Source organism: Taudactylus pleione, unplaced genomic scaffold, assembly GCF_031769625.1.
Source record: "Taudactylus pleione unplaced genomic scaffold, aTauple2 ptg000506l, whole genome shotgun sequence".
Taxonomy (NCBI): domain Eukaryota; kingdom Metazoa; phylum Chordata; class Amphibia; order Anura; family Myobatrachidae; genus Taudactylus; species Taudactylus pleione.
Window position 1 is genome coordinate 400381 of NW_028284908.1, and position 72089 is coordinate 472469.

Genomic DNA, 72089 nt, shown 5'->3' on the forward strand with positions numbered 1-72089 from the left:
CCACCAAGTTACTTCCCCATCACACACACTTACACTGCTACCCCACCAAGTTACTCCCCCACCACACAGACACACAGTTATACTGTTACCCCACCAAGTTACTTCCACATCACACACACACACTTACACTGTTACCCCACCAAGTTACTCCTCCACCACACACACACACACACTTACACTGTTGCCCAACCAAGTTACTCCCCCACTACACACACACACTTACACTGCTACCCCACCAAGTTGCTCCCCGACCACACACACACTTACACTGTTACCCCACCAAGTTACTCCCCCACCACACACAGACTTACACTGTTACACCACCAAGTTACTCCCCCACCACACTGACACACAGTTGTACTGTTACCCCACCAAGTTACTCCCCCACCGCACACACACTTACACTGTTACCTGCCAAGTTACTTCCCCATCACACACACTTACACTGTTACCCCGCCAAGTTACTTCCCCATCACACACACACACTTACACTGTTACCCCACCAAGTTACTTCCCCATCACACACACTTACAATGTTACCACACCAAGTGACTTCCCCATCACACACACACTTACACTGCTACCCCACCAAGATACTCCCCCACCACACACACTTGCACTGTTACCCCACCAAATTACTCCCCCACCACACAAACACACACTTACACTGTTACCCCACCAAGTTACTTCCCCATCACACACACTTACACTGTTACCCCTCCAAGTTACACCCCCACCACACACACACTTACACTGCTACCCCACCAAGTTACTTCCCCATCACACACACTTACACTATTACCCCACGAATTTACTCCCCCACCACACACACGCACACTTACACTGTTAACCAACCAAGTTACTTCCCCATCACACACACACACACACACACTTACACTGTTACTCCACCAAGTTACTCCCCCACCACACACACACTTACACTGTTACTCCACCAAGTTACTCCCCCACCACACACACACTTACACTGTTACCCCACCAAGTTACACCCCCACCACACAGACACACACACACTTACACTGTTACCCCACCAAGTTACTCCCCGACCACACACACTTACACTGTTACCACACCAAGTTACTCCACCACCTGACACACACTTACACTGTTACCCCACCAAGTTACTCCCCCACCACACACACACTTATACTGTTACCCCACCAAGTTACTTCCCCATCACACACACACACACTTACACTGTTACCCCACCAAGTTATTCCCCCACCACACACACAAACACTTACACTGTTACCCCATCAAATTATTCCCCCACCACACACACACTTATACTGTTACCCCACCAAGTTACTTCCCCATCACACACACTTACACTGTTACCCCACCAAGTTACTTCCCCATCACACACACACTTACACTGCTACCCCACCAAGTTACTCCCCCACCACACAGACACACAGTTATACTGTTACCCCACCAAGTTACTTCCACATCACACACACACACTTACACTGTTACCCCACCAAGTTACTCCTCCACCACACACACACACACACTTACACTGTTGCCCAACCAAGTTACTCCCCCACTACACACACACACTTACACTGTTACCCCACCAAGTTGCTCCCCGACCACACACACACTTACACTGTTACCCTACCAAGTTACTACCCCACCACACACAGACTTACACTGTTACACCACCAATTTACTCCCCCACCACACTCACACACACTTATACTGTTACCCCACCAAGTTACTTCCCCATCACACACACACTTACACTGTTAACCCACCAAGTTACTCCCCCACCACACACACACTTATACTGTTACCCCACCAAGTTACTCCCCCACCACACACACAAACACACTTACAATGTTACCCACCTAGTTACTTCCCCATCACACATACACACATACTTATACTGTTACCCCATCAAGTTACTTCCCCATCACACACACTTACACTGTTACCCCACCAAGTTACTTCCCCATCACACACACACACACTTACACTGTTACCCCACCAAGTTACTCAACCACCACACACACACACACACACTTACACTGTTACCCCAACAACTTATTCCCCCACCACACACACGCACACTTATACTGTTACCCCACCAAGTTACTCCCCCACCACACACTCAAACACTTACACTGTTACCCCACCAAGTTACTCAACCACCACACACACACACACTTACACTGTTACCCCACCAAGTTAATCCCCCACCACACACACACACACACTTATACTGTTACCCCACCAAGTTACTCCCCCACCACACACACAAACACACTTAAAATGTTACCCCACCAAGTTACTTCCCCATCACACATACTCACATATTTATACTGTTTCCACACCAAGTTACTTCCCCATCACACACACTTACACTGTTACCCCACCAAGTTACTCCCCCACCACACACACACTTACACTGTTACCCCACCAAGTTACACCCCCACCACACACACACACACTTACACTGTTACCCCACCAAGTTACTTCCCCATCACACACACTTACACAGTTACCCCACCAAGTTACACACCCACCACACACACACTTACACTGCTATCCCACCAAGTTACTTCCCCATCACACACACTTACACTGTTACCCCACCAAGTTACTCCCCCACCGCACACACACTTACACTGTTACCCCGCCAAGTTACTTCCCCATCTCACACATTTACACTGTTACCCCGCCAAGTTACTTCCCCATCACACACACACACTTACACTGTTACCCCACCAAGTTACTTCCCCATCACACACACTTACACTGTTACCACACCAAGTGACTTCCCCATCACACACACACTTACACTGCTACCCCACCAAGTTACTCCCCCACCACACACACTTGCACTGTTACCCCACCAAGTTACTCCCCCACCACACACACACACACGTACACTGTTACCCCACCAAGTTACTTCCCCATCACACACACACACACACACTTACACTGTTACTCCACCAAGTTACTCCCCCACCACACAAACTTACACTGTTACCCCACCAAGTTACTCCCCCACCACACACACACACACGTACACTGTTACCACACCAAGTTACTTCCCCATCACACACACACACTTACACTGTTACTCCACCAAGTTACTCCCCCACCACACACACACTTACACTGTTACTCCACCAAGTTACTCCCCCACCACACACACACTTACACTGTTACCCCACCAAGTTACACCCCCACCACACAGACACACACTCACTTATACTGTTACCCCACAAAGTTACTCCCCCACACACACTTACACTGTTACCCCACCAAGTTTCTCCCCGACCACACACACTTACACTGTTACCACACCAAGTTACTCCCCCACCACACACACACTTTCACTGTTACCCCACCAAGTTACTCCCCCACCACACACACACTTATACTGTTACCCCACCAAGTTACTTCCCCATCACACACACACACACTTACACTGTTACCCCACCAAGTTATTCCCCCACCACACACACACACACTTACACTGTTACCCCATCAAATTACTCCCCCACCACACACACACTTATACTGTTACCCCACCAAGTTACTTCCCCATCACACACACTTACACTGTTACCCCACCAAGTTACTTCCCCATCACACACACACTTACACTGCTACCCCACCAAGTTACACCCCCACCACACACACACACACTTACACTGTTACCCCACCAAGTTACTTCCCCATCACACACACTTACACTGTTACCCCACCAAGTTACACCCCCACCACACACACAAACACACTTACAATGTTACCCCACCAAGTTACTTCCCCATCACACATACTCACATACTTATACTGTTACCACACCAAGTTACTCCCCCACCACACACACGCACACTTATACTGTTACCCCACCAAGTTACTCCCCCACCACACACACAAACACTTACACTGTTACCCCACCAAGTTACTCAACCACCACACACACACACACACTTATACTGTTACCCCACCTAGTTACTCCCCCACCACACACACGCACACTTATACTGTTACCCCACCAAGTTACTCCCCCACCACACACACAAACACACTTACAATGTTACCCCACCAAGTTACTTCCCCATCACACATACTCACATACTTATACTGTTACCACACCGTTACTTCCCCATCAAACACACTTACACTGTTACCCCACCAAGTTACTCCCCCACCACACACACACTTACACTGTTACCCCACCAAGTTACTCCCCCACCACACACACACACTTACACTGTTACCCCACCAAGTTACACCCCCACCACACACACACACACTTACACTGTTACCCCACCAAGTTACTTCCCCATCACACACACTTACACTGTTACCCCACCAAGTTACACCCCCACCACACACACACTTACACTGCTACCCCACCAAGTTACTTCCCCATCACACACACTTACACTGTTACCCCACCAAGTTACTCCCCCACCACACACACGCACACTTATACTGTTACCCCACCAAGTTACTTCCCCATCACACACACACACACACTTACACTGTTACTCCACCAAGTTACTCCCCCACCACACACACACTTACACTGTTACTCCACCAAGTTACTCCCCCACCACACACACACTTACACTATTACCCCACCAAGTTACTCCCCCACCACACAGACACACACTCACTTATACTGTTACCCCACAAAGTTACTTTCCCCACACACACTTACACTGTTACCCCACCAAGTTACTCCCCGACCACACACACTTACACTGTTACCACACCAAGTTACTCCCCCACCTGACAAACACTTACACTGTTACCCCACCAAGTTACTCCCCCACCACACACACACTTACACTGTTACCCCACCTAGTTACTCCCCCACAACACACAAACACACTTACAATGTTACCCCACCAAGTTACTTCCCCATCACACATACTCACATACTTATACTGTTACCACACCAAGTTACTTCCCCATCACACACACTTACACTGTTACCCCACCAAGTTACTTCCCCATCACACACACACACACTTACACTGTTACCCCACCAAGTTACTCAACCACCACACACACACACACACTTACACTGTTACCCCACCAAGTTATTCCCCCACCACACACACGCACACTTATACTGTTACCCCACCAAGTTACTCCCCCACCACACACACAAACACACTTACAATGTTACCCCACCAAGTTACTTCCCCATCACACATACTCACACACACTTACACTGTTACCCCACCAAGTTACTCCCCCACCACACACACACACTTACACTGTTACCCCACCAAGTTACTTCCCCATCACACACACACTTACACTGTTACCCCACCAAGTTACTCCTCCACCACACACACGCACACTTATACTGTTACCCCACCAAGTTACTTCCCCATCACACACACGCACACTTATACTGTTACCCCACCAAGTTACTCCCCCACCACACACACAAACACACTTAAAATGTTACCCCACCAAGTTACTTCACCATCACACATTCTCACACACACTTACAGTGTTACCCCACCAAGTTACTCCCCCACCACACACACACACTTACACTGTTACCCCACCAAGTTACTTCCCCATCACACACACACTTACACTGTTACCCCACCAAGTTACTCCCCCACCACACACACACACACTTATACTATTACCCAACCAAGTTCTTCCCCCCCCACACACACACACACACACACACTTACACTGTTACCCCACCAAGTTACTCCCCATCCACACACACACACTTACACTGTTACCCCACCAAGTTGCTCCCCCACCACACACACAAACTTACACTGTTACCCCACCAAGTTACTTCCCCATCACACACACACTTACACTGTTACCCCACCAAGTTACTCCCCCACCACACACACACTTATACTGTTACCCCACCAAGTTACTCCCCCACCACACACGCAAACACACTTACAATGTTACCCACCAAGTTACTTCCCCATCACACATACTCACGTACTTATACTGTTACCCCATCAAGTTACTTCCCCATCACACACACTTACACTGTTACCCCACCAAGTTACTTCCCCATCACACACACACACACTTACACTGTTACCCCACCTAGTTACTCAGCCACCACACACACACACACACTTACACTGTTACCCCACCAACTTACTCCCCCACCACACACACGCACACTTATACTGTTACCCCACCAAGTTACTCCCCCACCACACACACAAACACTTACACTGTTACCCCACCAAGTTACTCAACCACCACACACACACACACACTTACACTGTTACCCCACCTAGTTACTCCCCCACCACACACACGCACACTTATACTGTTACCCCACCAAGTTACTCCCCCACCACACACACAAACACACTTACAATGTTACCCCACCAAGTTACTTCCCCATCACACATACTCACATACTTATACTGTTACCACACCAAGTTACTTCCCCATCACACACACTTACACTGTTACCCCACCAAGTTACTCCCCCACCACACACACACTTACACTGTTACACAACCAAGTTACTCCCCCACCACACACACACACACACACACACTTACACTGTTACCCCACCAAGTTACACCCCCACCACACACACACAAACTTACACTGTTACCCCACCAAGTTACTTCCCCATCACACACACTTACACTGTTACCCCACCAAGTTACACCCCCACCACACACACACTTACACTGCTAACCCACCAAGTTACTTCCCCATCACACACAATTACACTGTTACCCCACCAAGTTACTCCCCACCACACACACGCACACTTATACTGTTACCCCACCAAGTTACTTCCCCATCACACACACACACACACTTACACTGTTACTCCACCAAGTTACTCCCCCACCACACACACACTTACACTGTTACTCCACCAAGTTACTCCCCCACCACACACACACTTACACTGATACCCCACCAAGTTACACCCCCACCACACAGACACACACTCACTTATACTGTTACCCCACAAAGTTACTTTCCCCACACACACTTACACTGTTACCCCACCAAGTTACTCCCCGACCACACACACTTACACTGTTACCACACCAAGTTACTCCCCCACCTGACACACACTTACACTGTTACCCCACCAAGTTACTCCCCCACCACACACACACTTATACTGTTACCCCACCAAGTTACTTCCCCATCACACACACACACACTTACACTGTTACCCCACCAAGTTATTCCCCCACCACACACACACACACTTACACTGTTACCCCATCAAATTACTCCCCCACCACACACACACTTATACTGTTACCCCACCAAGTTACTTCCCCATCACACACACTTACACTGTTACCCCACCAAGTTACTTCCCCATCACACACACACTTACACTGCTACCCCACCAAGTTACTCCCCCACCACACAGACACACAGTTATACTGTTACCCCACCAAGTTACTTCCACATCACACACACACACTTACACTGTTACCCCACCAAGTTACACCTCCAAAACACACACACACACACTTACACTGTTGCCCAACCAAGTTACTCCCCCACTACACACACACACTTACACTGTTACCCCACCAAGTTACTCCCCCACCACACACAGACTTACACTGTTACACCACCAATTTACTCCCCCACCACACTCACACACACTTATACTGTTACCCCACCAAGTTACTTCCCCATCACACACACACTTACACTGTTAACCCACCAAGTTACTCCCCCACCACACACACACTTATACTGTTACCCCACCAAGTTACTCCCCCACCACACACACAAACACACTTACAATGTTACCCACCTAGTTACTTCCCCATCACACATACACACATACTTATACTGTTACCCCATCAAGTTACTTCCCCATCACACACACTTACACTGTTACCCCACCAAGTTACTTCCCCATCACACACACACACACTTACACTGTTACCCCACCAAGTTACTCAACCACCACACACACACACACACACACTTACACTGTTACCCCACCAAGTTACTCCCCCACCACACACATGCACACTTATACTGTTACCCCACCATGTTACTCCCCCACCACACACTCAAACACTTACACTGTTACCCCACCAAGTTACTCAACCACCACACACACACACACACTTACACTGTTACCCCACCTAGTTACTCCCCCACCACACACACGCACACTTATACTGTTACCCCACCAAGTTACTCCCCCACCACACACACAAACACACTTACAATGTTACCCCACCAAGTTACTTCCCCATCACACATACTCACATACTTATACTGTTACCACACCAAGTTACTTCCCCATCACACACACTTACACTGTTACCCCACCAAGTTACTCCCCCTCCACACACACACTTACACTGTTACCCAACCAAGTTACTCCCCCACCACACACACACACACACACACTTACACTGTTACCCCACCAAGTTACATCCCCACCACACACACACACACTTACACTGTTACCCCACCAAGTTACTTCCCCATCACACACAATTACACTGTTAACCCACCAAGTTACTCCCCCACCACACACACGCACACTTATACTGTTACCCCACCAAGTTACTTCCCCATCACACACACACACACACTTACACTGTTACTCCACCAAGTTGCTCCCCCACCACACACACACTTACACTGTTACTCCACCAAGTTACTCCCCCACCACACACACACTTACACTGTTACCCCACCAAGTTACACCCCCACCACACAGACACACACTCACTTATACTGTTACCCCACAAAGTTACTTTCCCCACACACACTTACACTGTTACCCCACCAAGTTACTCCCCGACCACACACACTTACACTGTTACCCCACCAAGTTACTCCCCCACCTGACACACACTTACACTGTTACCCCACCAAGTTACTCCCCCACCACACACACACTTATACTGTTACCCCACCAAGTTACTTCCCCATCACACACAAACACACTTACACTGTTACCCCACCAAGTTATTCCCCCACCACACACACACACACTTACACTGTTACCCCATCAAAATACTCCCCCACCACACACACACTTATACTGTTACCCCACCAAGTTACTTCCCCATCACACACACTTACACTGTTACCCCACCAAGTTACTTCCCCATCACACACACTTACACTGCTACCCCACCAAGTTACTCCCCCACCACACAGACACACAGTTATACTGTTACCCCACCAAGTTACTTCCACATCACACACACACACTTACACTGTTACCCCACCAAGTTACTCCTCCACCACACACACACACACACTTACACTGTTGCCCAACCAAGTTTCTCCCCCACTACACACACACACTTACACTGCTACCCCACCAAGTTGCTCCCCGACCACACACACACTTACACTGTTACCCCACCAAGTTACTCCCCCACCACACACAGACTTACACTGTTACACCACCAAGTTACTCCCCCACCACACTGACACACAGTTGTACTGTTACCCCACCAAGTTACTCCCCCACCGCACACACACTTACACTGTTACCTGCCAAGTTACTTCCCCATCACACACACTTACACTGTTACCCCGCCAAGTTACTTCCCCATCACACACACACACTTACACTGTTACCCCACCAAGTTACTTCCCCATCACACACACTTACAATGTTACCACACCAAGTGACTTCCCCATCACACACACACTTACACTGCTACCCCACCAAGATACTCCCCCACCACACACACTTGCACTGTTACCCCACCAAATTACTCCCCCACCACACACACACACACGTACACTGTTACCCCACCAAGTTACTTCCCCATCACACACACACACTTACACTGTTACTCCACCAAGTTACTCCCCCACCACACACACTTACACTGTTACCCCACCAAGTTACTCCCCCACCACACACACACACACGTACACTGTTACCACACCAAGTTACTTCCCCATCACACACACACACACACTTACACTGTTACTCCACCAAGTTACTCCCCCACCACACACACACTTACACTGTTACTCCACCAAGTTACTCCCCCACCACACACACACTTACACTGTTACCCCACCAAGTTACACCCCCACCACACAGACACACACTCACTTCTACTGTTACCCCACAAAGTTACTCCCCCCACACACACTTACACTGTTACCCCACCAAGTTACTCCCCGACCACACACACTTACACTTACCACACCAAGTTACTCCACCACCACACACACACTTACACTGTTACCCCACCAAGTTACTCCCCCACCACACACACACTTATACTGTTACCCCACCAAGTTACATCCCCATCACACACACACACACTTACACTGTTACCCCACCAAGTTATTCCCCCTCCACACACACACACACTTACACTGTTACCCATTCAAATTACTCCCCCACCACACACACACTTATACTGTTATCCCACCAAGTTACTTCCCCATCACACACACTTACACTGTTACCCCACCAAGTTACTTCCCCATCACACACACACTTACACTGCTACCCCACCAAGTTACACCCCCACCACACACACACACACTTACACTGTTACCCCACCAAGTTACTTCCCCATCACACACACTTACACTGTTACCCCACCAAGTTACACCCCCACCACACACACAAACACACTTACAATGTTACCCCACCAAGTTACTTCCCCATCACACATACTCACATACTTATACTGTTACCACACCAAGTTACTTCCCCATCACACACACTTACACTGTTACCCCACCAAGTTACTCCCCCACCACACACACACTTACACTGTTACCCCACCAAGTTACTCCCCCACCACACACACACACACACACTTACACTGTTACCCCACCAAGTTACACCCCCACCACACACACACACACTTACACTGTTACCCCACCAAGTTACTTCCCCATCACACACACTTACACTGTTACCCCACCAAGTTACACCCCCACCACACACACACTTACACTGCTACCCCACCAAGTTACTTCCCCATCACACACACTTACACTGTTACCCCACCAAGTTACTCCACCACCACACACATGCACACTAATACTGTTACCCCACCAAGTTACTTCCCCATCACACACACACACACACACTTACACTGTTACTCCACCAATTTACTCCCCCACCACACACACACTTACACTGTTACTCCACCAAGTTACTCCCCCACCACACACACACTTACACTGTTACCCCACCAAGTTACACCCCCACCACACAGACACACACTCACTTATACTGTTACCCCACAAAGTTACTCCCCCCACACACACTTACACTGTTACCCCACCAAGTTACTCCCCGACCACACACACTTACACTGTTACCCCACCAAGTTACTCCCCCACCTCACACACACTTACACTGTTACCCCACCAAGTTACTCCCCCACCACACACACACTTATACTGTTACCCCACCAAGTTACTTCCCCATCACACACACACACACTTACACTGTTACCCCACCAAGTTATTCCCCCACCACACACACACACACTTACACTGTTACCCCATCAAATTACTCCCCCACCACACACACACTTATACTGTTACCCCACCAAGTTACTTCCCCATCACACACACTTACACTGTTACCCCACCAAGTTACATCCCCATCACACACACACTTACACTGCTAACCCACCAAGTTACTCCCCCACCACACACACACACAGTTAAACTGTTACCCCACCAACTTACTTCCACATCACACACACACAGTTACACTATTACCCCACCAAGTTACTCCTCCACCACACAAACACACACACTTACACTGTTGCCCAACCAAGTTACTCCCCCACTACACACACACACTTACACTGCTACCCCACCAAGTTGCTCCCCGACCAAACACACACTTACACTGTTACCCCACCAAGTTACTCCCCCACCACACACAGACTTACACTGTTACACCACCAAGTTACTCCCCCACCACACTGACACACAGTTATACTGTTACCCCACCAAGTTACTTCCCCATCACACACACACTTACACTGTTAACCCACCAAGTTACTCCCCCACCACACACACACTTATACTGTTACCCCACCAAGTTACTCCCCCACCACACACACAAACACACTTACAATGTTACCCACCTAGTTACTTCCCCATCACACATACTCACATACTTATACTGTTACCCCATCAAGTTACTTCCCCATCACACACACTTACACTGTTACCCCACCAAGTTACTTCCCCATCACACACACACACACTTACACTGTTACCCCACCAAGATACTCAACCACCACACACACACACTTACACTGTTACCCCACCAACTTACTCCCCCACCACACACATGCACACTTATACTGTTACCCCACCAAGTTACTCCCCCACCACACACACAAACACTTACACTGTTACCCCACCAAGTTACTCAACCACCACACACACACACACTTACACTGTTACCCCACCAAGTTACTCCCCCACCACACACACACACACACACACTTATACTGTTACCCCACCAAGTTACTCCCCCACCACACACACAAACACACTTACAATGTTACACCACCAAGTTACTTCCCCATCACACATACTCACATACTTATACTGTTACCACAAAAAGTTACTTCCCCATCACACACACTTACACTGTTACCCCACCAAGTTACTCCCCCACCACACACACGCTTACACTGTTACCCCACCAAGTTACTCCCCCACCACACACACACAAACACACACACACACACTTACACTGTTATCCCACCAAGTTACACCCCCACCACACACACACACACTTACACTGTTACCCCACCAAGTTACTTCCCCATCACACACACTTACACTGTTACCCCACCAAGTTACACCCCCACCACACACACACTTACACTGCTACCCCACCAAGGTACTTCCCCATCACACACACTTACACTGTTACCCCACCAAGTTACTCCCCCACCGCACACACACTTACACTGTTACCCCGCCAAGTTACTTCCCCATCACACACACTTACACTGTTACCCCACCAAGTTACTTCCCCATCACACACACACACACTTACACTGTTACCCCACCAACTTACTCCCCCACCACACACACGCACACTTATACTGTTACCCCACCAAGTTACTCCCCCACCACACACACAAACACTTACACTGTTACCCCACCAAGTTACTCAACCACCACACACACACACACTTACACTGTTACCCCACCAAGATACTCCCCCACCACACACACACACACACACACTTATACTGTTACCCCACCAAGTTACTCCCCCACCACACACACAAACACACTTACAATGTTACACCACCAAGTTACTTCCCCATCACACATACTCACATACTTATACTGTTACCACAAAAAGTTACTTCCCCATCACACACACTTACACTGTTACCCCACCAAGTTACTCCCCCACCACACACACGCTTACACTGTTACCCCACCAAGTTACTCCCCCACCACACACACACAAACACACACACACACACTTACACTGTTACCCCACCAAGTTACACCCCCACCACACACACACACACTTACACTGTTACCCCACCAAGTTACTTCCCCATCACACACACTTACACTGTTACCCCACCAAGTTACTTCCCCATCACACACACTTACACTGTTACCCCACCAAGTTACACCCCCACCACACACACACTTACACTGCTACCCCACCAAGGTACTTCCCCATCACACACACTTACACTGTTACCCCACCAAGTTACTCCCCCACCGCACACACACTTACACTGTTACCCCGCCAAGTTACTTCCCCATCACACACACTTACACTGTTACCCCGCCAAGTTACTTCCCCATCACACACACACACTTACACTGTTACCCCACCAAGTTACTTCCCCATCACACACACTTACACTGTTACCACACCAAGTGACTTCCCCATCACACACACACTTACACTGCTACCCCACCAAGTTACTCCCCCACCACACACACTTACACTGTTAACCCACCAAGTTACTCCCCCACCACACACACACACACACGTACACTGTTACCCCACCAAGTTACTTCCCCATCACACACACACACACACACTTACACTGTTACTCCACCAAGTTACTCCCCCACCACACACACTTACACTGTTACCCCACCAAGTTACTCCCCCACCACACACACTTACACTGTTACCCCACCAAGTTACTCCCCCACAACACACACACACACGTACACTGTTACCCCACCAAGTTACTTCCCCATCACACACACACACACACTTACACTGTTACACCACCAAGTTACTTCCCCATCACACACACACACACTTACACTGTTACTCCACCAAGTTACTCCCCCACCACACACACACTTACACTGTTACTCCACCAAGTTACTCCCCCACCACACACACACTTACACTGTTACCCCACCAAGTTACACCCCCACCACACAGACACACACTCACTTATACTGTTACCCCACAAAGTTACTCCCCCCGCACACACTTACACTGTTACCCCACCAAGTTACTCCCCGACCACACACACTTACATTGTTACCACACCAAGTTACTCCCCCACCACACACACACTTACACTGTTACCCCACCAAGTTACTCCCCCACCACACACACACTTATACTGTTACCCCACCAAGTTACTTCCCCATCACACACACACACACTTACACTGTTACCCCAAGTTATTCCCCCACCACATACACACACACTTACACTGTTACCCCATCAAATTACTCCCCCACCACACACACACTTATACTGTTACCCCACCAAGTTACTTCCCCATCACACACACTTACACTGTTACCCCACCAAGTTACTTCCCCATCACACACACACTTACACTGCTACCCCACCAAGTTACTCCCACACCACACACACACACAGTTATACTGTAACCCCACCAAGTTACTTCCACATCACACACACACACACACTTACACTGTTACCCCACCAAGTTACTCCTCCACCACACACACACACACACACTTACACTGTTGCCCAACCAAGTTACTCCCCCACTACACACACACTTACACTGTTACCCCACAAAGTTACTCCCCGAACACAAACACACTTACACTGTTACCCCACCAAGTTACTCCCCCACCACACACACACTTACACTGTTACACCACCAAGTTACTCCCCCACCACACTCACACACACTTATACTGTTACCCCACCAAGTTGCTTCCCCATCACACACACACTTACACTGTTAACCCACCAAGTTACTCCCCCACCACACACACACTTATACTGGTACCCCACCAAGTTACTCCCCCACCACACACACAAACACACTTACAATGTTACCCCACCAAGTTACTTCCCCATCACACATTTATTTATTTATTAACAGTTATTTATATAGCGCACACATATTCCGCAGCGCTTTACAGAAAGAATATTTGGCCATTCACATCAGTCCCTGCCCCAGTGGAGCTTACAATCTATATTCCCTATCACATGCACACACACCTACACACACAGGTTAATTTTTTTTTGTGGGGAACCAATTAACCTACCAGTAAATTTTTCGATAGTCACATACTTATACTGTTACCACACCAAGTTACTTCCCCATCACACACACACACACACTTACACTGTTACTCCACCAATTTACTCCCCCACCACACACACACTTACACTGTTACTCCACCAAGTTACTCCCCCACCACACACACACTTACACTGTTACCCCACCAAGTTACACCCCCACCACACAGACACACACTCACTTATACTGTTACCCCACAAAGTTACTCCCCCCACACACACTTACACTGTTACCCCACCAAGTTACTCCCCGACCACACACACTTACACTGTTGCCCCACCAAGTTACTCCCCCACCTCACACACACTTACACTGTTACCCCACCAAGTTACTCCCCCACCACACACACACTTATACTGTTACCCCACCAAGTTACTTCCCCATCACACACACACACTTACACTATTACCCCACCAAGTTATTCCCCCACCACACACACACACACTTACACTGTTACCCCATCAAATTACTCCCGCACCACACACACACTTATACTGTTACCCCACCAAGTTACTTCCCCATCACACACACTTACACTGTTACCCCACCAAGTTACATCCCATCACACACACACTTACACTGCTAACCCACCAAGTTACTCCCCCACCACACACACACACAGTTATACTGTTACCCCACCAACTTACTTCCACATCACACACACACAGTTACACTGTTACCCCACCAAGTTACTCCTCCACCACACACACACACACACTTACACTGTTGCCCAACCAAGTTACTCCCCCACTACACACACACACTTACACTGCTACCCCACCAAGTTGCTCCCCGACCACACACACACTTACACTGTTACCCCACCAAGTTACTCCCCCACCACACACAGACTTACACTGTTACACCACCAAGTTACTCCCCCACCACACTGACACACAGTTATACTGTTACCCCACCAAGTTACTTCCCCATCACACACACACTTACACTGTTAACCCACCAAGTTACTCCCCCACCACACACACACTTATACTGTTACCCCACCAAGTTACTCCCCCACCACACACACAAACACACTTACAATGTTACCCACCTAGTTACTTCCCCATCACACATACTCACATACTTATACTGTTACCCCATCAAGTTACTTCCCCATCACACACACTTACACTGTTACCCCACCAAGATACTTCCCCATCACACACACACACACTTACACTGTTACCCCACCATGTTACTCAACCACCACACACACACACACTTACACTGTTACCCCACCAACTTACTCCCCCACCACACACACGCACACTTATACTGTTAACCCACCAACTTACTCCCCCACCACACACACAAACACTTACACTGTTACCCCACCAAGTTACTCAACCACCACACACACACACACTTACACTGTTACTCCACCAAGTTACTCCCCCACCACACACACACACACTTATACTGCTACCCCACCAAGTTACTCCCCCACCACACACACAAACACACTTACAATGTTACACCACCAAGTTACTTCCCCATCACACATACTCACATACTTATACTGTTACCACAAAAAGTTACTACCCCATCACACACACTTACACTGTTACCCCACCAAGTTACTCCCCCACCACACACACGCTTACACTGTTACCCCACCAAGTTACTCCCCCACCACACACACACAAACACACACACACACACTTACACTGTTACCCCACCAAGTTACACCCCCACCACACACACACACACTTACACTGTTACCCCACCAAGTTACTTCCCCATCACACACACTTACACTGTAACCCCACCAAGTTACACCCCCACCACACACACACTTACACTGCTACCCCACCAAGTTACTTCCCCATCACACACACTTACACTGTTACCCCACCAAGTTACTCCCCCACCGCACACACACTTACACTGTTACCCCGCCAAGTTACTTCCCCATCACACACACTTACACTGTTACCCCGCCAAGTAACTTCCCCATCACACACACACACTTACACTGTTACCCCACCAAGTTACTTCCCCATCACACACACTTACACTGTTACCACACCAAATGACTTCCCCATCACACACACACTTACACTACTACCCCAACAAGTTACTCCCCCACCACACACACTTACACTGTTAACCCACCAAGTTACTCCCCCACCACACACACACACGTACACTGTTACCCCACCAAGTTACTTCCCCATCACACACACACACACACTTACACTGTTTCTCCACCAAGTTACTCCCCCACCACACACACACTTACACTGTTACCCCACCAAGTTACACCCCCACCACACAGACACACACTCACTTCTACTGTTACCCCACAAAGTTACTCCCCCCACACACACTTACACTGTTACCACACCAAGTTACTCCCCGACCACACACACTTACACTGTTACCACACCAAGTTACTCCCCCACCACACACACACTTACACTGTTACCCCACCAAGTTACTCCCCCACCACACACACACTTATACTGTTACCCCACCAAGTTACTTCCCCATCACACACACACACACTTACACTGTTACCCCACCAAGTTATTCCCCCACCACACACACACACACACACTTACACTGTTACCCAATCAAATTACTCCCCCACCACACACACACTTATACTGTTATCCCACCAAGTTACTTCCCCATCACACACACTTACACTGTTACCCCACCAAGTTACTTCCCCATCACACACACACTTACACTGCTACCCCACCAAGTTACACCCCCACCACACACACACACACTTACACTGTTACCCCACCAAGTTACTTCCCCATCACACACACTTACACTGTTACCCCACCAAGTTACACCCCCACCACACACACAAACACACTTACAATGTTACCCCACCAAGTTACTTCCCCATCACACATACTCACATACTTATACTGTTACCACACCAAGTTACTTCCCCATCACACACACTTACACTGTTACCCCACCAAGTTACTCCCCCACCACACACACACTTACACTGTTACCCCACCAAGTTACTCCCCCACCACACACACACACAAACACACACACTTACACTGTTACCCCACCAAGTTACACCACCACACACACACACTCTTACACTGTTACCCCACCAAGTTACTTCCCCATCACACACACTTACACTGTTACCCCACCAAGTTACACCCCCACCACACACACACTTACACTGCTACCCCACCAAGTTACTTCCCCATCACACACACTTACACTGTTACCCCACCAAGTTACTCCACCACCACACACAGGCACACTTATACTGTTACCCCACCAAGTTACTTCCCCATCACACACACACACACACTTACACTGTTACTCCACCAATTTACTCCCCCACCACACACACACTTACAATGTTACCCCACCAAGTTACTTCCCCATCACACATACTCACATACTTATACTGTTACCACACCAAGTTACTTCCCCATCACACACACTTACACTGTTACCCCACCAAGTTACTCCCCCACCACACACACACTTACACTGTTACCCCACCAAGTTACTCCCCCACCACACACACACACAAACACACACACTTACACTGTTACCCCACCAAGTTACACCACCACACACACACACTCTTACACTGTTACCCCACCAAGTTACTTCCCCATCACACACACTTACACTGTTACCCCACCAAGTTACACCCCCACCACACACACACTTACACTGCTACCCCACCAAGTTACTTCCCCATCACACACACTTACACTGTTACCCCACCAAGTTACTCCACCACCACACACAGGCACACTTATACTGTTACCCCACCAAGTTACTTCCCCATCACACACACACACACACTTACACTGTTACTCCACCAATTTACTCCCCCACCACACACACACTTACACTGTTACTCCACCAAGTTACTCCCCCACCACACACACACTTACACTGTTACCCCACCAAGTTACACCCCCACCACACAGACACACACTCACTTATACTGTTACCCCACCAAGTTACATCCCATCACACACACACTTACACTGCTAACCCACCAAGTTACTCCCCCACCACACACACACACAGTTATACTGTTACCCCACCAACTTACTTCCACATCACACACACACAGTTACACTGTTACCCCACCAAGTTACTCCTCCACCACACACACACACACACTTACACTGTTGCCCAACCAAGTTACTCCCCCACTACACACACACACTTACACTGCTACCCCACCAAGTTGCTCCCCGACCACACACACACTTACACTGTTACCCCACCAAGTTACTCCCCCACCACACACAGACTTACACTGTTACACCACCAAGTTACTCCCCCACCACACTGACACACAGTTATACTGTTACCCCACCAAGTTACTTCCCCATCACACACACACTTACACTGTTAACCCACCAAGTTACTCCACCACCACACACAGGCACACTTATACTGTTACCCCACCAAGTTACTTCCCCATCACACACACACACACACTTACACTGTTACTCCACCAATTTACTCCCCCACCACACACACACTTACACTGTTACTCCACCAAGTTACTCCCCCACCACACACACACTTACACTGTTACCCCACCAAGTTACACCCCCACCACACAGACACACACTCACTTATACTGTTACCCCACCAAGTTACATCCCATCACACACACACTTACACTGCTAACCCACCAAGTTACTCCCCCACCACACACACACACAGTTATACTGTTACCCCACCAACTTACTTCCACATCACACACACACAGTTACACTGTTACCCCACCAAGTTACTCCTCCACCACACACACACACACACTTACACTGTTGCCCAACCAAGTTACTCCCCCACTACACACACACACTTACACTGCTACCCCACCAAGTTGCTCCCCGACCACACACACACTTACACTGTTACCCCACCAAGTTACTCCCCCACCACACACAGACTTACACTGTTACACCACCAAGTTACTCCCCCACCACACTGACACACAGTTATACTGTTACCCCACCAAGTTACTTCCCCATCACACACACACTTACACTGTTAACCCACCAAGTTACTCCCCCACCACACACACACTTATACTGTTACCCCACCAAGTTACTCCCCCACCACACACACAAACGCACTTACAATGTTACCCACCTAGTTACTTCCCCATCACACATACTCACATACTTATACTGTTACCCCATCAAGTTACTTCCCCATCACACACACTTACACTGTTACCCCACCAAGATACTTCCCCATCACACACACACACACTTACACTGTTACCCCACCATGTTACTCAACCACCACACACACACACACTTACACTGTTACCCCACCAACTTACTCCCCCACCACACACACGCACACTTATACTGTTAACCCACCAACTTACTCCCCCACCACACACACAAACACTTACACTGTTACCCCACCAAGTTACTCAACCACCACACACACACACACTTACACTGTTACTCCACCAAGTTACTCCCCCACCACACACACACACACTTATACTGTTACCCCACCAAGTTACTCCCCCACCACACACACAAACACACTTACAATGTTACACCACCAAGTTACTTCCCCATCACACATACTCACATACTTATACTGTTACCACAAAAAGTTACTACCCCATCACACACACTTACACTGTTACCCCACCAAGTTACTCCCCCACCACACACACGCTTACACTGTTACCCCACCAAGTTACTCCCCCACCACACACACACAAACACACACACACACACTTACACTGTTACCCCACCAAGTTACACCCCCACCACACACACACACTTACACTGTTACCCCACCAAGTTTCTTCCCCATCACACACACTTACACTGTAACCCCACCAAGTTACACCCCCACCACACACACTTACACTGCTACCCCACCAAGTTACTTCCCCATCACACACACTTACACTGTTACCCCACCAAGTTACTCCCCCACCGCACACACACTTACACTGTTACCCCGCCAAGTTACTTCCCCATCACACACACTTACACTGTTACCCCGCCAAGTTACTTCCCCATCACACACACACACTTACACTGTTTCCCCACCAAGTTACTTCCCCATCACACACACTTACACTGTTACCACACCAAATGACTTCCCCATCACACACACACTTACACTACTACCCCACCAAGTTACTCCCCCACCACACACACTTACACTGTTAACCCACCAAGTTACTCCCCCACCACACACACACACGTACACTGTTACCCCACCAAGTTACTTCCCCATCACACACACACACACACTTACACTGTTACTCCACCAAGTTACTCCCCCACCACACACACACTTACACTGTTACCCCACCAAGTTACACCCCCACCACACAGACACACACTCACTTCTACTGTTACCCCACAAAGTTACTCCCCCCACACACACTTACACTGTTACCACACCAAGTTACTCCCCGACCACACACACTTACACTGTTACCACACCAAGTTACTCCCCCACCACACACACACTTACACTGTTACCCCACCAAGTTACTCCCCCACCACACACACACTTATACTGTTACCCCACCAAGTTACTTCCCCATCACACACAAACACACTTACACTGTTACCCCACCAAGTTATTCCCCCACCACACACACACACACTTACACTGTTACCCAATCAAATTACTCCCCCACCACACACACACTTATACTGTTATCCCACCAAGTTACTTCCCCATCACACACACTTACACTGTTACCCCACCAAGTTACTTCCCCATCACACACACACTTACACTGTTACCCCACCAAGTTACACCCCCACCACACACACAAACACACTTACAATGTTACCCCACCAAGTTACTTCCCCATCACACATACTCACATACTTATACTGTTACCACACCAAGTTACTTCCCCATCACACACACTTACACTGTTACCCCACCAAGTTACTCCCCCACCACACACACACTTACACTGTTACCCCACCAAGTTACTCCCCCACCACACACACACACACACACACACACACACTTACACTGTTACCCCACCAAGTTACACCCCCACCACACACACACTCTTACACTGTTACCCCACCAAGTTACTTCCCCATCACACACACTTACACTGTTACCCCACCAAGTTACACCCCCACCACACACACACTTACACTGCTACCCCACCAAGTTACTTCCCCATCACACACACTTACACTGTTACCCCACCAAGTTACTCCACCACCACACACACGCACACTTATACTGTTACCCCACCAAGTTACTTCCCCATCACACACACACACACACTTACACTGTTACTCCACCAATTTACTCCCCCACCACACACACACTTACACTGTTACTCCACCAAGTTACTCCCCCACCACACACACACTTACACTGTTACCCCACCAAGTTACACCCCCACCACACAGACACACTCAATTATACTGTTACCCAACAAAGTTACTCCCCCCACACACACTTACACTGTTACCCCACCAAGTTACTCCCCGACCACACACACTTACACTGTTACCCCACCAAGTTACTCCCCCACCTCACACACACTTACACTGTTACCCCACCAAGTTACTCCCCCACCACACACACACTTATACTGTTACCCCACCAAGTTACTTCCCCATCACACACACACACACTTAAACTGTTACCCCACCAAGTTATTCCCCCACCACACACACACACACTTACACTGTTACCCCATCAAATTACTCCCCCACCACACACACACTTATACTGTTACCCCACCAAGTTACTTCCCCATCACACACACTTACACTGTTACCCCACCAAGTTACATCCCATCACACACACACTTACACTGCTAACCCACCAAGTTACTCCCCCACCACACACACACACACAGTTATACTGTTACCCCACCAACTTACTTCCACATCACACACACATTTACACTGTTACCCCACCAAGTTACTCCTCCACCACACACACACACACACTTACACTGTTGCCCAACCAAGTTACTCCCCCACTACACACACACACTTACACTGCTACCCCACCAAGTTGCTCCCCGACCACACACACACTTACACTGTTACCCCACCAAGTTACTCCCCCACCACACACAGATTACACTGTTACACCACCAAGTTACTCCCCCACCACACTGACACACAGTTATACTGTTACCCCACCAAGTTACTTCCCCATCACACACACACTTACACTGTTAACCCACCAAGTTACTCCCCCACCACACACACACTTATACTGTTACCCCACCAAGTTACTCCCCCACCACACACACAAACACACTTACAATGTTACCCACCTAGTTACTTCCCCATCACACATACTCACATACTTATACTGTTACCCCATCAAGTTACTTCCCCATCACACACACTTACACTGTTACCCCACCAAGTTACTTCCCCATCACACACACACACACACTTACACTGTTTTCCCACCATGTTACTCAACCACCAAACACACACACACTTACACTGTTACCCCACCAACTTACTCCCCCACCACACACACGCACACTTATACTGTTAACCCACCAAGTTACTCCCCCACCACACACACAAACACTTACACTGTTACCCCACCAAGTTACTCAACCACCACACACACACACACTTACACTGTTACTCCACCAAGTTACTCCCCCACCACACACACACACACTTATACTGTTACCCCACCAAGTTACTCCCCCACCACACACACAAACACACTTACAATGTTACACCACCAAGTTACTTCCCCATCACACATACTCACATACTTATACTGTTACCACAAAAAGTTACTACCCCATCACACACACTTACACTGTTACCCCACCAAGTTACTCCCCCACCACACACACGCTTACACTGTTACCCCACCAAGTTACTCCCCCACCACACACACACAAACACACACACACACTTACACTGTTACCCCACCAAGTTACACCCCCACCACACACACACACACTTACACTGTTACCCCACCAAGTTACTTCCCCATCACACACACTTACACTGTTACCCCACCAAGTTACACCCCCACCACACACACACTTACACTGCTACCCCACCAAGTTACTTCCCCATCACACACACTTACACTGTTACCCCACCAAGTTACTCCCCCACCGCACACACACTTACACTGTTACCCCGCCAAGTTACTTCCCCATCACACACACTTACACTGTTACCCCGCCAATTTACTTCCCCATCACACACACACACTTACACTGTTACCCCACCAAGTTACTTCCCCATCACACACACTTACACTGTTACCACACCAAATGACTTCCCCATCACACACACACACTTACAATGTTACCCCACCAAGTTACTTCCCCATCACACATTTATTTATTTATTTATTAACAGTTATTTATATAGCGCACACATATTCCGCAGCGCTTTACAGAGAGAATATTTGGCCATTCACATCAGTCCCTGCCCCAGTGGAGCTTACAATCTATATTCCCTATCACATGCACACACACCTACACACACAGGTTAATTTTTTTTTGTGGGGAACCAATTAACCTACCAGTATATTTTTCGATACTCACATACTTATACTGTTACCACACCAAGTTACTTCCCCATCACACACACTTACACTGTTACCCCACCAAGTTACTTCCCCATCACACACACACACACTTACACTGTTACCCCACCAAGTTATTCCCCCACCACACACACACACACTTACACTGTTACCCCATCAAATTACTCCCCCACCACACACACACTTATACTGTTACCCCACCAAGTTACTTCCCCTTCACACACACTTACACTGTTACCCCACCAAGTTACATCCCCATCACACACACACTTACACTGCTAACCCACCAAGTTACTCCCCCACCACACACACACAGTTATACTGTTACCCCACCAACTTACTTCCACATCACACACACACAGTTACACTGTTACCCCACCAAGTTACTCCTCCACCACACACACACACACACTTACACTGTTACCCAATCAAATTACTCCCCCACCACACACACACTTATACTGTTATCCCACCAAGTTACTTCCCCATCACACACACTTACACTGTTACCCCACCAAGTTACTTCCCCATCACACACACACTTACACTGTTACCCCACCAAGTTACACCCCCACCACACACACAAACACACTTACAATGTTACCCCACCAAGATACTTCCCCATCACACATACTCACATACTTATACTGTTACCACACCAAGTTACTTCCCCATCACACACACTTACACTGTTACCCCACCAAGTTACTCCCCCACCACACACACACTTATACTGTTACCCCACCAAGTTACTCCCCCACCACACACACACACACACACACACACACTTACACTGTTACCCCACCAAGTTACACCCCCACCACACACACACTCTTACACTGTTACCCCACCAAGTTACTTCCCCATCACACACACTTACACTGTTACCCCACCAAGTTACACCCCCACCACACACACACTTACACTGCTACCCCACCAAGTTACTTCCCCATCACACACACTTACACTGTTACCCCACCAAGTTACTCCACCACCACACACACGCACACTTATACTGTTACCCCACCAAGTTACTTCCCCATCACACACACACACACACTTACACTGTTACTCCACCAATTTACTCCCCCACCACACACACACTTACACTGTTACTCCACCAAGTTACTCCCCCACCACACACACACTTACACTGTTACCCCACCAAGTTACACCCCCACCACACAGACACACTCAATTATACTGTTACCCAACAAAGTTACTCCCCCCACACACACTTACACTGTTACCCCACCAAGTTACTCCCCGACCACACACACTTACACTGTTACCCCACCAAGTTACTCCCCCACCTCACACACACTTACACTGTTACCCCACCAAGTTACTCCCCCACCACACACACACTTATACTGTTACCCCACCAAGTTACTTCCCCATCACACACACACACACTTAAACTGTTACCCCACCAAGTTATTCCCCCACCACACACACACACACTTACACTGTTACCCCATCAAATTACTCCCCCACCACACACACACTTATACTGTTACCCCACCAAGTTACTTCCCCATCACACACACTTACACTGTTACCCCACCAAGTTACATCCCATCACACACACACTTACACTGCTAACCCACCAAGTTACTCCCCCACCACACACACACACAGTTATACTGTTACCCCACCAACTTACTTCCACATCACACACACATTTACACTGTTACCCCACCAAGTTACTCCTCCACCACACACACACACACACTTACACTGTTGCCCAACCAAGTTACTCCCCCACTACACACACACACTTACACTGCTACCCCACCAAGTTGCTCCCCGACCACACACACACTTACACTGTTACCCCACCAAGTTACTCCCCCACCACACACAGATTACACTGTTACACCACCAAGTTACTCCCCCACCACACTGACACACAGTTATACTGTTACCCCACCAAGTTACTTCCCCATCACACACACACTTACACTGTTAACCCACCAAGTTACTCCCCCACCACACACACACTTATACTGTTACCCCACCAAGTTACTCCCCCACCACACACACAAACACACTTACAATGTTACCCACCTAGTTACTTCCCCATCACACATACTCACATACTTATACTGTTACCCCATCAAGTTACTTCCCCATCACACACACTTACACTGTTACCCCACCAAGTTACTTCCCCATCACACACACACACACACTTACACTGTTTTCCCACCATGTTACTCAACCACCAAACACACACACACTTACACTGTTACCCCACCAACTTACTCCCCCACCACACACACGCACACTTATACTGTTAACCCACCAAGTTACTCCCCCACCACACACACAAACACTTACACTGTTACCCCACCAAGTTACTCAACCACCACACACACACACACTTACACTGTTACTCCACCAAGTTACTCCCCCACCACACACACACACACTTATACTGTTACCCCACCAAGTTACTCCCCCACCACACACACAAACACACTTACAATGTTACACCACCAAGTTACTTCCCCATCACACATACTCACATACTTATACTGTTACCACAAAAAGTTACTACCCCATCACACACACTTACACTGTTACCCCACCAAGTTACTCCCCCACCACACACACGCTTACACTGTTACCCCACCAAGTTACTCCCCCACCACACACACACAAACACACACACACACTTACACTGTTACCCCACCAAGTTACACCCCCACCACACACACACACACTTACACTGTTACCCCACCAAGTTACTTCCCCATCACACACACTTACACTGTTACCCCACCAAGTTACACCCCCACCACACACACACTTACACTGCTACCCCACCAAGTTACTTCCCCATCACACACACTTACACTGTTACCCCACCAAGTTACTCCCCCACCGCACACACACTTACACTGTTACCCCGCCAAGTTACTTCCCCATCACACACACTTACACTGTTACCCCGCCAATTTACTTCCCCATCACACACACACACTTACACTGTTACCCCACCAAGTTACTTCCCCATCACACACACTTACACTGTTACCACACCAAATGACTTCCCCATCACACACACACACTTACAATGTTACCCCACCAAGTTACTTCCCCATCACACATTTATTTATTTATTTATTAACAGTTATTTATATAGCGCACACATATTCCGCAGCGCTTTACAGAGAGAATATTTGGCCATTCACATCAGTCCCTGCCCCAGTGGAGCTTACAATCTATATTCCCTATCACATGCACACACACCTACACACACAGGTTAATTTTTTTTTGTGGGGAACCAATTAACCTACCAGTATATTTTTCGATACTCACATACTTATACTGTTACCACACCAAGTTACTTCCCCATCACACACACTTACACTGTTACCCCACCAAGTTACTTCCCCATCACACACACACACACTTACACTGTTACCCCACCAAGTTATTCCCCCACCACACACACACACACTTACACTGTTACCCCATCAAATTACTCCCCCACCACACACACACTTATACTGTTACCCCACCAAGTTACTTCCCCTTCACACACACTTACACTGTTACCCCACCAAGTTACATCCCCATCACACACACACTTACACTGCTAACCCACCAAGTTACTCCCCCACCACACACACACAGTTATACTGTTACCCCACCAACTTACTTCCACATCACACACACACAGTTACACTGTTACCCCACCAAGTTACTCCTCCACCACACACACACACACACTTACACTGTTACCCAATCAAATTACTCCCCCACCACACACACACTTATACTGTTATCCCACCAAGTTACTTCCCCATCACACACACTTACACTGTTACCCCACCAAGTTACTTCCCCATCACACACACACTTACACTGTTACCCCACCAAGTTACACCCCCACCACACACACAAACACACTTACAATGTTACCCCACCAAGATACTTCCCCATCACACATACTCACATACTTATACTGTTACCACACCAAGTTACTTCCCCATCACACACACTTACACTGTTACCCCACCAAGTTACTCCCCCACCACACACACACTTATACTGTTACCCCACCAAGTTACTCCCCCACCACACACACACACACACACACACACACACTTACACTGTTACCCCACCAAGTTACACCCCCACCACACACACACTCTTACACTGTTACCCCACCAAGTTACTTCCCCATCACACACACTTACACTGTTACCCCACCAAGTTACACCCCCACCACACACACACTTACACTGCTACCCCACCAAGTTACTTCCCCATCACACACACTTACACTGTTACCCCACCAAGTTACTCCACCACCACACACACGCACACTTATACTGTTACCCCACCAAGTTACTTCCCCATCACACACACACACACACTTACACTGTTACTCCACCAATTTACTCCCCCACCACACACACACTTACACTGTTACTCCACCAAGTTACTCCCCCACCACACACACACTTACACTGTTACCCCACCAAGTTACACCCCCACCACACAGACACACTCAATTATACTGTTACCCAACAAAGTTACTCCCCCCACACACACTTACACTGTTACCCCACCAAGTTACTCCCCGACCACACACACTTACACTGTTACCCCACCAAGTTACTCCCCCACCTCACACACACTTACACTGTTACCCCACCAAGTTACTCCCCCACCACACACACACTTATACTGTTACCCCACCAAGTTACTTCCCCATCACACACACACACACTTAAACTGTTACCCCACCAAGTTATTCCCCCACCACACACACACACACTTACACTGTTACCCCATCAAATTACTCCCCCACCACACACACACTTATACTGTTACCCCACCAAGTTACTTCCCCATCACACACACTTACACTGTTACCCCACCAAGTTACATCCCATCACACACACACTTACACTGCTAACCCACCAAGTTACTCCCCCACCACACACACACACACAGTTATACTGTTACCCCACCAACTTACTTCCACATCACACACACATTTACACTGTTACCCCACCAAGTTACTCCTCCACCACACACACACACACACTTACACTGTTGCCCAACCAAGTTACTCCCCCACTACACACACACACTTACACTGCTACCCCACCAAGTTGCTCCCCGACCACACACACACTTACACTGTTACCCCACCAAGTTACTCCCCCACCACACACAGATTACACTGTTACACCACCAAGTTACTCCCCCACCACACTGACACACAGTTATACTGTTACCCCACCAAGTTACTTCCCCATCACACACACACTTACACTGTTAACCCACCAAGTTACTCCCCCACCACACACACACTTATACTGTTACCCCACCAAGTTACTCCCCCACCACACACACAAACACACTTACAATGTTACCCACCTAGTTACTTCCCCATCACACATACTCACATACTTATACTGTTACCCCATCAAGTTACTTCCCCATCACACACACTTACACTGTTACCCCACCAAGTTACTTCCCCATCACACACACACACACACTTACACTGTTTTCCCACCATGTTACTCAACCACCAAACACACACACACTTACACTGTTACCCCACCAACTTACTCCCCCACCACACACACGCACACTTATACTGTTAACCCACCAAGTTACTCCCCCACCACACACACAAACACTTACACTGTTACCCCACCAAGTTACTCAACCACCACACACACACACACTTACACTGTTACTCCACCAAGTTACTCCCCCACCACACACACACACACTTATACTGTTACCCCACCAAGTTACTCCCCCACCACACACACAAACACACTTACAATGTTACACCACCAAGTTACTTCCCCATCACACATACTCACATACTTATACTGTTACCACAAAAAGTTACTACCCCATCACACACACTTACACTGTTACCCCTCCAAGTTACTCCCCCACCACACACACGCTTACACTGTTACCCCACCAAGTTACTCCCCAACCACACACACACAAACACACACACACACTTACACTGTTACCCCACCAAGTTACACCCCCACCACACACACACACACTTACACTGTTACCCCACCAAGTTACTTCCCCATCACACTCACTTACACTGTTACCCCACCAAGTTACACCCCCACCACACACACACTTACACTGCTACCCCACCAAGTTACTTCCCCATCACACACACTTACACTGTTACCCCACCAAGTTACTCCCCCACCGCACACACACTTACACTGTTACCCCGCCAAGTTACTTCCCCATCACACACACTTACACTGTTACCCCACCAATTTATTTCCCCATCACACACACACACTTACACTGTTACCCCACCAAGTTACTTCCCCATCACACACACTTACACTGTTACCACACCAAATGACTTCCCCATCACACACACACACTTACAATGTTACCCCACCAAGTTACTTCCCCATCACACATTTATTTATTTATTTATTAACAGTTATTTATATAGCGCACACATATTCCGCAGCGCTTTACAGAGAGAATATTTGGCCATTCACATCAGTCCCTGCCCCAGTGGAGCTTACAATCTATATTCCCTATCACATGCACACACACCTACACACACAGGTTAATTTTTTTTTGTGGGGAACCAATTAACCTACCAGTATATTTTTCGATACTCACATACTTATACTGTTACCACACCAAGTTACTTCCCCATCACACACACTTACACTGTTACCCCACCAAGTTACTTCCCCATCACACACACACACACTTACACTGTTACCCCACCAAGTTATTCCCCCACCACACACACACACACTTACACTGTTACCCCATCAAATTACTCCCCCACCACACACACACTTATACTGTTACCCCACCAAGTTACTTCCCCTTCACACACACTTACACTGTTACCCCACCAAGTTACATCCCCATCACACACACACTTACACTGCTAACCCACCAAGTTACTCCCCCACCACACACACACAGTTATACTGTTACCCCACCAACTTACTTCCACATCACACACACACAGTTACACTGTTACCCCACCAAGTTACTCCTCCACCACACACACACACACACTTACACTGTTGCCCAACCAAGTTACTCCCCCACTACAAACACACACTTACACTGCTACCCCACCAAGTTGCTCCCCGACCACACACACACTTACACTGTTACCCCACCAAGTTACTCCCCACCACACACAGACTTACACTGTTACACCACCAAGTTACTCCCCCACCACACTGACACACAGTTATACTGTTACCCCACCAAGTTACTTCCCCATCACACACACACTTACACTGTTAACCCACCAAGTTACTCCCCCACCACACACACACTTATACTGTTACCCCACCAAGTTACTCCCCCACCACACACACAAACACACTTACAATGTTACCCACCTAGTTACTTCCCCATCACACATACTCACATACTTATACTGTTACCCCATCAAGTTACTTCCCCATCACACACACTTACACTGTTACCCCACCAAATTACTTCCCCATCACACACACACACACTTACACTGTTACCCCACCAAGTTACTCAACCACCACACACACACACACTTACACTGTTACCCCACCAACTTACTCCCCCACCACACACACGCACACTTATACTGTTACCCCACCAAGTTACTCCCCCACCACACACACAAACACTTACACTGTTACCCCACCAAGTTACTCAACCACCACACACACACACACTTACACTGTTACCCTACCAAGTTACTGCCCCACCACACACACACACACTTATACAGTTACCCCACCAAGTTACTCCCACACCACACACACAAACACACTTACAATGTTACACCACCAAGTTACTTCCCCATCACACATACTCACATACTTATACTGTTACCACAAAAAGTTACTTCCCCATCACACACACTTACACTGTTACCCCACCAAGTTACTCCCCCACCACACACACGCTTACACTGTTACCCCACCAAGTTACTCCCCCACCACACACACACAAACACACACACACACACTTACAATGTTACCCCACCAAGTTACACCCCCACCACACACACACACACTTACACTGTTACCCCACCAAGGTACTTCCCCATCACACACACTTACACTGTTACCCCACCAAGTTACACCCCCACCACACACACACTTACACTGCTACCCCACCAAGTTACTTCCCCATCACACACACTTACACTGTTACCCCACCAAGTTACTCCTCCACCGCACACACACTTACACTGTTACCCCGCCAAGTTACTTCCCCATCACACACACTTACACTGTTACCCCGCCAAGTTACTTCCCCATCACACACACACACTTACACTGTTACCCCACCAAGTTACTTCCCCATCACACACACTTACACTGTTACCACACCAAGTGACTTCCCCATCACACACACACTTACACTGCTACCCCACCAAGTTACTCCCCCACCACACACACTTACACTGTTAACCCACCAAGTTACTCCCCCACCACACACACACACGTACACTGTTACCCCACCAAGTTACTTCCCCATCACACACACACTTACACTGTTACTCCACCAAGCTACTCCCCCACCACAAACACTTACACTGTTACCCCACCAAGTTACTCCCCCACCACACACACTTACACTGTTACCCCACCAAGTTACTCCCCCACCACACACACACACACGTACACTGTTACCCCACCAAGTTACTTCCCCATCACACACACACACACTTACACTGTTACTCCACCAAGTTACTCCCCCACCACACACACACTTACACTGTTACTCCACCAAGTTACTCCCCCACCACACACACACTTACACTGTTACCCCACCAAGTTACACCCCCACCACACAGACACACACTCACTTATACTGTAACCCCACAAAGTTACTCCCCCCGCACACACTTACACTGTTACCCCACCAAGTTACTCCCCGACCACACACACTTACACTGTTACCACACCAAGTTACTCCCCCACCACACACACACTTATACTGTTACCCCACCAAGTTACTTCCCCATCACACACACACACTTACACTGTTACCCCAAGTTATTCCCCCACCACACACACACACACTTACACTGTTACCCCATCAAATTAGTCCCCCACCACACACACACTTATACTGTTACCCCACCAAGTTACTTCCCCATCACACACACTTACACTGTTACCCCACCAAGTTACTTCCCCATCACACACACACTTACACTGCTACCCCACCAAGTTACTCCCACACCACACACACACACAGTTATACTGTTACCCCACCAAGTTACTTCCACATCACACACACACACACACTTACACTGTTACCCCACCAAGTTACTCCTCCACCACACACACACACAAACACTTACACTGTTGCCCAACCAAGTTACTCCCCCACTACACACACACACTTACACTGTTACCCCACAAAGTTACTCCCCGAACACACACACACTTACACTGTTACCCCACCAAGGTCCTCCCCCACCACACACACACTTACACTGTTACACCACCAAGTTACTCCACCACCACACTCACACACACTTATACTGTTACCCCACCAAGTTACTTCCCCATCACACACACACTTACACTGTTAACCCACCAAGTTACTCCCCCACCACACACACACTTATACTGGTACCCCACCAAGTTACTCCCCCACCACACACACACAGACACACTTACAATGTTACCCCACCAAGTTACTTCCCCATCACACATACTCACATACTTACACTGTTACCACACCAAGTTACTTCCCCATCACACACACTTACACTGTTACCCCACCAAGTTACTTCCCCATCACACACACACACACTTACACTGTTACCCCACCAAGTTACTCAACCACCACACACACACACACACTTACACTGTTACCCCAAAAAGTTACTCCCCCACAACACACACGCACACTTATACTGTTACCCCACCAAGTTACTTCCCCATCACGCACACTTATACTGTTACCCCACCAAGTTACTCCCCCACCACACACACAAACACACTTACAATGTTACCCCACCAAGTTACTTCCCCGTCACACATACTCACACACACTTACACTGTTACCCCACCAAGTTACTCCCCCACCACACACACACACTTACACTGTTACCCCACCAAGTTACTTCCCCATCACACACACACACTTACACAGTTACCCCACCAAGTTACTCCCCCACCACACACACAAACACACTTACAATGTTACCCCACCAAGTTACTTCCCCATCACACATACTCACATACTTATACTGTTACCACACCAAGTTACTTCCCTATCACACACACTTACACTGTTACCCCACCAAGTTACTTCCCCATCACACACACACACACACTTACACTGTTACCCCACCAAGTTACTCAACCACCACACACACACACACACACTTACACTGTTACCCCACCAAGTTACTCCCCCACCACACACACGCACACTTATACTGTTACCCCACCATGTTACTCCCCCACCACACACACAAACACACTTACAATGTTACCCCACCAAGTTACTTCCCCATCACACATACTCACACACACTTACACTGTTACCCCACCAAGTTACTCCCCCACCACACACACACACTTACACTGTTACCCCACCAAGTTACTCCCCCACCCCACACACACTTATACTGTTACCCCACCAAGTTACTCCCCCACCACACACACAAACACACTTACAATGTTACCTCACCAAGTTACTTCCCCATCACACATACTCACATACTTATACTGTTACCCCATCAAGTTACTTCCCCATCACACACACTTACACTGTTACCCCACCAAGTTACTTCCCCATCACACACACACACACTTACACTGTTACCCCACCAAGTTACTCAACCACCACACACACACACACACTTACACTGTTACCCCACCAAGTTACTCCCCCACCACACACACGCACACTTGTACTGTTACCCCACCAAGTTACTCCCCCACCACACACACACTTACACTGTTACACCACCAAGTTACTCCCCCACCACACTCACACAGACTTATACTGTTACCCCACCAAGTTACTTCCCCATCACACACACACTTACACTGTTAACCCACCAAGTTACTCCCCCACCACACACACACTTATACTGTTACCCCACCAAGTTACTTCCCCATCACACTTACTCACATACTTATACTGTTACCACACCAAGTTACTTCCCCATCACACACACTTACACTGTTACCCCACCAAGTTACTTCCCCATCACACACACACACACTTACAATGTTACCCCACCAAGTTACTCAACCACCACACACACACACACACTTACACTGTTACCCCACCAAGTTACTCCCCCACAACACACACGCACACTTATACTGTTACCCCACCAAGTTACTTCCCCATCACACACACGCACGCTTATACTGTTACCCCACCAAGTTACTCCCCCACCACACACACAAACACACTTACAATGTTACCCCACCAAGTTACTTCCCCATCACACATACTCACACACACTTACACTGTTACCCCACCAAGTTACTCCCCCACCACACACACACACTTACACTGTTACCCAACCAAGTTACTTCCCCATCACACACACACACTTACACTGTTACCCCACCAAGTTACTCCCCCACCACACACACAAACACACTTACAATGTTACCCCACCAAGTTACTTCCCCATCACACATACTCACATACTTATACTGTTACCACACCAAGTTACTTCCCCATCACACACACTTACACTGTTACCCCACCAAGTTACATCCCCATCACTCACACACACACTTACACTGTTACCCCACCAAGTTACTCAACCACCACACACACGCACACTTATACTGTTACCCCACCAAGTTACTCCCCCACCACACACACAAACACACTTACAATGTTACCCCACCAAGTTACTTCCCCATCACACACACACTTACACTGTTACCCCACCAAGTTACTCCCCCACCACACACATGCACACTTATACTGTTACCCCACCAACTTACTTCCCCATCACACACACGCACAATTATACTGTTACTCCACCAAGTTACTCCCCCATCACACACACAAACAAACTTACAATGTTACCCCACCAAGTTACTTCCCCATCACACATACTCACACACACTTACAGTGTTACCCCACCAAGTTACTCCCCCACCACACACACACTAACACTGTTACCCCACCAAGTTACTTCCCCATCACGCACACACTTACACTGTTACCCCACCAAGTTACTCCCCCACCACACACACACACACACTTATACTGTTACCCAACCAAGTTACTCCCCCCCAACACACACAAACACTTATACTGTTACCACACCAAGTTACTCCCCGTCCACAAACACACACTTACACTGTTACCCCACCAAGTTACTCCCCCACCACACACACAAACTTACACTGTTACCCCACCAAGTTACTTCCCCATCACACACACACTTACACTGTTACCCCACCAAGTTACTCCCCCACCACACACACACTTATACTGTTACCCCACCAAGTTACTCCCCCACCACACACACAAACACACTTACAATGTTACCCACCAAGTTACTTCCCCATCACACATACTCACATACTTATACTGTTACCCCATCAAGTTACTTCCCCATCACACACACTTACACTGTTACCCCACCAAGTTACTCCCCCACCACACACACACTTATACTGTTACCCCACCAAGTTACTCCCCCACCACACACACAAACACACTTACAATGTTACCCACCAAGTTACTTCCCCATCACACATACTCACATACTAATACTGTTACCCCACCAAGTTACTTCCCCATCACACACACACACTTACACTGTTACCCCACCAAGTTACTCAACCACCACACACACACACACACATACACTGTTACCCCACCAACTTACTCCCCCACCACACACATGCACACTTATACTGTTACCCCACCAAGTTACTCCCCCACCACACACACACTTACACTGTTACCCCACCAAGTTACTCCCCCACCACATACACGAACACTTATACTGTTACCCCACCAAGTTACTCCCCCACCACACACACAAACACACTTACAATGTTACCCCACCAAGTTACTTCCCCATCCCACATACTCACATACTTATACTGTTACCACACCAAGTTACTTCCCCATCACACACACTTACACTGTTACCCCACCAAGTTACTCCCCCACCACACAAACACTTACACTTTTACCCCACCAAGTTACTTCCCCATCACACACACTTACACTGTTACCCCACCAAGTTACACCCCCACCACACACACACTTACACTGCTACCCCACCAAGTTACTTCCCCATCACACACTCTTACACTGTTACCCCACCAAGTTACTCCCCCACCACACACACGCACACTTATACTGTTACCCCACCAAGTTACTTCCCCATCACACACACACACACACTTATACTGTTACTCCACCAAGTTACTCCCCCACCACACACACTCCCCCACCACGCACACACTTACACTGTTACCCCACCAAGTTACACCCCCACCACACAGACACACACTCACTTATACTGTTACCCCACAAAGTTACTCCCCCCACACACACTTACACTGTTACCCCACCAAGTTACTCCCCGACCACACACACTTACACTGTTACCACACCAAGTTACTCCCCCACCTCACACACACTTACACTGTTACCCCACCAAGTTACTCCCCCACCACACACACACTTATACTGTTACCCCACCAAGTTACTTCCCCATCACACACACTTACACTGTTACCCCACCAAGTTACTTCCCCATCACACACACACTTACACTGCTACCCCACCAAGTTACTCCCCCACCACACACACACACAGTTAAACTGTTACCCCACCAAGTTACTTCCACATCACACACACACACACACTTACACTGTTACCCCACCAAGTTACTCCTCCACCACACACACACGCACACTAACACTGTTGCCCAACAAAGTTACTCCCCCACTACTCACACACACTTACACTGTTAACCCACCAAGTAACTCCCCCACCACACACACACTTATACTGTTACCCCACCAAGTTACTCCCCCACCACACACACAAACACACTTACAATGTTACCCCACCAAGTTACTTCCCCATCACACATACTCACATACTTATACTGTTACCACACCAAGTTACTTCCCCATCACACACACATACACTGTTACCCCACGAAGTTACTTCACCATCACAAACACACACACTTACACTGTTACCCCACCAAGTTACTCAACCACCACACACACACACACACACACTTACACTGTTACCCCACCAAGTTACTCCCAAACAACACACATGCACACTTATACTGTTACCCCACCAAGTTACTTTCCCATCACACACACGTACACTTATACTGTTACCCCACCAAGTTACTCCTCCACCACACACACAAACACACTTACAATGTTTCACCACCAAGTTACTTCCCCATCACACATACTCACAAACACTTACACTGTTACCCCACCAAGTTACTCCCCCACCACACACACACACTTACACTGTTACCCAACCAAGTCACTTCCCCATCACACACACACACTTACACTTACCCCACCAAGTTAATCCCCCACCACACACACAAACACACTTACACTGTTACCCCACCAAGTTACTTCCCCATCACGCACACACTTACACTGTTACCAACCAAGTTACTCCCCCACCACACACACACACACACTTATACTGTTACCCAACCAAGTTACTCCCCCCCACACACACACACACACTTATACTGTTACCCCACCAAGTTACTCCCCGTCCACACACACACTTACACTGTTACCCCACCAAGTTACTCCCCCACCACACACACAAACTTACACTGTTACCCCACCAAGTTACTTCCCCATCACACACACACTTACACTGTTACCCCACCAAGTTACTTCCCCACCACACACACACTTATACTGTTACCCCACCAAGTTACTCCCCCACCACACACACAAACACACTTACAATGTTACCCACCAAGTTACTTCCCCATCACACATACTCACATACTTATACTGTTACCCCATCAAGTTACTTCCCCATCACACACACTTACACTGTTACCCCACCAAGTTACTTCCCCATCACACACACACACTTACACTGTTACCCCACCAAGTTACTCAACCACCACACACACACACATACACTGTTACCCCACCAACTTACTCCCCCACCACACACACGCACACTTATACTGTTACCCCACCAAGTTACTCCCCCACCACACACACAAACACTTACACTGTTACCCCACCAAGTTACTCAACCACCACACACACACTTACACTGTTACCCCACCAAGTTACTCCCCCACCACACACACGCACACTTATACTGTTACCCCACCAAGTTACTCCCCCACCACACACACAAACACACTTACAATGTTACCCCACCAAGTTACTTCCCCATCACACATACTCACACACACTTACACTGTTACCCCACCAAGTTACTCCACCACCACACACACACACTTACACTGTTACCCCACCAAGTTACTTCCCCATCACACACACTTACACTGTTACCCCACCAAGTTACTCCCCCACCACACACACACTTATACTGTTACCCCACCAAGTTACTCCCCCACCACACACACAAACACACTTACAATGTTACCCCACCAAGTTACTTCCCCATCACACATACTCACATACTTATACAGTTACCCCATCAAGTTACTTCCCCATCACACACACTTACACTGTTACCCCACCAAGTTACTTCCCCATCACACACACACACACTTACACTGTTACCCCACCTAGTTACTCAACCACCACACACACACTTACACTGTTACCCCACCAAGTTACTCCCCCACCACACACACGCACACTTATACTGTTACCCCACCAAGTTACTCCCCCACCACACACACACTTACACTGTTACACCACCAAGTTACTCCCCCACCACACTCACACACACTTATACTGTTACCCCACCAAGTTACTCCACCACCACACACACACTTACACTGTTACACCACCAAGTTACTCCCCCACCACACTCACACACACTTATACTGTTACCCCACCAAGTTACTTCCCCATCACACGCACACTTACACTGTTAACCCACCAAGTTACTCCCCCACCACACACACAAACACACTTACAATGTTACCCCACCAAGTTACTTCCCCATCACACATACTCACATACTTATACTGTGACCACACCAAGTTACTTCCCCATCACACACACTTACACTGTTACCCCACCAAGTTACTTCCCCATCACACACACACACTTACACTGTTACCCCACCAAGTTACTCAACCACCACACACACACACACACTTACACTGTTACCCCAAAAAGTTACTCCCCCACAACACACACGCACACTTATACTGTTACCCCACCAAGTTACTTCCCCATCACGCACACTTATACTGTTACCCCACCAAGTTACTCCCCCACCACACACACAAACACACTTACAATGTTACCCCACCAAATTACTTCCCCGTCACACATACTCACACACACTTACACTGTTACCCCACCAAGTTACTCCCCCACCACACACACACACTTACACTGTTACTCCACCAAGTTACTTCCCCATCACACACACACACTTACACAGTTACCCCACCAAGTTACTCCCCCACCACACACACAAACACACTTACAATGTTACCCCACCAAGTTACTTCCCCATCACACATACTCACATACTTATACTGTTACCACACCAAGTTACTTCCCTATCACACACACTTACACTGTTACCCCACCAAGTTACTTCCCCATCACACACACACACACTTACACTGTTACCCCACCAAGTTACTCAACCACCACACACACACACACACACTTACACTGTTACCCCACCAAGTTACTCCCCCACCACACACACGCACACTTATACTGTTACCCCACCATGTTACTCCCCCACCACACACACAAACACACTTACAATGTTACCCCACCAAGTTACTTCCCCATCACACATACTCACACACACTTACACTGTTACCCCACCAAGTTACTCCCCCACCACACACACACACTTACACTGTTACCCCACCAAGTTACTCCCCCACCCCACACACACTTATACTGTTACCCCACCAAGTTACTCCCCCACCACACACACAAACACACTTACAATGTTACCTCACCAAGTTACTTCCCCATCACACATACTCACATACTTATACTGTTACCCCATCAAGTTACTTCCCCATCACACACACTTACACTGTTACCCCACCAAGTTACTTCCCCATCACACACACACACACTTACACTGTTACCCCACCAAGTTACTCAACCACCACACACACACACTTACACTGTTACCCCACCAAGTTACTCCCCCACCACACACACGCACACTTGTACTGTTACCCCACCAAGTTACTCCCCCACCACACACACACTTACACTGTTACACCACCAAGTTACTCCCCCACCACACTCACACAGACTTATACTGTTACCCCACCAAGTTACTTCCCCATCACACACACACTTACACTGTTAACCCACCAAGTTACTCCCCCACCACACACACACTTATACTGTTACCCCACCAAGTTACTTCCCCATCACACTTACTCACATACTTATACTGTTACCACACCAAGTTACTTCCCCATCACACACACTTACACTGTTACCCCACCAAGTTACTTCCCCATCACACACACACACACTTACAATGTTACCCCACCAAGTTACTCAACCACCACACACACACACACACTTACACTGTTACCCCACCAAGTTACTCCCCCACAACACACACGCACACTTATACTGTTACCCCACCAAGTTACTCCCCCACCACACACACACTTACACTGTTACACCACCAAGTTACTCCCCCACCACACTCACACAAACTTATACTGTTACCCCACCAAGTTACTTCCCCATCACACGCACACTTACACTGTTAACCCACCAAGTTACTCCCCCACCACACACACAAACACACTTACAATGTTACCCCACCAAGTTACTACCCCATCACACATACTCACATACTTATACTGTGACCACACCAAGTTACTTCCCCATCACACACACTTACACTGTTACCCCACCAAGTTACTTCCCCATCACACACACACACACTTACACTGTTACCCCACCAAGTTACTCAACCACCACACACACACACACACTTACACTGTTACCCCAAAAAGTTACTCCCCCACAACACACACGCACACTTATACTGTTACCCCACCAAGTTACTTCCCCATCACGCACACTTATACTGTTACCCCACCAAGTTACTCCCCCACCACACACACAAACACACTTACAATGTTACCCCACCAAATTACTTCCCCGTCACACATACTCACACACACTTACACTGTTACCCCACCAAGTTACTCCCCCACCACACACACACACTTACACTGTTACCCCACCAAGTTACTTCCCCATCACACACACACACTTACACAGTTACCCCACCAAGTTACTCCCCCACCACACACACAAACACACTTACAATGTTACCCCACCAAGTTACTTCCCCATCACACATACTCACATACTTATACTGTTACCACACCAAGTTACTTCCCTATCACACACACTTACACTGTTACCCCACCAAGTTACTTCCCCATCACACACACACACACTTACACTGTTACCCCACCAAGTTACTCAACCACCACACACACACACACACACTTACACTGTTACCCCACCAAGTTACTCCCCCACCACACACACGCACACTTATACTGTTACCCCACCATGTTACTCCCCCACCACACACACAAACACACTTACAATGTTACCCCACCAAGTTACTTCCCCATCACACATACTCACACACACTTACACTGTTACCCCACCAAGTTACTCCCCCACCACACACACACACTTACACTGTTACCCCACCAAGTTACTCCCCCACCCCACACACACTTATACTGTTACCCCACCAAGTTACTTCCCCATCACACACACACTTACACTGTTACCCCACCAAGTTACTTCCCCACCACACACACACTTATACTGTTACCCCACCAAGTTACTCCCCCCCACACACACACACACACTTATACTGTTACCCCACCAAGTTACTCCCCGTCCACACACACACTTACACTGTTACCCCACCAAGTTACTCCCCCACCACACACACAAACTTACACTGTTACCCCACCAAGTTACTTCCCCATCACACACACACTTACACTGTTACCCCACCAAGTTACTTCCCCACCACACACACACTTATACTGTTACCCCACCAAGTTACTCCCCCACCACACACACAAACACACTTACAATGTTACCCACCAAGTTACTTCCCCATCACACATACTCACATACTTATACTGTTACCCCATCAAGTTACTTCCCCATCACACACACTTACACTGTTACCCCACCAAGTTACTTCCCCATCACACACACACACTTACACTGTTACCCCACCAAGTTACTCAACCACCACACACACACACATACACTGTTACCCCACCAACTTACTCCCCCACCACACACACGCACACTTATACTGTTACCCCACCAAGTTACTCCCCCACCACACACACAAACACTTACACTGTTACCCCACCAAGTTACTCAACCACCACACACACACTTACACTGTTACCCCACCAAGTTACTCCCCCACCACACACACGCACACTTATACTGTTACCCCACCAAGTTACTCCCCCACCACACACACAAACACACTTACAATGTTACCCCACCAAGTTACTTCCCCATCACACATACTCACACACACTTACACTGTTACCCCACCAAGTTACTCCACCACCACACACACACACTTACACTGTTACCCCACCAAGTTACTTCCCCATCACACACACTTACACTGTTACCCCACCAAGTTACTCCCCCACCACACACACACTTATACTGTTACCCCACCAAGTTACTCCCCCACCACACACACAAACACACTTACAATGTTACCCCACCAAGTTACTTCCCCATCACACATACTCACATACTTATACAGTTACCCCATCAAGTTACTTCCCCATCACACACACTTACACTGTTACCCCACCAAGTTACTTCCCCATCACACACACACACACTTACACTGTTACCCCACCTAGTTACTCAACCACCACACACACACTTACACTGTTACCCCACCAAGTTACTCCCCCACCACACACACGCACACTTATACTGTTACCCCACCAAGTTACTCCCCCACCACACACACACTTACACTGTTACACCACCAAGTTACTCCCCCACCACACTCACACACACTTATACTGTTACCCCACCAAGTTACTCCACCACCACACACACACTTACACTGTTACACCACCAAGTTACTCCCCCACCACACTCACACACACTTATACTGTTACCCCACCAAGTTACTTCCCCATCACACGCACACTTACACTGTTAACCCACCAAGTTACTCCCCCACCACACACACAAACACACTTACAATGTTACCCCACCAAGTTACTTCCCCATCACACATACTCACATACTTATACTGTGACCACACCAAGTTACTTCCCCATCACACACACTTACACTGTTACCCCACCAAGTTACTTCCCCATCACACACACACACTTACACTGTTACCCCACCAAGTTACTCAACCACCACACACACACACACACTTACACTGTTACCCCAAAAAGTTACTCCCCCACAACACACACGCACACTTATACTGTTACCCCACCAAGTTACTTCCCCATCACGCACACTTATACTGTTACCCCACCAAGTTACTCCCCCACCACACACACAAACACACTTACAATGTTACCCCACCAAATTACTTCCCCGTCACACATACTCACACACACTTACACTGTTACCCCACCAAGTTACTCCCCCACCACACACACACACTTACACTGTTACTCCACCAAGTTACTTCCCCATCACACACACACACTTACACAGTTACCCCACCAAGTTACTCCCCCACCACACACACAAACACACTTACAATGTTACCCCACCAAGTTACTTCCCCATCACACATACTCACATACTTATACTGTTACCACACCAAGTTACTTCCCTATCACACACACTTACACTGTTACCCCACCAAGTTACTTCCCCATCACACACACACACACTTACACTGTTACCCCACCAAGTTACTCAACCACCACACACACACACACACACTTACACTGTTACCCCACCAAGTTACTCCCCCACCACACACACGCACACTTATACTGTTACCCCACCATGTTACTCCCCCACCACACACACAAACACACTTACAATGTTACCCCACCAAGTTACTTCCCCATCACACATACTCACACACACTTACACTGTTACCCCACCAAGTTACTCCCCCACCACACACACACACTTACACTGTTACCCCACCAAGTTACTCCCCCACCCCACACACACTTATACTGTTACCCCACCAAGTTACTCCCCCACCACACACACAAACACACTTACAATGTTACCTCACCAAGTTACTTCCCCATCACACATACTCACATACTTATACTGTTACCCCATCAAGTTACTTCCCCATCACACACACTTACACTGTTACCCCACCAAGTTACTTCCCCATCACACACACACACACTTACACTGTTACCCCACCAAGTTACTCAACCACCACACACACACACTTACACTGTTACCCCACCAAGTTACTCCCCCACCACACACACGCACACTTGTACTGTTACCCCACCAAGTTACTCCCCCACCACACACACACTTACACTGTTACACCACCAAGTTACTCCCCCACCACACTCACACAGACTTATACTGTTACCCCACCAAGTTACTTCCCCATCACACACACACTTACACTGTTAACCCACCAAGTTACTCCCCCACCACACACACACTTATACTGTTACCCCACCAAGTTACTTCCCCATCACACTTACTCACATACTTATACTGTTACCACACCAAGTTACTTCCCCATCACACACACTTACACTGTTACCCCACCAAGTTACTTCCCCATCACACACACACACACTTACAATGTTACCCCACCAAGTTACTCAACCACCACACACACACACACACTTACACTGTTACCCCACCAAGTTACTCCCCCACAACACACACGCACACTTATACTGTTACCCCACCAAGTTACTCCCCCACCACACACACACTTACACTGTTACACCACCAAGTTACTCCCCCACCACACTCACACAAACTTATACTGTTACCCCACCAAGTTACTTCCCCATCACACGCACACTTACACTGTTAACCCACCAAGTTACTCCCCCACCACACACACAAACACACTTACAATGTTACCCCACCAAGTTACTACCCCATCACACATACTCACATACTTATACTGTGACCACACCAAGTTACTTCCCCATCACACACACTTACACTGTTACCCCACCAAGTTACTTCCCCATCACACACACACACACTTACACTGTTACCCCACCAAGTTACTCAACCACCACACACACACACACACTTACACTGTTACCCCAAAAAGTTACTCCCCCACAACACACACGCACACTTATACTGTTACCCCACCAAGTTACTTCCCCATCACGCACACTTATACTGTTACCCCACCAAGTTACTCCCCCACCACACACACAAACACACTTACAATGTTACCCCACCAAATTACTTCCCCGTCACACATACTCACACACACTTACACTGTTACCCCACCAAGTTACTCCCCCACCACACACACACACTTACACTGTTACCCCACCAAGTTACTTCCCCATCACACACACACACTTACACAGTTACCCCACCAAGTTACTCCCCCACCACACACACAAACACACTTACAATGTTACCCCACCAAGTTACTTCCCCATCACACATACTCACATACTTATACTGTTACCACACCAAGTTACTTCCCTATCACACACACTTACACTGTTACCCCACCAAGTTACTTCCCCATCACACACACACACACTTACACTGTTACCCCACCAAGTTACTCAACCACCACACACACACACACACACTTACACTGTTACCCCACCAAGTTACTCCCCCACCACACACACGCACACTTATACTGTTACCCCACCATGTTACTCCCCCACCACACACACAAACACACTTACAATGTTACCCCACCAAGTTACTTCCCCATCACACATACTCACACACACTTACACTGTTACCCCACCAAGTTACTCCCCCACCACACACACACACTTACACTGTTACCCCACCAAGTTACTCCCCCACCCCACACACACTTATACTGTTACCCCACCAAGTTACTCCCCCACCACACACACAAACACACTTACAATGTTACCTCACCAAGTTACTTCCCCATCACACATACTCACATACTTATACTGTTACCCCATCAAGTTACTTCCCCATCACACACACTTACACTGTTACCCCACCAAGTTACTTCCCCATCACACACACACACACTTACACTGTTACCCCACCAAGTTACTCAACCACCACACACACACACACACTTACACTGTTACACCACCAAGTTACTCCCCCACCACACTCACACAGACTTATACTGTTACCCCACCAAGTTACTTCCCCATCACACACACACTTACACTGTTAACCCACCAAGTTACTCCCCCACCACACACACACTTATACTGTTACCCCACCAAGTTACTTCCCCATCACACTTACTCACATACTTATACTGTTACCACACCAAGTTACTTCCCCATCACACACACTTACACTGTTACCCCACCAAGTTACTTCCCCATCACACACACACACACTTACAATGTTACCCCACCAAGTTACTCAACCACCACACACACACACACACTTACACTGTTACCCCACCAAGTTACTCCCCCACAACACACACGCACACTTATACTGTTACCCCACCAAGTTACTTCCCCATCACACACACGCACGCTTATACTGTTACCCCACCAAGTTACTCCCCCACCACACACACAAACACACTTACAATGTTACCCCACCAAGTTACTTCCCCATCACACATACTCACACACACTTACACTGTTACCCCACCAAGTTACTCCCCCACCACACACACACACTTACACTGTTACCCAACCAAGTTACTTCCCCATCACACACACACACTTACACTGTTACCCCACCAAGTTACTCCCCCACCACACACACAAACACACTTACAATGTTACCCCACCAAGTTACTTCCCCATCACACATACTCACATACTTATACTGTTACCACACCAAGTTACTTCCCCATCACACACACTTACACTGTTACCCCACCAAGTTACATCCCCATCACTCACACACACACTTACACTGTTACCCCACCAAGTTACTCAACCACCACACACACGCACACTTATACTGTTACCCCACCAAGTTACTCCCCCACCACACACACAAACACACTTACAATGTTACCCCACCAAGTTACTTCCCCATCACACACACACTTACACTGTTACCCCACCAAGTTACTCCCCCACCACACAAACACTTACACTTTTACCCCACCAAGTTACTTCCCCATCACACACACTTACACTGTTACCCCACCAAGTTACACCCCCACCACACACACACTTACACTGCTACCCCACCAAGTTACTTCCCCATCACACACTCTTACACTGTTACCCCACCAAGTTACTCCCCCACCACACACATGCACACTTATACTGTTACCCCACCAAGTTACTTCCCCATCACACACACACACACACTTATACTGTTACTCCACCAAGTTACTCCCCCACCACACACACTCCCCCACCACGCACACACTTACACTGTTACCCCACCAAGTTACACCCCCACCACACAGACACACACTCACTTATACTGTTACCCCACAAAGTTACTCCCCCCACACACACTTACACTGTTACCCCACCAAGTTACTCCCCGACCACACACACTTACACTGTTACCACACCAAGTTACTCCCCCACCTCACACACACTTACACTGTTACCCCACCAAGTTACTCCCCCACCACACACACACTTATACTGTTACCCCACCAAGTTACTTCCCCATCACACACACTTACACTGTTACCCCACCAAGTTACTTCCCCATCACACACACACTTACACTGCTACCCCACCAAGTTACTCCCCCACCACACACACACACAGTTAAACTGTTACCCCACCAAGTTACTTCCACATCACACACACACACACACTTACACTGTTACCCCACCAAGTTACTCCTCCACCACACACACACACGCACACTAACACTGTTGCCCAACAAAGTTACTCCCCCACTACTCACACACACTTACACTGTTAACCCACCAAGTAACTCCCCCACCACACACACACTTATACTGTTACCCCACCAAGTTACTCCCCCACCACACACACAAACACACTTACAATGTTACCCCACCAAGTTACTTCCCCATCACACATACTCACATACTTATACTGTTACCACACCAAGTTACTTCCCCATCACACACACATACACTGTTACCCCACGAAGTTACTTCACCATCACAAACACACACACTTACACTGTTACCCCACCAAGTTACTCAACCACCACACACACACACACACACACTTACACTGTTACCCCACCAAGTTACTCCCAAACAACACACATGCACACTTATACTGTTACCCCACCAAGTTACTTTCCCATCACACACACGTACACTTATACTGTTACCCCACCAAGTTACTCCCCCACCACACACACAAACACACTTACAATGTTACACCACCAAGTTACTTCCCCATCACACATACTCACACACACTTACACTGTTACCCCACCAAGTTACTCCCCCACCACACACACACACTTACACTGTTACCCAACCAAGTTACTTCCCCATCACACACACACACTTACACTTACCCCACCAAGTTAATCCCCCACCACACACACAAACACACTTACACTGTTACCCCACCAAGTTACTTCCCCATCACGCACACACTTACACTGTTACCAACGAAGTTACTCCCCCACCACACACACACACACACTTATACTGTTACCCAACCAAGTTACTCCCCCCCACACACACACACACACTTATACTGTTACCCCACCAAGTTACTCCCCGTCCACACACACACTTACACTGTTACCCCACCAAGTTACTCCCCCACCACACACACAAACTTACACTGTTACCCCACCAAGTTACTTCCCCTTCACACACACACTTACACTGTTACCCCACCAAGTTACTTCCCCACCACACACACACTTATACTGTTACCCCACCAAGTTACTCCCCCACCACACACACAAACACACTTACAATGTTACCCACCAAGTTACTTCCCCATCACACATACTCACATACTTATACTGTTACCCCATCAAGTTACTTCCCCATCACACACACTTACACTGTTACCCCACCAAGTTACTTCCCCATCACACACACACACTTACACTGTTACCCCACCAAGTTACTCAACCACCACACACACACACATACACTGTTACCCCACCAACTTACTCCCCCACCACACACATGCACACTTATACTGTTACCCCACCAAGTTACTCCCCCACCACACACACAAACACTTACACTGTTACCCCACCAAGTTACTCAACCACCACACACACACTTACACTGTTACCCCACCAAGTTACTCCCCCACCACACACACGCACACTTATACTGTTACCCCACCAAGTTACTCCCCCACCACACACACAAACACACTTACAATGTTACCCCACCAAGTTACTTCCCCATCACACATACTCACACACACTTACACTGTTACCCCACCAAGTTACTCCACCACCACACACACACACTTACACTGTTACCCCACCAAGTTACTTCCCCATCACACACACTTACACTGTTACCCCACCAAGTTACTCCCCCACCACACACACACTTATACTGTTACCCCACCAAGTTACTCCCCCACCACACACACAAACACACTTACAATGTTACCCCACCAAGTTACTTCCCCATCACACATACTCACATACTTATACAGTTACCCCATCAAGTTACTTCCCCATCACACACACTTACACTGTTACCCCACCAAGTTACTTCCCCATCACACACACACACACTTACACTGTTACCCCACCTAGTTACTCAACCACCACACACACACACACACTTACACTGTTACCCCACCAAGTTACTCCCCCACCACACACAAAAGCACACTTATACTGTTACCCCACCAAGTTACTCCCCCACCACACACACACTTACACTGTTACACCACCAAGTTACTCCCCCACCACACTCACACACACTTATACTGTTACCCCACCAAGTTACTCCCCCACCACACACACACTTACACTGTTACACCACCAAGTTACTCCCCCACCACACTCACACACACTTATACTGTGACCCCACCAAGTTACTTCCCCATCACACGCACACTTACACTGTTAACCCACCAAGTTACTCCCCCACCACACACACAAACACACTTACAATGTTACCCCACCAAGTTACTTCCCCATCACACATACTCACATACTTATACTGTGACCACACCAAGTTACTTCCCCATCACAAACACTTACACTGTTACCCCACCAAGTTACTTCCCCATCACACACACACACACTTACACTGTTACCCAACCAAGTTACTCAACCACCACACACACACACACACTTACACTGTTACCCCAAAAAGTTACTCCCCCACAACACACACGCACACTTATACTGTTACCCCACCAAGTTACTTCCCCATCACGCACACTTATACTGTTACCCCACCAAGTTACTCCCCCACCACACACACAAACACACTTACAATGTTACCCCACCAAATTACTTCCCCGTCACACATACTCACACACACTTACACTGTTACCCCACCAAGTTACTCCCCCACCACACACACACACTTACACTGTTACCCCACCAAGTTACTTCCCCATCACACACACACACTTACACAGTTAACCCACCAAGTTACTCCCCCACCACACACACAAACACACTTACAATGTTACCCCACCAAGTTACTTCCCCATCACACATACTCACATACTTATACTGTTACCACACCAAGTTACTTCCCTATCACACACACTTACACTGTTACCCCACCAAGTTACTTCCCCATCACACACACACACACTTACACTGTTACCCCACCAAGTTACTCAACCACCACACACACACACACACACTTACACTGTTACCCCACCAAGTTACTCCCCCACCACACACACGCACACTTATACTGTTACCCCACCATGTTACTCCCCCACCACACACACAAACACACTTACAATGTTACCCCACCAAGTTACTTCCCCATCACACATACTCACACACACTTACACTGTTACCCCACCAAGTTACTCCCCCACCACACACACACACTTACACTGTTACCCCACCAAGTTACTCCCCCACCCCACACACACTTATACTGTTACCCCACCAAGTTACTCCCCACCACACACACAAACACACTTACAATGTTACCTCACCAAGTTACTTCCCCATCACACATACTCACATACTTATACTGTTACCCCATCAAGTTACTTCCCCATCACACACACTTACACTGTTACCCCACCAAGTTACTTCCCCATCACACACACACACACTTACACTGTTACCCCACCAAGTTACTCAACCACCACACACACACACACACTTACACTGTTACCCCACCAAGTTACTCCCCCACCACACACACGCACACTTGTACTGTTACCCCACCAAGTTACTCCCCCACCACACACACACTTACACTGTTACACCACCAAGTTACTCCCCCACCACACTCACACAGACTTATACTGTTACCCCACCAAGTTACTTCCCCATCACACACACACTTACACTGTTAACCCACCAAGTTACTCCCCCACCACACACACACTTATACTGTTACCCCACCAAGTTACTTCCCCATCACACTTACTCACATACTTATACTGTTACCACACCAAGTTACTTCCCCATCACACACACTTACACTGTTACCCCACCAAGTTACTTCCCCATCACACACACACACACTTACAATGTTACCCCACCAAGTTACTCAACCACCACACACACACACACACTTACACTGTTACCCCACCAAGTTACTCCCCCACAACACACACGCACACTTATACTGTTACCCCACCAAGTTACTTCCCCATCACACACACGCACGCTTATACTGTTACCCCACCAAGTTACTCCCCCACCACACACACAAACACACTTACAATGTTACCCCACCAAGTTACTTCCCCATCACACATACTCACACACACTTACACTGTTACCCCACCAAGTTACTCCCCCACCACACACACACACTTACACTGTTACCCAACCAAGTTACTTCCCCATCACACACACACACTTACACTGTTACCCCACCAAGTTACTCCCCCACCACACACACAAACACACTTACAATGTTACCCCACCAAGTTACTTCCCCATCACACATACTCACATACTTATACTGTTACCACACCAAGTTACTTCCCCATCACACACACTTACACTGTTACCCCACCAAGTTACATCCCCATCACTCACACACACACTTACACTGTTACCCCACCAAGTTACTCAACCACCACACACACGCACACTTATACTGTTACCCCACCAAGTTACTCCCCCACCACACACACAAACACACTTACAATGTTACCCCACCAAGTTACTTCCCCATCACACATACTCACACACACATACACTGTTACCCCACCAAGTTACTCCCCCACCACACACACACTTATACTGTTACCCCACCAAGTTACTTCCCCATCACACACACACTTACACTGTTACCCCACCAAGTTACTCCCCCACCACACACACGCACACTTATACTGTTACCCCACCAACTTACTTCCCCATCACACACACGCACAATTATACTGTTACCCCACCAAGTTACTCCCCCATCACACACACAAACAAACTTACAATGTTACCCCACCAAGTTACTTTCCCATCACACATACTCACACACACTTACAGTGTTACCCCACCAAGTTACTCCCCCACCACACACACACTAACACTGTTACCCCACCAAGTTACTTCCCCATCACGCACACACTTATACTGTTACCCCACCAAGTTACTCCCCCACCACACACACACACACACTTATACTGTTACCCAACCAAGTTACTCCCCCCCAACACACACAAACACTTATACTGTTACCCCACCAAGTTACTCCCCGTCCACAAACACACACTTACACTGTTACCCCACCAAGTTACTCCCCCACCACACACACAAACTTACACTGTTACCCCAACAAGTTACTTCCCCATCACACACACACTTACACTGTTACCCCACCAAGTTACTCCCCCACCACACACACACTTATACTGTTACCCCACCAAGTTACTCCCCCACCACACACACAAACACACTTACAATGTTACCCACCAAGTTACTTCCCCATCACACATACTCACATACTTATACTGTTACCCCATCAAGTTACTTCCCCATCACACACACTTACACTGTTACCCCACCAAGTTACTCCCCCACCACACACACACTTATACTGTTACCCCACCAAGTTACTCCCCCACCACACACACAAACACACTTACAATGTTACCCACCAAGTTACTTCCCCATCACACATACTCACATACTAATACTGTTACCCCACCAAGTTACTTCCCCATCACACACACACACTTACACTGTTACCCCACCAAGTTACTCAACCACCACACACACACACACACATACACTGTTACCCCACCAACTTACTCCCCCACCACACACATGCACACTTATACTGTTACCCCACCAAGTTACTCCCCCACCACACACACACTTACACTGTTACCCCACCAAGTTACTCCCCCACCACATACACGCACACTTATACTGTTACCCCACCAAGTTACTCCCCCACCACACACACAAACACACTTACAATGTTACCCCACCAAGTTACTTCCCCATCCCACATACTCACATACTTATACTGTTACCACACCAAGTTACTTCCCCATCACACACACTTACACTGTTACCCCACCAAGTTACTCCCCCACCACACAAACACTTACACTTTTACCCCACCAAGTTACTTCCCCATCACACACATTTACACTGTTACCCCACCAAGTTACACCCCCACCACACACACACTTACACTGCTACCCCACCAAGTTACTTCCCCATCACACACTCTTACACTGTTACCCCACCAAGTTACTCCCCCACCACACACACACTAACACTGTTACCCCACCAAGTTACTTCCCCATCACGCACACACTTACACTGTTACCCCACCAAGTTACTCCCCCACCACACACACACACACACTTATACTGTTACCCAACCAAGTTACTCCCCCCCAACACACACAAACACTTATACTGTTACCCCACCAAGTTACTCCCCGTCCACAAACACACACTTACACTGTTACCCCACCAAGTTACTCCCCCACCACACACACAAACTTACACTGTTACCCCAACAAGTTACTTCCCCATCACACACACACTTACACTGTTACCCCACCAAGTTACTCCCCCACCACACACACACTTATACTGTTACCCCACCAAGTTACTCCCCCACCACACACACAAACACACTTACAATGTTACCCACCAAGTTACTTCCCCATCACACATACTCACATACTTATACTGTTACCCCATCAAGTTACTTCCCCATCACACACACTTACACTGTTACCCCACCAATTTACTCCCCCACCACACACACACTTATACTGTTACCCCACCAAGTTACTCCCCCACCACACACACAAACACACTTACAATGTTACCCACCAAGTTACTTCCCCATCACACATACTCACATACTAATACTGTTACCCCACCAAGTTACTTCCCCATCACACACACACACTTACACGGTTACCCCACCAAGTTACTCAACCACCACACACACACACACACACATACACTGTTACCCCACCAACTTACTCCCCCACCACACACATGCACACTTATACTGTTACCCCACCAAGTTACTCCCCCACCACACACACACTTACACTGTTACCCCACCAAGTTACTCCCCCACCACATACACGCACACTTATACTGTTACCCCACCAAGTTACTCCCCCACCACACACACAAACACACTTACAATGTTACCCCACCAAGTTACTTCCCCATCCCACATACTCACATACTTATACTGTTACCACACCAAGTTACTTCCCCATCACACACACTTACACTGTTACCCCACCAAGTTACTCCCCCACCACACAAACACTTACACTTTTACCCCACCAAGTTACTTCCCCATCACACACACTTACACTGTTACCCCACCAAGTTACACCCCCACCACACACACACTTACACTGCTACCCCACCAAGTTACTTCCCCATCACACACTCTTACACTGTTACCCCACCAAGTTACTCCCCCACCACACACACGCACACTTATACTGTTAACCCACCAAGTTACTTCCCCATCACACACACACACACACTTATACTGTTACTCCACCAAGTTACTCCCCCACCACACACACTCCCCCACCACGCACACACTTACACTGTTACCCCACCAAGTTACACCCCCACCACACAGACACACACTCACTTATACTGTTACCCCACAAAGTTACTCCCCCCACACACACTTACACTGTTACCCCACCAAGTTACTCCCCGACCACACACACTTACACTGTTACCACACCAAGTTACTCCCCCACCTCACACACACTAACACACTGTTACCCCACCAAATTACTCCCCCACCACACACACACTTATACTGTTACCCCACCAAGTTACTTCCCCATCACACACACTTACACTGTTACCCCACCAAGTTACTTCCCCATCACACACACACTTACACTGCTACCCCACCAAGTTACTCCCCCACCACACACACACACAGTTATACTGTTACCCCACCAAGTTACTTCCACATCACACACACACACACACTTACACTGTTACCCCACCAAGTTACTCCTCCACCACACACACGCACACTAACACTGTTGCCCAACCAAGTTACTCCCCCACTACTCACACACACTTACACTGTTAACCCACCAAGTAACTCCCCCACCACACACACACTTATACTGTTACCCCACCAAGTTACTCCCCCACCACACACACAAACACACTTACAATGTTACCCCACCAAGTTACTTCCCCATCACACATACTCACATACTTATACTGTTACCACACCAAGTTACTTCCCCATCACACACACATACACTGTTACCCCACGAAGTTACTTCACCATCACAAACACACACACTTACACTGTTACCCCACCAAGTTACTCAACCACCACACACACACACACACATTTACACTGTTACCCCACCAAGTTACTCCCAAACAACACACATGCACACTTATACTGTTACCCCACCAAGTTACTTCCCCATCACACACACGTACACTTATACTGTTACCCCACCAAGTTACTCCCCCACCACACACACAAACACACTTACAATGTTACACCACCAAGTTACTTCCCCATCACACATACTCACACACACTTACACTGTTACCACACCAAGTTACTCCCCCACCACACACACACACTTACACTGTTACCCAACCAAGTTACTTCCCCATCACACACACACACTTACACTTACCCCACCAAGTTAATACCCCACCACACACACAAACACACTTACACTGTTACCCCACCAAGTTACTTCCCCATCACGCACACACTTACACTGTTACCAACCAAGTTACTCCCCCACCACACACACACACACACTTATACTGTTACCCAACCAAGTTACTCCCCCTCACACACACACACACACTTATACTGTTACCCCACCAAGTTACTACCCGTCCACACACACACACTTACACTGTTACCCCACCAAGTTACTCCCCCACCACACACAAACTTACACTGTTACCCCACCAAGTTACTTCCCCATCACACACACACTTACACTGTTACCCCACCAAGTTACTCCCCCACCACACACACACTAATACTGTTACCCCACCAAGTTACTCCACCACCACACACACAAACACACTTACAATGTTACCCACCAAGTTACTTCCCCATCACACATACTCACATACTTATACTGTTACCCCATCAAGTTACTTCCCCATCACACACACTTACACTGTTACCCCACCAAGTTACTTCCCCATCACACACACACACTTACACTGTTACCCCACCAACTTACTCCCCCACCACACACACGCACACTTATACTGTTACCCCACCAAGTTACTCCCCCACCACACACACAAACACTTACACTGTTACCCCACCAAGTTACTCAACCACCACACACACACTTACACTGTTACCCCACCAAGTTACTCCCCCACCACACACACGCACACTTATACTGTTACCCCACCAAGTTACTCCCCCACCACACACACAAACACACTTACAATGTTACCCCACCAAGTTACTTCCCCATCACACATACTCACACACACTTACACTGTTACCCCACCAAGTTACTCCACCACCACACACACACACTTACACTGTTACCCCACCAAGTTACTTCCCCATCACACACACTTACACTGTTACCCCACCAAGTTACTCCCCCACCACACACACACTTATACTGTTACCCCACCAAGTTACTCCCCCACCACACACACAAACACACTTACAATGTTACCCCACCAAGTTACTTCCCCATCACACATACTCACATACGTATACAGTTACCCCATCAAGTTACTTCCCCATCACACACACTTACACTGTTACCCCACCAAGTTACTTCCCCATCACACACACACACACTTACACTGTTACCCCACCTAGTTACTCAACCACCACACACACACACACACTTACACTGTTACCCCACCAAGTTACTCCCCCACCACACACACGCACACTTATACTGTTACCCCACCAAGTTACTCCCCCACCACACACACACTTACACTGTTACACCACCAAGTTACTCCCCCACCACACTCACACACACTTATACTGTTACCCCACCAAGTTACTCCCCCACCACACACACACTTACACTGTTACACCACCAAGTTACTCCCCCACCACACTCACACACACTTATACTGTTACCCCACCAATTTACTTCCCCATCACACGCACACTTACACTGTTAACCCACCAAGTTACTCCCCCACCACACACACAAACACACTTACAATGTTACCCCACCAAGTTACTTCCCCATCACACATACTCACATACTTATACTGTGACCACACCAAGTTACTTCCCCATCACACACACTTACACTGTTACCTCACCAAGTTACTTCCCCATCACACACACACTTACACTGCTACCCCACCAAGTTACTCCCCCACCACACACACACACAGTTATACTGTTACCCCACCAAGTTACTTCCACATCACACACACACACACACTTACACTGTTACCCCACCAAGATACTCCTCCACCACACACACACACACACTTACACTGTTGCCCAACCAAGTTACTCCCCCACTACACACACACACTTACACTGTTACCCCACCAAGTTACTCCACCACCACACACACACTTATACTGTTACCCCACCAAGTTACTTCCCCATCACACTTACTCACATACTTATACTGTTACCACACCAAGTTACTTCCCCATCACACACACTTACACTGTTACCCCACCAAGTTACTCCTCCACCACACACACACACACACTTACACTGTTGCCCAACCAAGTTACTCCCCCACTACACACACACACTTACACTGTTACCCCACAAAGTTACTCCCCGAACACACACACACTTACACTGTTACCCCACCAAGTTACTCCCCCACCACACACACACTTACACTGTTACACCACCAAGTGACTCCCCCACCACACTCACACACACTTATACTGTTACCCCACCAAGTTACTTCCCCATCACACACACACTTACACTGTTAACCCACCAAGTTACTCCCCCACCACACACCCACTTATACTGTTACCCCACCAAGTTTCTCCCCGACCACACACACAAACACACTTACAATGTTACCCCACCAAGTTACTTCCCCATCACACATACTCACATACTTATACTGTTACCACACCAAGTTACTTCCCCATCACACACACTTACACTGTTACCCCACCAAGTTACTTCCCCATTACACACACACACACTTACACTGTTACCCCACCAAGTTACTCAACCACCACACACACACACACACTTACACTGTTACCCCAAAAAGTTACTCCCCCAGAACACACACGCACACTTATACTGTTACCCCACCAAGTTACTTCCCCATCACACACACACACACTTATACTGTTACCCCACCAAGTTACTCCCCCACCACACACACAAACACACTTACAATGTTACCCCACCAAGTTACTTCCCCGTCACACATACTCACACACACTTACACTGTTACCCCACCAAGTTACTCCCCCACCACACACACACACTTACACTGTTACCCCACCAAGTTACTTCCCCATCACACACACACACTTACACAGTTACCCCACCAAGTTACTCCCCCACCACACACACAAACACACTTACAATGTTACCCCACCAAGTTACTTCCCCATCACACATACTCACATACTTATACTGTTACCACACCAAGTTACTTCCCCATCACACACACTTACACTGTTACCCCACCAAGTTACTTCCCCATCACACACACACACACTTAAACTGTTACCCCACCAAGTTACTCAACCACCACACACACACACACACTTACACTGTTACCCCACCAAGTTACTCCCCCACCACACACACGCACACTTATACTGTTACCCCACCAAGTTACTCCCCCACCACACACACAAACACACTTACAATGTTACCTCACCAAGTTACTTCCCCATCACACATACTCACACACACTTACACTGTTACCCCACCAAGTTACTCCCCCACCACAAACACACTTATACTGTTACCCCACCAAGTTACTCCCCCACCACACACACAAACACACTTACAATGTTACCCCACCAAGTTACTTCCCCATCACACATACTCACATACTTATACTGTTACCCCATCAAATTACTTCCCCATCACACACACTTACACTGTTACCCCACCAAGTTACTTCCCCATCACACACACACACACTTACACTGTTACCCCACCAAGTTACTCAACCACCACACACACACACACACTTACACTGTTACCCCACCAAGTTACTCCCCCACCTCACACACGCACACTTATACTGCTACCCCACCAAGTTACTCCCCCACCACACACACACTTACACTGTTACACCACCAAGTTACTCCCCCACCACACTCACACACACTTATACTGTTACCCCACCAAGTTACTTCCCCATCACACACACACTTACCCTGTTAACCCACCAAGTTACTCCCCCACCACACACACACTTATACTGTTACCCCACCAAGTTACTTCCCCATCACACTTACTCACATACTTATACTGTTACCACACCAAGTTACTTCCCCATCACACACACTTACACTGTTACCCCACCAAGTTACTTCCCCATCACACACACACACACTTACACTGTTACCCCAGCAAGTTACTCAACCACCACACACACACACACACTTACACTGTTACCCCACCAAGTTAGTCCCCCACAACACACACGCAAACTTATACTGTTACCCCACCAAGTTACTTCCCCATCACACACATGCACGCTTATACTGTTACCCCACCAAGTTACTCCCCCACCACACACACAAACACACTTACAATGTTACCCCACCAAGTTACTTCCCCATCACACACACACACACACTTACACTGTTACCCCACCAAGTTACTCCCCCACCACACACACAAACACACTTACAATGTTACCCCACCAAGTTACTTCCCCATCACACATACTTACACTGTTACCCCACCAAGTTACTTCCCCATCACACACTCACACACTTACACTGTTACCCCACCAAGTTACTCAACCACCACACACACGCACACTTATACTGTTACCCCACCAAGTTACTCCCCCACCACACACACAAACACACTTACAATGTTACCCCACCAAGTTACTTCCCCATCACACATACTCACACACACATACACTGTTACCCCACCAAGTTACTCCCCCACCACACACACACACTTACACTGTTACCCCACCAAGTTACTTCCCCATCACACACACACTTACACTGTTACCCCACCAAGTTACTCCCCCACCACACACACGCACACTTATACTGTTACCCCACCAAGTTACTTCCCCATCACACACACGCACAATTATACTGTTACCCCACCAAGTTACTCCCCCACCACACACACAAAGACACTTACAATGTTACCCCACCAAGTTACTTCCCCATCACACATACTCACACACACTTACAGTGTTACCCGACCAAGTTACTCCCCCACCACACACACACACTTACACTGTTACCCCACCAAGTTACTTCCCCATCACACACACACTTACACTGTTACCCCACCAAGTTACTCCCCCACCACACACACACACACACTTATACTGTTACCCAACCAAGTTACTCCCCCCCCCACACACACACACACTTATACTGTTACCCCACCAAGTTACTCCCCGTCCACACACACACACACTTACACTGTTACCCCACCAAGTTACTCCCCCACCACACACACAAACTTACACTTTTACCCCACCAAGTTACTTCCCCATCACACACACACTTACACTGTTACCCCACCAAGTTACTCCCCCACCACACACACACTTATACTGTTACCCCACCAAGTTACTCCCCCACCACACACACAAACACACTTACAATGTTACCCACCAAGTTACTTCCCCATCACACATACTCACATACTTATACTGTTACCCCATCAAGTTACTTCCCCATCACACACAATTACACTGTTACCCCACCAAGTTACTTCCCCATCACACACACACACACTTACACTGTTACCCCACCAAGTTACTCAACCACCACACACACACACACACATACACTGTTACCCCACCAACTTACTCCCCCACCACACACACGCACTCTTATACTGTTACCCCACCAAGTTTCTCCCCCACCACACACACAAACACTTACACTGTTACCCCACCAAGTTACTCAACCACCACACACACTCTTACACTGTTACCCCACCAAGTTACTCCCCCACCACACACACGCACACTTATACTGTTACCCCACCAAGTTACTCCCCCACCACACACACAAACACACTTACAATGTTACCCCACCAAGTTACTTCCCCATCCCACATACTCACATACTTATACTGTTACCACACCAAGTTACTCCCCCACCACACACACACTTACACTGTTACCCCACCAAGTTACTTCCCCATCACACACACTTACACTGTTACCCCACCAATTTACACCCCCACCACACACACACTTACACTGCTACCCCACCAAGTTACTTCCCCATCACACACTCTTACACTGTTACCCCACCAAGTTACTCCCCCACCACACACACGGACACTTATACTGTTGCCCCACCAAGTTACTCCCCCACCACACACACACACAGTTATACTGTTACCCCACCAAGTTACTTCCACATCACACACACACACTTACACTGTTACCCCACCAAGTTACTCCTCCACCACACACACACGCACACTTACACTGTTTCCCAACCAAGTTACTCCCCCACTACACACACACACTTACACTGTTACCCCACCAAGTTACTCCCCGACCACACACACACTTACACTGTTACCCCACCAAGTTACTCCCCCACCACACACACACTTACACTGTTACACCACCAAGTTACTCCCCCACCACACTCACACACACTTATTCTGTTAACCCACCAAGTTACTTCCCCATCACACACACACTTACACTGTTAACCCACCAAGTTACTCACCCACCACACACACACTTATACTGTTACCCCACCAAGTTACTCCCCCACCACACACACAAACACACTTACAATGTTACCCCACCAAGTTACTTCCCCATCACACATACTCACATACTTATACTGTTACCACACCAAGTTACTTCCCCATCACACACACATACACTGTTACCCCACCAAGTTACTTCACCATCACACACACACACACTTACACTGTTACCCCACCAAGTTACTCAACCACCACACACACACACACACTTACACTGTTACCCCACCAAGTTACTCCCCCACAACACACATGCACACTTATACTGTTACCCCACCAAGTTACTTCCCCATCACACACACGTACACTTATACTGTTACCCCACCAAGTTACTCCCCCACCACACACACAAACACACTTACAATGTTACACCACCAAGTTACTTCCCCATCACACATACTCACACACACTTACACTGTTACCCCACCAAGTTACTCCCCCACCACACACACACACTTACACTGTTACCCAACCAAGTTACTTCCCCATCACACACACACACATACACTGTTACCCCACCAAGTTACTCCCCCACCACACACACAAACACACTTACAATGTTACCCCACCAAGTTACTTCCCCATCACACATACTCACATACTTATACTGTTACCACACCAAGTTACTTCCCCATCCCACACACTTACACTGTTACCCCACCAAGTTACTTCCCTATCACACACACACACTTACACTGTTACCCCACCAAGTTACTCAACCACCACACACACACACACACTTACACTGTTACCCCACCAAGTTACTCCCCCACCACACACACGCACACTTATACTGTTACCCCACCAAGTTAATCCACCACCACACACACAAACTTACACTTTTACCCCACCAAGTTACTTCCCCATCACACACACACTTACACTGTTACCCCACCAAGTTACTCCCCCACCACACACACACTTATACTGTTACCCCACCAAGTTACTCCCCCACCACACACACAAACACACTTACAATGTTACCCACCAAGTTACTTCCCCATCACACATACTCACATACTTATACTGTTACCCCATCAAGTTACTTCCCCATCACACACACTTACACTGTTACCCCACCAAGTTACTTCCCCATCACACACACACACACTTACACTGTTACCCCACCAAGTTACTCAACCACCACACACACATACACACATACACTGTTACCCCACCAACTTACTCCCCCACCACACACACGCACACTTATACTGTTACCCCACCAAGTTTCTCCCCCACCACACACACAAACACTTACACTGTTACCCCACCAAGTTACTCAACCACCACACACACTCTTACACTGTTACCCCACCAAGTTACTCCCGCACCACACACACGCACACTTATACTGTTACCCCACCAAGTTACTCCCCCACCACACACACAAACACACTTACAATGTTACCCCACCAAGTTACTTCCCCATCCCACATACTCACATACTTATACTGTTACCACACCAAGTTACTCCCCCACCACACACACACTTACACTGTTACCCCACCAAGTTACTTCCCCATCACACACACTTACACTGTTACCCCACCAAGTTACACCCCCACCACACACACACTTACACTGCTACCCCACCAAGTTACTTCCCCATCACACACTCTTACACTGTTACCCCACCAAGTTACTCCCCCACCACACACACGGACACTTATACTGTTGCCCCACCAAGTTACTTCCCCATCACACACACACACACACTTATACTGTTACTCCACCAAGTTACTCCCCCACCACACACACACTTACACTGTTACTCCACCAAGTTACTCCCCCACCACGCACACACTTACACTGATAACCCCACCAAGTTACACCCCCACCACACAGACACACACTCACTTATACTGTTACCCCACAAAGTTACTCCCCCCACACACACTTACACTGATACCCCACCAAGTTACTCCCCGACCACACACACTTACACTGTTACCACACCAAGTTACTCCCCCACCTCACACACACTTACACTGTTACCCCACCAAGTTACTCCCCCACCACACACACACTTATACTGTTACCCCACCAAGTTACTTCCCCATCACACACACACACTTACACTGTTACCCCACCAAGTTATTCCTCCACCACACACACACTTACACTGTTACCCCATCAAATTACTCCCCCACCACACACACACTTATACTGTTACCCCACCAAGTTACTTCCCCATCACACACACTTACACTGTTACCCCACCAAGTTACTTCCCCATCACACACACACTTACACTGCTACCCCACCAAGTTACTCCCCCACCACACACACACACAGTTATACTGTTACCCCACCAAGTTACTTCCACATCACACACACACACTTACACTGTTACCCCACCAAGTTACTCCTCCACCACACACACACGCACACTTACACTGTTGCCCAACCAAGTTACTCCCCCATAACACACACACACTTACACTGTTACCCCACCAAGTTACTCCCCGACCACACACACATTTACACTGTTACCCCACCAAGTTACTCCCCCACCACACACACACTTACACTGTTACACCACCAAGTTACTCCCCCACCACACTCACACACACTTATACTGTTAACCCACCAAGTTACTTCCCCATCACACACACACTTACACTGTTAACCCACCAAGTTACTCACCCACCACACACACACTTATACTGTTACCCCACCAAGTTACTCCCCCACCACACACACAAACACACTTACAATGTTACCCCACCAAGTTACTTCCCCATCACACATACTCACATACTTATACTGTTACCACACCAAGTTACTTCCCCATCACACACACATACACTGTTACCCCACCAAGTTACTTCACCATCACACACACACTTACACTGTTACCCCACCAAGTTACTCAACCACCACACACACACACACACACTTACACTGTTACCCCACCAAGTTACTCCCCCACAACACACATGCACACTTATACTGTTACCCCACCAAGTTACTTCCCCATCACACACACGTACACTTATACTGTTACCCCACCAAGTTACTCCCCCACCACACACACAAACACACTTACAATGTTACACCACCAAGTTACTTCCCCATCACACATACTCACACACACTTACACTGTTACCCCACCAAGTTACTCCCCCACCACACACACACACTTACACTGTTACCCAACCAAGTTACTTCCCCATCACACACACACACATACACTGTTACCCCACCAAGTTACTCCCCCACCACACACACAAACACACTTACAATGTTACCCCACCAAGTTACTTCCCCATCACACATACTCACATACTTATACTGTTACCACACCAAGTTACTTCCCCATCCCACACACTTACACTGTTACCCCACCAAGTTACTTCCCTATCACACACACACACTTACACTGTTACCCCACCAAGTTACTCAACCACCACACACACACACACACTTACACTGTTACCCCACCAAGTTACTCCCCCACCACACACACGCACACTTATACTGTTACCCCACCAAGTTACTCCACCACCACACACACAAACTTACACTTTTACCCCACCAAGTTACTTCCCCATCACACACACACTTACACTGTTACCCCACCAAGTTACTCCCCCACCACACACACACTTATACTGTTACCCCACCAAGTTACTCCCCCACCACACACACAAACACACTTACAATGTTACCCACCAAGTTACTTCCCCATCACACATACTCACATACTTATACTGTTACCCCATCAAGTTACTTCCCCATCACACACACTTACACTGTTACCCCACCAAGTTACTTCCCCATCACACACACACACACTTACACTGTTACCCCACCAAGTTACTCAACCACCACACACACACACACACATACACAGTTACCCCACCAACTTACTCCCCCACCACACACACGCACACTTATACTGTTACCCCACCAAGTTTCTCCCCCACCACACACACAAACACTTACACTGTTACCCCACCAAGTTACTCAACCACCACACACACTCTTACACTGTTACCCCACCAAGTTACTCCCCCACCACACACACGCACACTTATACTGTTACCCCACCAAGTTACTCCCCCACCACACACACAAACACACTTACAATGTTACCCCACCAAGTTACTTCCCCATCCCACATACTCACATACTTATACTGTTACCACACCAAGTTACTCCCCCACCACACACACACTTACACTACCCCACCAAGTTACTTCCCCATCACACACACTTACACTGTTACCCCACCAAGTTACACCCCCACCACACACACACTTACACTGCTACCCCACCAAGTTACTTCCCCATCACACACTCTTACACTGTTACCCCACCAAGTTACTCCCCCACCACACACACGGACACTTATACTGTTGCCCCACCAAGTTACTTCCCCATCACACACACACACACACTTATACTGTTACTCCACCAAGTTACTCCCCCACCACACACACACTTACACTGTTACTCCACCAAGTTACTCCCCCACCACGCACACACTTACACTGATAACCCCACCAAGTTACACCCCCACCACACAGACACACACTCACTTATACTGTTACCCCACAAAGTTACTCCCCCCACACACACTTACACTGTTACCCCACCAAGTTACTCCCCGACCACACACACTTACACTGTTACCACACCAAGTTACTCCCCCACCTCACACACACTTACACTGTTACCCCACCAAGTTACTCCCCCACCACACACACACTTATACTGTTACCCCACCAAGTTACTTCCCCATCACACACACACACTTACACTGTTACCCCACCAAGTTATTCCCCCACCACACACACACTTACACTGTTACCCCATCAAATTACTCCCCCACCACACACACACTTATACTGTTACCCCACCAAGTTACTTCCCCATCACACACACTTACACTGTTACCCCACCAAGTTACTTCCCCATCACACACACACTTACACTGCTACCCCACCAAGTTACTCCCCCACCACACACACACACAGTTATACTGTTACCCCACCAAGTTACTTCCACATCACACACACACACTTACACTGTTACCCCACCAAGTTACTCCTCCACCACACACACACGCACACTTACACTGTTGCCCAACCAAGTTACTCCCCCACTACACACACACTTACACTGTTACCCCACCAAGTTACTCCCCGACCACACACACACTTACACTGTTACCCCACCAAGTTACTCCCCCACCACACACACACTTACACTGTTACACCACCAAGTTACTCCCCCACCACACTCACACACACTTATACTGTTAACCCACCAAGTTACTTCCCCATCACACACACACTTACACTGTTAACCCACCAAGTTACTCACCCACCACACACACACTTATACTGTTACCCCACCAAGTTACTCCCCCACCACACACACAAACACACTTACAATGTTACCCCACCAAGTTACTTCCCCATCACACATACTCACATACTTATACTGTTACCACACCAAGTTACTTCCCCATCACACACACATACACTGTTACCCCACCAAGTTACTTCACCATCACACACACACACACTTACACTGTTACCCCACCAAGTTACTCAACCACCACACACACACACACACACTTACACTGTTACCCCACCAAGTTACTCCCCCACAACACACATGCACACTTATACTGTTACCCCACCAAGTTACTTCCCCATCACACACACGTACACTTATACTGTTACCCCACCAAGTTACTCCCCCACCACACACACAAACACACTTACAATGTTACACCACCAAGTTACTTCCCCATCACACATACTCACACACACTTACACTGTTACCCCACCAAGTTACTCCCCCACCACACACACACACTTACACTGTTACTCAACCAAGTTACTTCCCCATCACACACACACACATACACTGTTACCCCACCAAGTTACTCCCCCACCACACACACAAACACACTTACAATGTTACCCCACCAAGTTACTTCCCCATCACACATACTCACATACTTATACTGTTACCACACCAAATTACTTCCCCATCCCACACACTTACACTGTTACCCCACCAAGTTACTTCCCTATCACACACACACACTTACACTGTTACCCCACCAAGTTACTCAACCACCACACACACACACACACTTACACTGTTACCCCACCAAGTTACTCCCCCACCACACACACTTACACTGTTACCCCACCAAGTTACTCCCCCACCACAGACACACTTATACTGTTACCCCACCAAGTTACTCCCCCACCACACACACAAACACACTTACAATGTTACCCCACCAAGTTACTTCCCCATCACACATACTCACACACACTTACACTGTTACCCCACCAAGTTACTCCCCCACCACACACACACACTTACACTGTTACCCCACCAAGTTACTTCCCCATCACACACACTTACACTGTTACCCCACCAAGTTACTCCCCCACCACAGACACACTTATACTGTTACCCCACCAAGTTACTCCCCCACCACACACACAAACACACTTACAATGTTACCCCACCAAGTTACTTCCCCATCACACATACTCACATACTTATACAGTTACCCCATCAAGTTACTTCCCCATCACACACACTTACACTGTTACCCCACCAAGTTACTTCCCCATCACACACACACACACTTACACTGTTACCCCACCAAGTTACTCAACCACCACACACACACACACTTACACTGTTACCCCACCAAGTTACTCCCCCACCACACACACGCACACTTATACTGTTACCCCACCAAGTTACTCCCCCACCACACACACACTTACACTATTACACCACCAAGTTACTCCCCCACCACACTCACACACACTTATACTGTTACCTCACCAAGTTACTCCCCCACCACACACACACTTACACTGTTACACCACCAAGTTACTCCCCCACCACACTCACACACACTTATACTGTTACCCCACCAAGTTACTTCCCCATCACACGCACACTTACACTGTTAACCCACCAAGTTACTCCCCCACCACACACACAAACACACTTACAATGTTACCCCACCAAGTTACTTCCCCATCACACATACTCACATACTTATACTGTGACCACACCAAGTTACTTCCCCATC